A 72,089-nucleotide genomic window follows, 5' to 3' on the forward strand; every position below is an offset into this window, starting at 1 on the left:
CTATAAAATCAAATGCCTCCATTTGGAAATGTAGTATATAGCTCTCCTGATCAACTATGTTCCTTACCTCATGAGCAGGGCATTGCAGTAATAATAATAATGTATTCATTTATTTAGCGCTATTAATTCCATAGCGCTTTGCATACATTGGGAACACTGTCCCCATTGGGGCTCACAATCTAAATTCCCTTTCTGTATGTCTTTGGGGTGTGGGAGGAAACCAGAGTACCCGGAGGAAACCCACGCAAACACGGGGAGAACATACAAACTCCTTGCAGATGGTGTCCTTGGTGGGAATTGAACCCAGGACTTCAGCGCTGCAAGACTGCAGTGCTAACCACTGAGCCACCGTGCCGCCCATTTAGCTTACAGATGCATAACCACCACTCACTGTGTCTGAACACAGGAACTTGAGCTGACAGCCGCTCTGTGCATGCGGCAGCGTCTATTGTGAAGGAGAGGGCCGCGGGGGATCAACGCTGCACAGGTACCGTGGGACACCGGTGGGGTTATAGGGGGTGACCTGGCAGGGCCTGGGGAGGAGTTTTCTGTCGCATGTATCATGGCACATGCGACAGAAATCAGAGGAGTAGGGTGAATGTGGCCGGCGCGCTGCTGTGCGCGCGGCCATCTTGGATTTCTGGGAGGGCATCAGGGGGGGCACTTTGGTGACACCGGGGGACTGGGTAGGAGATTTATCATGTTTGTTTATGCCAGATGGGAGATAAATAATTTTTTACCGACACTGTGTACGGTGTATACCTGTGATCACGTGAGCGGGGACCGGAAAAACCGTCCTGAATCATGATCTCCAGGGTCTCAGCTAGCCCTGAAACCCCGGAGATTTTCTGACGCTGGGGGGCGCTATTCACTTATTTCTGCCTGCTGTTTATAAATGGCAGATCAGAATAAGGCTACATTCACACGACCGATCCGTTTTTGCGGTCTGCAAAAAACAGTCCGTTTTTTTTCACGGGTGCATCCGTGTGGCATCAGTTTCCGTTCCATAGACGGTCCGTATGTCATCTGTTTGTCATCCGTGTGCCTTCTGTTTTTTTTGCGTAATGCAAAAAACTGAAGGAGGGAAAATACATAAATTTACCCAGGATCCATAGCTTCAACCTACATGAGGCGGTCACATGTTCACTCCAGTGCCATTTTCTACTGCTTTTCACAGCGTAGAGCACTCTGGTGATTTTACAGTGCTTGTACACTTCATATCAGTCTTTTCTGTCATTATAATGGCAGAAAGACACATAATGTCCCACTCTCCTGCATTTTGTAATTTTGCACCATTTTTTTTTGCAACTTGGTGCCTTTCATGTGGCACTAAGGGGTGCTTAGCTTTGTATTTAGCCAAAAAAATGAAAAAAAAAAATGACGTAGGGTTCCCCCTATTTTTGTAGCCAGCTAGGGTAAAGCAGACGGCTGCAGCCTGCAGACCACAGCTGGCAGCTTCACCTTGGCTGGTAATCCAAAACTGAGGCACCCCACGCTGTTATTTTAAATTAAATAATTTAAAAAAAAAAAAAAAAAAAACACGTAGGGGTCCCCCCAAAATTGGATCACCAGCCAAGGTAAAGCAGACAGCTGGGGTCTGATATTCTCAGACTAGGGAGGTCCATGGTTATTGGACTCCTCCCAGCCTAAAAATAGCAGGCCGCAGCCACCCCAGAAGTGGCACATCCATTAGATGCGCCAATCCTGGTGCTTCGCCCCAGCTCATCCCGTGCCCTGGTGCGGTGGCAAACGGGGTAATATATGGGGTTAATACCAGATGTGTAATGTCACCTGGCACCAAGCCCTGGGGTTGGTGAGGTCAATCAGATACCCGACATCACCAACCCAGTCAGTAATAAAACAAAAATAGACGACAAACATTTTTATTTGAAAAAACACTCCCCAATACATTCCCTCTTTAACCAATTTATTAGAAAGAAAAACAAATCCAGGTCTGGTGTAATCCAAGGGGTTCCCATGACGATCCACACTGTCCCAGTCAATGAAGAGCAGGATGTTCCCCATTGGCTGGGAGAGCAGTGCAGTGACCTGAGCTAACATCAATGGGTCAGCCCAGGTCACTGCAGGGGATGACAAGTGCTGCTGTCAGCAAGGTACATTACCTGCGCTGATCTCCTGCACACTGACTTCAATCATCTTCACAGCCAAGTATCGCGAGCGGCCCGTGACGTCACCGCTAGTCAGTCTCGGGTCGGAAGCGAGAGAAGGTGATGTGACAAGCGGCGGCCATGGAGGACAGTGACAGTGCTGAGGTCGGGACTTCATCACCGCAGGTAAGCCGAGCGGGACCATGTGTGCAGAGTGCCAGGTGGGCGGAGCCTAGCGGAGTAATGTGTGCAGTGTCAGGTGGGCGGAGCCTAGCGGGACCATGTGTGCAGAGTGCCAGGTGTGCAGAGTGCCAGGTGGGCGGAGCCTAGCGGGACCATGTGTGCAGTGTCAGGTGGGCGGAGCCTAGCGGGACCATGTGTGCAGAGTGCCAGGTGGGCGGAGCCTAGCGGGACCATGTGTGCAGAGTGCCAGGTGGGCGGAGCCTAGCGGGACCATGTGTGCAGAGTGCCAGGTGGGCGGAGCCTAGCGGGACCATGTGTGCAGAGTGCCAGGTGGGCGGAGCCTAGCGGGACCATGTGTGCAGAGTGCCAGGTGGGCGGAGCCTAGCGGGGTAGTGTGTGCCGAGTGCCAGGTGGGTGGAGCCTAGCGGGACCATGTGTGCAAAGTGTCAGGTGGGCGGAGCCTAGCGGGACCATGTGTGCAGAATGCCAGGTGGGCGGAGCCTAGCGGGACCATGTGTGCAGAGTGCCAGGTGGGCGGAGCCTAGCGGGGTAATGTGTGCAGAGTGCCAGGTGGGCGGAGCCTAGCGGGGTAATGTGTGCAGAGTGCCAGGTGGGCGGAGCCTAGCGGGACCATGTGTACAGAGTGTCAGGTGGGCGGAGCCTAGCGGGACCATGTGTGCAGAGTGCCAGGTGGGCGGAGCCTAGCGGGGCCATGTGTGCAGTGCCAGGTGGGCGGAGCCTAGCGGGACCATGTGTGCAGAGTGCCAGGTGGGCGGAGCCATGTGTGCTGGCGGCGCAGTGCAAAGTGGGTGGAGCCTAGCGGGGTCATGTGGCGCTGAGGACGTCAGTGTTGTGGACTGCATGGCTGGGGACAGGTGAGTGTGAGTGTGTATGTATGTGTACATGCCGCGTGCAGGAGAGGGCGGAGCGAGCTGAGCGGGGAAGTGTCGGCTTCCTGCACACGTAACTAGGATAAATGTCGGGTTACTAACCAAAGCGCTTTGCTTGGATACCCGATGTTTATCTTGGTTACCAGCTTCTGGCAGGCTGCCAGCGAAGGCTCCTGCACACCGTAGCTGTAAAAAGCCCTGCTTTTTGCTGCTAGAACCGTTCTCGAACGTAACCAGAACTATCGAACTTTAGCAAAAAGCTCGAGTTCTAGTTCGATCTAGAACACCCCCCAAAATCACTCGAACCGCGAACTGGAGAACCGCGAACCGCGCTCAACTCTAGTAAACACACCCCTGATTGAAACGGCATTTCACAATTATTTTGATTGCCAAATCGGAGACAAAGATAAAACAAGGGCACCGCATATGGTTTGCAACGCTTGTACCAGCAACTTGCAAAATTGGATTAACGGTAAGGGCTAGGTCACATGACGAATAAATTGGACCAAGTAGAATGCGATAAAAATCGCATTCCACTCGGAGCCATGTTACTCTATGGGGCCGTTCCCATCTGCGAATATTTTCTCAGCCCTAATTGGATTGCGAAAACAGTCACAGCATGCTGCAGATGGAATCCGATCCACATTCAATTGCACCCATACATCGGACTGCACTTGGATGACACCAGAGTGCAGTGCAATAATCGCATCAGCTGGCAATGGAGGAGATAGGGAGATTAATCCCTCAGTCTCCTCCACAGAGCCCGTCCTCTCATCTGCAGCTGTAATCCGACTGCAGGATCAGATCACAGTGGCCTGACACTCGGCTTACACTCGCAGCACAGCGGGAACCGAAGGTCATTAGTATATCACATCCGATGCACTCACATTGGATGCTATACCCTCAACAGCCTTAGGCCCCTTGTGCAAGCCACATGTACCGGTATGGCCATCCGTGAAACATCCATGTGTCATACATGTGTCATCCGTGTTTGCATGGGTGCGACATACGTGTTACTGGTGCCAGTAAAAACTGCATGATACTGAAATGAATGTTTTCTTAATGTGTAAAAGATGGCTAAAGCCTGAAAAAAATATAGATAGATATCGAAAGATAGAAAGAACAGATTAGATAGAACATATAAGATAGATAGAGAGATATAAAGAAAGAATATAAGAACATAAACTAAACAGAAAGAACAGATAGAAAAGTTCGCTATCTTGGACAGCTGTTTTACAGCATTTTTATTTTTTAAAAAGACGTTGGCTCCCCCCAATTTTCATATCCAGCACAAGACAAGCAGCAGCTGTGGGCTGCAACCCTCAGCACTCTGCTGTACCTTGGCTTGTTATGGAAAATAGAGGGAATCCCATGCTTATTTTTAAAATGTTTAGATTTAAAAAAAAAAAAAAAAGAAAAAAAAGATGTGGGGTCCCTTCTATTTTACTAAAAATAGCCAAGGTACAGCAGACAACTGGGGGATGATATTATTATGGTGGGAAGGCCATGGTTATTTGGCCCTTTCCAGCCTAACAATAGCAGTACACAGCTGCCCCAGAAATGCGCCACTTCTGGTGCTGGACCCGGCTCTTCCCGTTGCCTTTGTGTGGTAGCAAACGGGGTAATATTTGTGGGGTGGATGCCAGCTCCAGCTTGCTCCAAACCCTGGTATTAGTAATGGGTGGCGTCTAGCAGACACTGCCATAACTAATCCAGTAGTTTAAAGGAGAATAAAATTTATTTGAACAAAAAATATCCCAACTCCAGCCCTCAGTCACCAATTTATTTGATTTTTTAAAAATAAAAAAGGTCTGCTGTAATCCATGGTGAGGTCCCACAATGTTCCCCAAAAGCAACCTGAAAAGATATATAAAAAAAAAAAAAAAGGAAAGAAACTTATTCAATAAAGACAAGAGTCACCCTCTTTTTCAATTTGTTTCCCTGTCAAAGCCCTAATCCTGGTCCGCCGTAATCCAATTAGGGGGGCCCACGTCGATCCCATACTGCTGTCAAATTCAATGGAGAACCGAACGTTCCCCATTGATTGTAAGAGCAGCCCCTGCAGACAGGAACACACACACACACACACTGCTGTGTATGCTTCCCTGCGGTGACCTGGACCTTATAGGATCATCCCGGGTCACCACAGGGGCGCCCTGAGCAGTGTGTGTGGGGGCCCGGCAGTGACATCACGGGTTAGAGTTCACAATGAACTGAAATGACATCCTAACGGCACATCGGTGACACCCACGCTACTGCGGGTGTCGCGGCAGTAACGTCACGGATTAATCGGAGTTCACAATGAATTCTGATAAACCCGTGAAATGACATCCACGGTAGCACGGGTGTCCTCTGAGTTCTTTGGGTACTCCGATGACTTCCTGACCTCACTGCAGGCACTGCTGGATACTCACCTGCCCCCAGCAATGCTGTCCCCCGGCACTGATGTCTCCGGCGCTGCTGCTGCTTCCAGCTCCTCAGTGCAGTGCATATTCAATGAGTCTAATGAGCAGGGTCGGAAGCAAGTGAAAGCAGAGCCGAAGACAGCAATGCTGGAGACAGGGGAGTATAGAAATTTATTTTATTTCAGAGACATTTTCTCTGGTACTTGTCACACTGATGTCACATGGATCACATCAGTGTGTAGTACAAGGGACATAAGTGCTGCCGGAGGAAAAACGGACATGTCTGCGTGTGTGCATGCGGGGAAACATGGGGCCACATGGTCCGTGTGAAAACACAGAAGTGTGAGAACACCATAGAATGACATGGGTACACGTAGCATCAGTGTTAAAAACAAATGTCACACGTACCCGAAACATGGACATCTGAAACTGGCCTTAAGGTCATTCAATGCTCTTTGCAGTGCTCAAGATTTCGAGAAAAAATAGTCAACAAACTTCTACATCTGTATGATACCACCTATTTGCAAATGAATATCTAAAAAGAAGAAGGAATATAATCTATCCAAATGTCCCCTCAGCCATTGGACGTGTTCCACATGGAGGTCTACATATTCTGGAAGTACCAGAAGAGTATCAATTGGACTTTGATGAAGGAACAAGTGATGCTGGTGTCTTTCACATGATCTTGATTTTTCTTTTGAAAGTGATGACAACACTCATAAAATCACGCAACATAAGCTGCGTGACTTAATAAGAAATTTAGACCTTCGTAAAAACAAAAACTGAACTATTAGCAACAATATTACAACAGTGGAAGTTGCTCAGCTTACCAGACTAGACAGAGGAACATCACATCTTTTTTTTTTTCTTACTTCAAGATACACTTGTTGCATGCACAAACATAAATGGTCTGATGTTGGCTCTCCTGTATTCACTGTCCTTATGAGGAGACTTTTCATAAATTCTTCAAAGAGGAGTTGGTTGCCCTTGTGAATGAGAACTACCTTCAATCTTCCCATTGGACATGCTACTCGCATAAAAGAATCATGACATGAAGGTTTTACTTAAAGGGAACCTGTCAGGTGCAATATGCACCCAGAACCACGAGCAGTACCTAGTACCCTGTACCTAGTAACATAGATAAAGGGATCTTGAAAAAAAAGCATTTGTAAAGATTTTTTATCATATGCTAAAGAAGCCAGAGACTAGTCGTAAGGGCGTTACTTACCTTGGCTAGTCGGCCCCCTTAGCATATAAGCACGTCCCCCGAGTGAGCGTGCTAACATGCTAATGAACGCGCAGCATCAGAAGCACGGTTGATCTCACCTCTGCTGCCACCGCTGTTTTTCAGCTCATTGCGCATGATCAGAAATCATGGACTTCCAGTCATGTGTACTATGAAGCCGGGTGTACGCGTCCTGGCTTCAAACTGGTGTAGTGTGCATGACCGGAAGTCCGGGGACATTCTGATTGTGCACACTGAGCCGAAAACCAGCGGTGGCAGCAGAGGTGAGATCGACCATGCCTCGGATGCTGCGCATTCATTAGCATGTTAGGACGCCCACAGGGGCGTGCTTACATGCTAAGGGACTAACTAGCCAAGCAAAGTAATGCCCTTGCGACTAGTCCCTAACATATGATAAAAAATCTTTAGAAATACTTTTTCTAAAGATCCCTTTATCTATGCTATTAGATGCAGGGCCGGTTGGGCTGGGATTAGCAATATTCACCCAGAACTGCTCGTGGATCTGGGTGCACATTGCACCTGACAGGTTCACATTAATGCTATAAATTACAGGAACTGTCAGTGGCAAATTTGAGGTGATCTGAAATGTATTGCTTTTCTATTAGGATTGCAGTTGCGATACATCAAATATTGCTGCTTCCTGTGTGAATGGGTCAATAGTGACAGTCAGCAAGGAAGAAATTTGCCTGTTACACAAAATAAATTATAAAATGAACCACAGGTTGATTCTAACAAAATTTTACTCCCTCTGCTGCACATCAAACTAGGACCAATGGAAAACATTGTAAAGAGCGTTCAAAAAGAATGTGAAAGCTTCAGGAATTTGACATCAATATTTCCTCAATGAAGTCATGTAAAGTGGAAGGTAGATAGCTTTCAGTTCATTCAGTTTGATGACACACTTCAGTCTGTCGTGAAGGCAGTGTGAAATAGTTTTAAGAATGTTTAATCAAGATTTTTGGGAAACAAGCGTGCATCTAATTACAAAGAGCTGGCTGATGAGATGCTCATGTACTACCACAAGCTTGGGGTACACAATTCTCTGAAGATTTACTTTCTCTATTCCCACTTCACTTCTTCCAAGAGGACTGTGGAGCAGTCAATGATGAACACTGTGAGACTCAATCAGAACACTTTTCTCCTTGTGGAGACTGACAAAAGGGGAAATGTTTTCCCCTTTGACCCCACTATAGCTTCCCATACAGCCAGATCAGATCTCATACTTTGCACTGACAAGGGACAATCACACCAAAACACTGTGTGCAAATTGAGGTTCTGATCTGGCATAAATCCTAGGTCATATGAAAAGGCTCGTTAAGGGGTAACTTTTGAATTTTAGGATTGCTACCTCCAATAGGTGGCACGAGAGTTCATCTCCTTCCTCCCTGAGGAGACAAATGGAAGACTCCATCAGGACATGGCTGCCATAATGTCCGACTGGCAACAGACCTTTTGCCTTTGTCAGAAAAAAATGTAAAATCACTACATTCACAAAATGTTTGCTCTTGAAACAGCGTTTGATCACTTACACCATATACTGCAGTATTGCTAGGATTATATATTTAATTGAAAAAAGTTAGCTCCTAAGACGCTCACCATGTGATTCAGCCTCACAAGAGTACCAAAATGGCAGCAATGCTTTCAGAAGACCCCCGGCGGCCATGACACCCCAGATTAGTGGCCAGCGATTAGGTCACGATAAGCCATTGAAAGGGCACAAAAAATAAGCCAGCCATCTCCATGGGATGAAAAATGAAAACATTACGGTTTTCGGAAGATGGTGACAAAATACTATTTATGATACATTGCTACATTTTTTGGCTACAAAATAAAAATATAAAAGTTTGGAATTGCTGCAATCGTACTAACCTTTACAATCATATTACCTGGTTATTTTTACCACAAAATAAACACTGTAAAATCCAAACCCCCAAAAATGCAATTTCATTACACTTGAATTTTTTTTTTTTTATTTCCTTATTTTTTTTAAAAGTTTTCTGGCACATTGAATGGTAAAATGAATGGTGTCTTTCAAAACTACAACTCATCCGGCAACAAAGCTCTCATATTTCTAGGAGAACGTGAAAATAAAAAAAAATATATAGCTCATGCGAAAAAGAGGAATAAATGAAAACAAAAACTTGCCAGGTCAAGAAGGGGTTAACCAATGTCTAGAACTAGACATAGACACTCTTCCGTTATAAGTTGTACAATAGGAAACCTCAGACAGTGTATGGTTCTTTTAATTTGCATTCTAGAAATTCAATGGCATAACTCACAGTAACACATAATATAAGCTGATTGAAAGCTATTAGGGTACGTGCCCACGATCAGTGTTCATGGCATTTTGGATGTAGCTGCGTCCAAAACGCTGCGATGTACAGCACAAGCAGTGGATCGGATTTCTATAAATCCCCTGCCCACTGTGCATGTACAGCCCGCAGCGTAAACTGACCTGCGCTGCAGCTTTCCGAGCCGCAAGCATGTTAATTGGTTGCTGTGAAGTTGTAAGCGTTCTCCGCAGGGAGAACAGAAAAGGCCACAACTGCCAGAACCTGGATCGTGGGCTCGAGCTGCTGCGGTCTCCTGTGGGGGAGAGACGCGGCCTCACAGGGCAAGACCCGCCGAGTCCAGGACACAGCGGGTCCTGCCTGATTGTGGGCACGTACCCTTTGGGATGCATCTCTCAATGGCAATCAAATGAATTAGTGAAGGTCTGGATACGAATGGAATTTAATAGAGGTTATAAATCAGCATTAGAACATTTAACATTACTTGCTTTGTAAGCTGAAAATACAATGAGGCAAATAAGTATCGTAGGAACACTTCAACTGTGACAAACAGGATAATAAAAATAAAACAAATGCAGAAAAATCACAGCAACTTCATAGGTCAAACACTGATGGCCTGTCCTAAGTCTACTAGGCCATAAATGTTTAAAAAATCATGGACAAATCCTTGAAAACTCTAGCAACCGTGCTGCTGTGGCCTTTTCCATAATAAGGAAAATGGGCACCAAACTGTAGAAAAACAATAAGTACATAACCTCACTGGGTCCAGCGCACGCTCCCGCCTGTGCCCTGATATTTTGGATGTTGCAGTACCGTCACATCAATATCGTGCACTATTGAAGCCTGTCCCTGAGCTCAGTAGTAGAGCAGACGTTAACAGGACACACCATTGAGCTCTGTGACTGTCTAAAGCGGTGATGCTCACTGTTGATAAGTACTAACCCCTTGCAGCAAAAACTGGGACTGGAGCAGTTGTGGAGCTGGTCTCATGGAGGTAGTGTTCCTCCTGAGTTTTGTTCTTTTACAGTTTGTGGCCCACAAGGTTTCCAGCCATGACAGTGGTTTGTCACTGCAGCCTAGGGGCACATGTGGATGAGCACAAAAGTTGCCCAATATTGTTAATCATCAGCCCATGTAAACATGCTGATGACCTTATGATCAAACACTGGCGATCAGCCGATAGTAGTGTATACCAGCATAAACTATCAGCAGCAGCTCTCCACAGTGTATATATATATTTTTATATTTATATTTATATATATATAAAAAAAAAGAGGAACGTGCAAAGTGAGGCTGTATGGGGACAGAATTCTAGTATTAACGATTGTTCTTTTCCAATGAGTTTTCATCAGCATGTCAGCTCAGTAAAGTGTTAAGGACAAGCCGTCTACATGAGCCATACAGTGAGCTGGTAACAATGGGGTTATGCAAACCTCAAATTCTAATTGTAGATCACATTATGGTTGGGATTTACCCTAACAAAAATAATAGTCAATGATTCTAAGTTCCATTACCAGCCCCATTTTTCCTTCCACACACATGCAAGTATATGCACACACATTGTATTTTCAGACTATACTGTACAGCAACACATCCACAACACTACTACATAGATAGTACACTCAGCTTTGCAAGGTCAAAATACACACTGTGTGTATATATAGAGTTGAGAGAGTACCTACCGTATTTTTCTGACTATAAGACTCACCGGACCATAAGACGCACCCTGGTTTTAGAGCAGGAAAATAAAATTTTAAGCAAAAAATGGAGTCATGACACACTGTTATGGGGCGAGGATCTGCTGCTGACACTGTTATGGGGGTAATGTCCCCAAATTCTCTACAAAGATACCCCCATCCTGGTAATGATCCTCATGCCTTGTATATACAGTATATATCCCCATCCTGCTCATATACCCCCATGCTGCTCATATACCCCTATCCTTGCTCATAATATACCCCCATTCTGCTCATAATATACCCCCATCCTGCTCATAATCTACCCCCATGCTGGTATACGGCCCGCATCCTGTGGCACATAAAAAAAAAAATAAACGTTCATACTTACCTTACCTCACTCCCTGCAGCATCGCTCCTCCTCCCGTCTGTGTCAGCGCCGCTGAGTGGAGCCGTCCCAGTTCCCCTGCAGTACCGCGATCTCCTCCTGGCTGCCGGCGGCCGCTGAGTGGAGCCGTCCCCGTTCCCCTGCAGCACTGCGATGTCCTCCTGTCTGTGCCGTATTACTGTAATAAGTTTGTATAACTACAGTAAATATTTTTGGGTTGTGGAACGAATTGTCTGCGTTTCAATTATTTCCTATGGGAAAGAAGGGAATTTTGTTTACTTACCGTAAATTCCTTTTCTTCTAGCTCCAATTGGGAGACCCAGACAATTAGGGTGTATAGCTACTGCCTCCGGAGGCCACACAAAGTATTACACTTAAAAGTGTAAAGCCCCTCCCCTTCTGCCTATACACCCCCCGTGGGATCACGGGCTCCTCAGTTTTAGTGCAAAAGCAAGGAGGAAAGCCAATAAACTGGTTTAAAGCAAATTCAATCCGAAGGAATATCGGAGAACTGAAACCATTCAACATGAACAACATGTGTACCCGAAAAAACAAAAAGCCCGAAGGGAACAGGGCGGGTGCTGGGTCTCCCAATTGGAGCTAGAAGAAAAGGAATTTACGGTAAGTAAACAAAATTCCCTTCTTCTTTGTCGCTCCCATTGGGAGACCCAGACAATTGGGACGTCCAAAAGCAGTCCCTGGGCGGGTAAAATAATACCTCGTGATAGAGCCGTAAAACGGCCCTTTCCTACAGGGGGGCAACCGCCGCCTGAAGGACTCGTCTACCTAGGCTGGCGTCCGCCGAAGCATAGGTATGCACCTGATAATGCTTGGTGAAAGTGTACAGACTCGACCAGGTAGCCGCCTGGCACACCTGCTGAGCCGTAGCCTGGTGCCGTAATGCCCAGGACGCACCCACGGCTCTGGTAGAATGGGCCTTCAGCCCTGAGGGAACCGGAAGCCCAGCAGAACGGTAGGCTTCAAGAATTGGTTCCTTGATCCACCGAGCCAGGGTGGATTTGGAAGCTTGTGACCCTTTACGCTGACCAGCGACAAGGACAAAGAGTGCATCCGAGCGGCGCAGGGGCGCCGTACGGGAAATGTAGAGTCTGAGTGCTCTCACCAGATCCAACAAATGCAAATCCTTTTCACATTGATGAACTGGATGAGGACAAAAAGAAGGTAAGGAGATATCCTGATTGAGATGAAAGGGGGATACCACCTTAGGAAGAAACTCCGGAACCGGGCGCAGAACCACCTTGTCCTGGTGAAACACCAGGAAGGGAGCTTTGCATGACAGCGCTGCTAGCTCGGACACTCTCCGAAGAGATGTGACCGCTACTAGAAAGGCCACTTTCTGCGAAAGGCGAGAAAGGGAAACATCCCTCAAAGGCTCGAAAGGCGGCTTCTGGAGAGCAATCAGAACCCTGTTCAGATCCCAGGGTTCTCACGGCCGCTTGTAAGGAGGGACTAAGCGGCAAACCCCCTGCAGGAACGTGCGTACCTGAGGAAGTCTTGCTAGGCGCTTCTGAAAAAATATAGAGAGCGCTGAGACTTGTCCCTTAAGGGAGCCGAGCGACAAACCTTTTTCCAAACCGGATTGCAGGAAGGAAAGAAAAGTAGGCAAGGCAAATGGCCAGGGAGAAACTCCCTGAGCAGAGCACCAAGATAAGAATATCTTCCACGTCCTGTGGTAGATCTTGGCAGATGTGGGTTTTCTGGCCTGTCTCATAGTGGTAATGACCTCTTGAGATAACCCTGCAGATGCTAGGATCCAGGACTCAATGGCCACACCGTCAGGTTGAGGGCCGCAGAATTCAGATGGAAAAACGGCCCTTGAGACAGCAAGTCTGGTCGGTCTGGTAGTGCCCACGGTTGGCCTACCGTGAGATGCCACAGATCCGGGTACCACGACCTCCTCGGCCAGTCTGGAGCGACGAGGATGGCGCGGCGGCAGTCGGACCTGATCTTGCGTAACGCTCTGGGCAACAGTGCCAGAGGTGGAAACACATAAGGTAGTCGGAACTGCGACCAATCCTGAACTAAGGCGTCCGCCGCCAGAGCTCTGTGATCGTGAGACCGTGCCATGAATGTCGGGACCTTGTTGTTGTGCCGGGACGCCATTAGGTCGACGTCCGGCATCCCCCAGCGGCGACAGATCTCCTGAAACATGTCCGGGTGAAGGGACCATTCCCCTGCGTCCATACCCTGGCGACTGAGAAAGTCTGCTTCCCAGTTTTCTACGCCCGGGATGTGAACTGCGGATATGGTGGAGGCCGTGTCTTCCACCCACATCAGAATCCGCCGGACTTCCTGGAAGGCTTGTCGACTGCGTGTTCCGACTTGGTGGTTGATGTATGCCACTGCTGTGGAGTTGTCCGACTGAATTCGGATCTGTTTGCCTTCCAGCCACTGCTGGAAGGCTTTTAGGGCAAGATACACTGCCCTGATCTCCAGAACATTGATCTGAAGAGTGGACTCTTGCTGAGTCCACGTACCCTGAGCCCTGTGGTGGAGAAAGACTGCTCCCCACCCTGACAGACTCGCGTCCGTCGTGACCACCGCCCAGGATGGGGGTAGGAAGGATTTTCCCTTTGACAATGAGGTGGGAAGAAGCCACCACCGAAGAGAATCCTTGGCCGCCTGAGAAAGGGAGACGTTCCTGTCGAGGGACGTCGACTTCCCGTCCCATTGGCGGAGAATGTCCCATTGAAGTGGACGCAGATGAAACTGCGCGAAAGGGACTGCCTCCATTGCTGCTACCATCTTCCCTCGGAAGTGCATGAGGCGCCTCAAGGGGTGTGAGGGGCCTTGAAGGAGAGATTGCACCCCTATCTGTAGTGAACGCTGCTTGTTCAGCGGAAGCTTCACTATCGCTGAGAGAGTATGAAACTCCATGCCAAGATATGTCAGCGATTGGGCCGGAGTCAGATTTGACTTTGAAAAGTTGATGATCCACCCGAAACTCTGGAGAGTCTCCAGAGCAACGTTCAGGCTGTGTTGGCATGCCTCTTGAGAGGGTGCCTTGACAAGCAGATCGTCTAAGTAAGGGATCACCGAGTGTCCCTGAGAGTGCAGGACTGCTACTACTGCTGCCATGACCTTGGTGAAGACCCGTGGGGCTGTCGCCAGACCGAAAGGCAGAGCTACGAACTGAAGGTGTTCGTCTCCTATAACGAAGCGCAGAAAACGCTGGTGCTCTGTAGCAATCGGCACGTGGAGATAAGCATCCTTGATGTCTATTGATGCTAGGAAATCTCCTTGAGACATTGAGGCGATGACGGAGCGGAGGGATTCCATCCGGAACCGCCTGGTTTTCACGTGCTTGTTGAGCAGTTTTAGGTCCAGAACAGGACGGAAAGACCCGTCCTTTTTTGGCACCACAAACAAGTTGGAGTAAAATCCGTGACCCTGTTGCTGAAAAGGAACCGGGACCACCACTCCTTCTGCCTTCAGAGTGCACACCGCCTGCAGAAGAGCATCGGCTCGGTCGGGGGGCGGAGAAGTTCTGAAGAATCGAGTCGGAGGACGAGAACTGAACTCTATCCTGTACCCGTGAGACAGAATGTCTCTCACCCAACGGTCTTTGACCTGTGGCAGCCAGATGTCGCCAAAGCGGGAGAGCCTGCCACCGACCGAGGATGCGGAGAGAGGAGGCCGAAAGTCATGAGGAAGCCGCCTTGGTAGCGGTTCCTCCGGCGGTCTTTTTTGGGCGTGACTGAGACCGCCAGGAATCTGAGCTCCTCTGATCCTTTTGAGTCCTTTTGGACGAGGAGAATTGGGACCTGCCCGCGCCTCGAAAGGACCGAAACCTCGACTGTCCCCTCCTCTGTTGGGGTTTGTTTGGTTTGGGCTGGGGTAAGGATGAATCCTTACCCTTGGATTGTTTAATGATTTCATCCAATCGCTCACCAAACAGTCGGTCGCCAGAAAATGGCAAACTGGTTAAGCACTTTTTGGAAGCAGAATCTGCCTTCCATTCCCTTAGCCACAAGGCTCTGCGTATTACCACGGAATTGGCGGACGCCACCGCCGTACGGCTCGCAGAGTCCAGGACAGCATTAATAGCGTAAGACGCAAATGCAGACATTTGAGAGGTTAAGGACGCCACTTGTGGAACAGATGTACGTGTGACAGTGTCAATCTGCGCAAGACCAGCTGAGATAGCTTGGAGTGCCCATACGGCTGCGAATGCTGGAGCAAACGACGCGCCGATAGCTTCATAGATGGATTTCAACCAGAGCTCCATCTGTCTGTCCGTGGCATCTTTAAGTGAAGCCCCATCTTCCACTGCAACTATGGATCTAGCCGCAAGCCTGGAGATTGGAGGATCCACCTTGGGACACTGGGTCCAGCCCTTGACCACGTCAGGGGGGAAGGGATAACGTGTATCCTTAAGGCGTTTGGAGAAACGCTTATCTGGATACGCTTGGTGTTTCTGGACTGCCTCCCTGAAGTCAGAGTGGTCCAGAAAAGTACTCAATTTACGCTTGGGATACCTGAAACGGAATTTCTCCTGCTGTGAAGCTGACTCCTCCACTGGAGGAGCTGAGGGAGAAATATCCAACATTTGATTGATGGACGCTATAAGATCATTCACTATGGCGTCACCATCAGGTGTATCCAGATTGAGAGCGGTCTCAGGATCAGAATCCTGATCAGCTACCTCCGCTTCATCATACAGAGAGTCCTCGTGCTGGGACTCTGAACAGTGTGATGATGTCGAGGGCCGCTCCCAGCGACCTCGCTTAGGCTGACTGGGACTGTGGTCCGTGTCAGAGCCCTCACCCTGGGATGTATGGGACACCCCAGGAGCACGGTGTTGTTCCAACTGAGGGGGACCAGGGAACAATGACTCAACAGTGCCCATGGTCTGAGTTACCGGTCTGGACTGCAAAGTTTCTAGAATCCTAGTCATAGTCACAGACAATCTATCAGCAAAAGCTGCAAACTCCGTCCCTGTCACCTGGACAGTGTTCACAGGTGGTTCTCCCTGGGTCACCTCTAGCAGAGACTCCGGCTGAGTAAGTGCCACAGGAGCCGAGCATTGCACACAATGAGGGTCAGTGGAACCTGCCGGTAGAATAGCCTCACATGCGGTACAAGCAGCATAGAAAGCCTGTGCTTTGGCACCCTTGCTTTTTGCGGACGACATGCTGTTGTCTCCTCTGAGCAATCTAGGAGGGTATATAGCCAAGAATCAATAGCGACCGTACAGTGCAATGTATAGCATACAAGCATAAAAATACAAATGTACACTTCGGCATTAGTGGGGTCAGCACCTCAGGTGCTGCTTACCGCCCGCTCAAAAGCGGTTGTGTGGTCGCCAGAATCCCGTGTCTGGGTCTCCCAGAGCTTGTCTCCCCTCTCCAGTCTCAGACTGCAAACAGGAATGGCTGCTCGGCGTCCTGTGGAGAGGAGGGGGTCGTGGGCGTGCCCCAGAAAAAGTGCGGGAAACTGGCGTCCCACTGTGCACAGTGAGGGGGGTGGAGTATGCAAAGCAAGCTCCAGCCCTCGGCGCTGACGTCCTGTACAGCGTCCCGCCCTTCCCCTGACTGGCAGGCCTGGTGGCGGGAAAAAACGAGACTAGGCCGCAAAAGCCGGGGACTCAAGTTATAAGCGCGGCCGTCGTATAAGCACGGTCAGCGCGGAAGTCCCCGGCGCACTACGAGTCCCAGCCGCGCCGCAGAGTAAAACTGACAGCGGCGGTCGGTGCGGCAGTCCCCAATACAGTAACGCACCCAGCCACTCTGTAGTGAGTAATGGCACAAACGCGCTCAGCGCTGCTGTCCCCGGTGCACTAACACACCCAGCAATGCTGCAGTGTGTCTGTGCGCGGTCCCCACGGGGACACAGAGTACCTTGAAGTAGCAGGGCCCTGTCCCTGACGATACTCAGCTCCATATCCAGCAGAATCCCCAGGGGCTGTGGATGGAGCACAGTCTCAGTGCCTGGAGACCGATAGGATCCCACTTCACCCAGAGCCCTAAGGGGGATGGGGAAGGAAAACAGCATGTGGGCTCCAGCCTCCGTACCCGCAATGGATACCTCAACCTTAACAAACACCGCCGACAAGAGTGGGGTGAGAAGGGAGCATGCTGGGGGCCCTGTTATGGGCCCTCTTTTCTTCCATCCGACATAGTCAGCAGCTGCTGCTGACTAAGCTGTGGAGCTATGCGTGGATGTCTGACCTCCTTCGCACAAAGCATGAAAACTGAGGAGCCCGTGATCCCACGGGGGGTGTATAGGCAGAAGGGGAGGGGCTTTACACTTTTAAGTGTAATACTTTGTGTGGCCTCCGGAGGCAGTAGCTATACACCCTAATTGTCTGGGTCTCCCAATGGAGCGACAAAGAAATTCGCTTTGATACAACCGATTATGCTCGTAATCCAAGGTTCCACTGTACTTCAGTTAGCCAGGACCTGCAGCACCAGTGAACCTTTAGAAATGGTTTTGGTCGCTTTCTCTCCTACAATAATTGTATATATAGAACAACTTAGAAACTAGTCCCCTCAGTCAGGAAACACACCAGTGGTTCATGTTAAAAAATTATATTTTATTTTATTAAAGTTAAAAAACAGTAAAAAACAGTAAAAAACAGAGATATCCTGCAAGGGCCGGTAATTGGGCTCTAAATAACACACTATCACTGTTACTTATTTAGCCTACATATATAAAGAAATCACATAGGAGACTGTAATGCACTGATGTTATAAACAATTTAGATATATGCTGCGGGTAAATACCTCTACAGACACCTTATATACCAATGCTGATTATACTGTGATTTTATTAATATACTTTCAGTGGCTAGATATTTAACATGTCAAACACCATCAGTACTGCGATGTCCTCCTGTCTGTGCACCATCAGTAACCTATTAATATATTCAAGGAAATCACCAGGAAAAAATATCTCACTAAGGCTCCAAAACACAGCTTGGATATGTGCTGCTGGTAAACACCTATACAGACACCTTATATACCACTGCTGAGTTTATACTACAATTGTGCCATTACACTCCCAGTGACTGGACGTTTGACATGCTAATACTATCAGCAACCTAATGTAAACAATGAATGCCTGATGCGATTATCTCATTACACCTCCAGTGACTAATTATTTAACATATTAAATAGCTACCAGTAACCGGATTATACTGTGATTTTATTGATATACTTTCAGTGGCTAGATATTTAACATGTCAAACACCATCAGTACTGCGATATCCTCCTGTCTGTGCACCATCAGTAGCCTATTATATATTCAAGGAAATTACCAGGAAAAATATCTCACTAAGGCTCCAAAACGCAGCTTGGATACGTGCTGCTGGTAAACACCTATACAGACACCTTATATACCATTGCTGAGTTTATACTACGATTGTGCCATACACTCACAGTGACTGGATGTTTGACATGTTAATGCCATCAGCAACCTAATGTAAACAGACAATGAATGCCTGATACAATTATCTCATTACACCTCCAGTGACTAATTATTTAACATATTAAATAGCTATCAGTAACCTGATTGTTAATGGACAGTAAATACCTGATAGTATAAGAACTGATCCAAGAGCCAAATAGCGATCCCTCCACCCCGATGCCGTTTCGCCCTAGCTTCTTCCGGGGGCGTCTTGTAATTGTATATATGGCTATAAGGACAAACCAGAAATGTGTGCAATGCAAGCAGATCCCGCACAAGGGATCTTGTAGACAATCTTGTATCTTCAAGGGATATTGTAGACATTTTGTCTTACTGGATAGGGCTGTTTCTCCACTAGTCATTAACTTAATTTCTTGACATGCAGCTTTTGGTGGTTGTTTTAAAATACTTTTATTACATTCTTTTAATCTCCACATGATCCAGCTAATGTCTACAGTCATATGAAAAAGTTTGGGCACCCCTATTAATGTTAACCTTTTTTCTTTATAGTAATTTGGGTTTTTGCAACAGCTATTTCAGTTTCATATATCTAATAACTGATGGACTGAGTAATATTTCTGGATTGAAATGAGGTTTATTGTAGTAACAGAAAATGTGCAATCCGCATTTAAACAAGATTTGACCGATGCAAAAGTATGGGCACCCTTATCAATTTCTTGATTTGAACACTCCTAACTACTTTTTACTGACTTACTAAAGCACTAAATTGGTTTTGTAACCTCATTGAGCTTTGAACTTCATAGGCAGGTGAATCCAATCATGAGAAAAGGTATTTAAGGTGGCCACTTGCAAGTAGTTCTCCTATTTGAATCTCCTATGAAGAGCGGCATCATGGGCTCCTCAAAACAACTCTCAAATGATCTGAAAACAAAGATTATTCAACATAGTTGTTCAGGGGAAGGATACAAAAAGTTGTCTCAGAGATTTAAACTGTCAGTTTCCACTGTGAGGAACATAGTAAGGAAATGGAAGAACACAGGTACAGTACTTGTTAAGCCCAGAAGTGGCAGGCCAAGAAAAATATCAGAAAGGCAGAGAATGGTGAGAACAGTCAAGGACAATCCACAGACCACCTGCAAAGACCTGCAGCATCATCTTGCTGCAGATGGTGTCAATGTGCATCGGTCAACAATACAGCGCATGTTGCACAAGGAGAAGCTGTATGGGATAGTGATGCGAAACAAGCCGTTTCTGCAAGCACGCCACAAACAGAGTCGCCTGAGGTATGCAAAAGCACATTTGGACAAGCCAGTTACATTTTGGAAGAAGGTCCTGTGGACTGATGAAACAAAGATTGAGTTGTTTGGTCATTCAAAAAGGCGTTATGCATAGAGGCAAAAAACACGGCATTCCAAGAAAAGCACTTACTACCCACAGTAAAATTTGGTGGAGGTTCCATCATGCTTTGGGGTTGTGTGGCCAATGCCAATGAATCTTGTTAACCCCTTCAGCCCCCAGCCTGTTTTCACCTTAAAGACCCGGCCATTTTTTGCAATTTTGACCAGTGTCACTTTGACAGGTTATAACTCTGGAACACTTCAACGGATCCTGGCGATTCTGACATTGTTTTTTCGTGACATATTGTACTTCATGTCAGTGGTAAATTTAGGCCGATATGTTTTGCGTTTGTGAAAATTTCGGAAATTTGGCGAAAATTTTGAAAATTTCAAAATTTGAAATTTTATGCCCATAAATCTGAGAGATATGTCACACAAAATAGTTACTAAATAACATTTCTCACTTGTCTGCTTTACACCAGCGCAATTTTTGAAAGAAAGAAAAAATTCCGTTAGGAAGTTAGAAGGGTTCAAAGTTCATCAGCAATTTCTCATTTTTCCAACAAAATTTACAAAAAAAGTTTTTTAGGTACCACATCATATTTGGAGTGATTTGAAAAACCTAGGCGACAGAAAATACCCAAAAGTGACCCCATTCTAAAATCTGCACCCCTCAGTCTGCTCAAAACCACATCCAAGAAGTTTATTAACCCTTTAGGAGCTTCACAGCAACCAAAGCAATGTAGAAGAAAAAATAATAATTTTACTTTTTTAACACAAAAATGTTACTTTAGCCATAAAAATTAGTATTTTCACAAGGGTATCAGGAAAAATGCATCATAAAATGTATCATGCATTTTCTCCTGAGTACGCAGATACCTCATATGTGGTGGAAATCAAATGTTTGGGCACACGGCAGGACTCGGAAGGCAAGGAGCGCCATTTGAATTTTTGAGTGCAAAATTAGCTGCACTCATTAGCGGACGCCATGTCGGGTTTGAAGACTCCCTGAGGTGCCTAAACAATGGAGCTCCCCCAAAAGTGACCCCATTTTGGAAACTAGGGCCCTCAAATAATTTTTCTAGATGTTTGATGTGCACTTTGAACCCCTGGGGGCTCCACAGAAGTTTATAACGTTGAGCCGTGAAAAGAAAACATTTTTTTTTTTTACCACAAAACTGTTGCTTCAACCAGGTAGCTTTTTTTTATCACAAGGGTATCAGGAATAATGCACCATATAATGTCTTGTGCATTTTCTCCTGAGTACGCAGATACCTCATATGTGGTGGAAATCAAATGTTTGGGCACACGGCAGAACTCGGAAGGCAAGGAGCGCCATTTCACAGCAAAATTGGTTGGAATTACTAGCGGACGCCATGTTGCGTTTGGAGACCCCCCTGAAGTGCCTAAACAATGGAGCTCCCCCACAATTGACCCCATTTTGGAAACTAGACCCCTCATGGAATTTATCTAGCTGTTTAGTGAGCACTTTGAACCCCTGGAGGCTTCACAAACGTTTGTAATGTTCAGCCGTGAAAAAAATTTATTTTTTTTTAGCACAAAATTGTTTTTTCAAACAGGTAGCTTTTTTTTCCACAAGGGTATCAGGAAAAAATGCACCATAAAATGTATTGTGCAATTTCTCCTGAGTACAGAGATACCTCATATGTGGTGGAAATCAATTGTTTGGGCGTACGGCGGGGCTCAGAAGAGAAGGAGCGCCATTTCACAGTAAAATTGATTGGAATTTTTAGCAGACGCCATGTTGCATTTGGAGACCCCCTGAGGTGCCTAAACAATGGAGCTCCCCCACATGTGATCCCATTTTGGAAACTAGACCCCCCCATATACAAAAAAAAATTAGTTTGGCGAAATAAAAAATACAGACATCAGTAAAAAAAAAAAAAAAAAAAAAAAAAAATGAATAAAAAAAATAAATAAAAATATGAGCGCCTGCCACTGAGACCAGTGCCAAACGTGAGAGCAATGCACGAGTCTCGCATCGCATCATCCACTCCAGTCTGGAAGCGAGCAACTGCGCTGGATAATGCGATACGAGAGGGCGGGGCGGCAGATGAGAAAGGGCGCAGCAGATGGAAGATGGGAAAGGGCGCAGCAGATGGAGGAGCGGCAGAGGATGGGAAAGGGCGCAGCGGATGGATGATGGGAAATGGCGCAGCGGATAGAGGAGCAGCGGAGGATGGGGGGGGGGAGGGAGGTGAGATGGGGATACCTACCTTACAGGATGGATCTAGGCAGCAGGATCACAGCAGACAGAAGAGGCAGCAGATGACAGATTGAGGAGTGTGAGAGGGGGAGTAGATGAGGAGGATGGGAGAGAGCAGGCAGCAGATCGGGGAGGGGGGCAGAGCCTGATGGGAGAGAGAGATGGCACATGGAGGAAGGGGGGGCCCCGGGGGAAGGGGGGCCCCCAGAACATGGAGGGGGGAGGGTGGCTTGCAGCACATGGAGGGGGAGGTGTAGTGGCGATGGAGAAGGGGCAGCCGATGAAGGAGGCGGCGGCGGCCGATCGGGAACAGTGGGGGCCGATTTGGGGGCAGCAGCGGCTGAAAAAGGTGGGTGCGACGGCGGCGGGGACAGTGGCGGACGGGGCGATCGGGGACAGCGGTGGATCGGGAGCAGCGGCGGGGTGATCGGAGACAGCGGCGGGGCGATCGGAGACAGCGGCGGGGCTGGCGGGGCGATCGGAGACAGCTGCGGGGCTGGCGGTGGCGGACGGGGCTGCAACTTACCGATGGGCACCCGCAGAGACCACTCTCCTCGGCTTTCAGGGTCGGACACAGGTCACCGGCACCAGATCCACGGTGATTGGAGAGATCGGTCACAAGACCGGTCTCTCCAATCAGAGCTGGGGGCGGGTGAAGCACCGATCACCCAGCTCCAGCCAATGGCCTGTGCTACAGCAGCACTGATCAGGGCTGGATTTCAATGTTCCAGACATTTTCAATGGCTGGAACATTATAGTGACTGTAATTGGCTGAGCGGCGTTAGTCAGCCAATCACAGCCTCTGTAGGTTCGGGGAGGAGGCACCACCCCTCCTGAGGTCAGGCAGAGGTCCCCTCCTTCCCGAATCTACTGTTTAATTAAACAAATTGCACTCAAGGGGGGTCCGGGACCGCGATTTCGCCATGACGTACTGGGTACGTCATGGGTCGTTTAGCACTATGTCACCATGACGTACCCAGTACGTCAAGGGTCGTTAAGGGGTTAAATTTGAGGGTCGCTTGGATTCAACTCAGTATCAGCAGATTCTTGACAATAATGTGCAAGAATCAGTGACGAAGTTGAAGTAACGCATATTTCAGCAAGACAATGATCCAAAACACCTCTCCAAATCTACTCAGGCATTCATGCAGAGGAACAATTACAATGTTCTGGAATGGCCATCCCAGTCCCCAGACCTGAATATCATTGAAAATCTGTGGGATGATTTGAAGCGGGCTGTCCATGCTCGGCGACCATCAAACTTAACTGAACTGGAATTGTTTTGTAAACAGGAATGGTCAAATATACCTTCATCCAGGAACTCATTAAAAGCTACAGGAAGCGACTAGAGGCTGTGATTTTTGCAAAAGGAGGATCTACAAAATATTAATGTCACTTTTATGGTGAGGTGCCCATACTTTTGCACCGGTCAAATTTTGTTTAAATGCGGATTGCACATTTTCTGTACAATAAACCTCATTCCAATCCAGAAATATTACTGAGTCCATCAGTTATTAGATATATGAAACTGAAATAGCTGTTGCAAAAACCCAAATTGTTATAAAGAAAAAAAAGGTTAACAATAGGGGTGCCCAAACTTTTTCATGACTGTATATATTTTTTTTCTTGAAGTAGACTTTTCTCTTCAATTAAGGGCTCGGCTCCACTTGCAATTTTAAAGGATGAATGCAACCCGATAATCATCGGATTGCACTCACACCAGTGTTAAATTAGGCAGTGTCCATCTGTTATTTTTTCTTCAGCTCTAATCGTGCTGAGGATCAAATCGCAGTATACTGCATATAGTTGCGTAGATCGCACTAGACTTGCTAATGCAAGTCTATGGGTGCGAGAAAAATATCGCACAGCATTAGATATGCATGTCATATGCATGTGACACATGCTAAGTGAGGAAAAACCTACACACTCACATAGCACTTGCACAGCTGTTGCATGTCAAATGGATTGCTAGGCGAGAAAAAAAAAAAAAAAAAAAAAAAACACGCACTTGCATGACACTCATCCCATTTTTTGAGACCAGTATCGGAATGATTATTTGTACACAAGTGGAACAGAGGCCAAACCTATTAATACCTTCCAACATTCCAATAGTTAGATCCTGGAAATATCTGTCAGGCAGATATTTAGTTTGCACCTATTCCTTTTTGACCATCTTCCAGATCTGCAAGCAGCCCCCCTTGGCCGCTCAACTCCGCCCCCCACCCCACCTTGCCTGCTCGGCCCCGCCCACATTGGGCACCTATACACCTTCCAAGACTCCACCCCACACAAGACTCCTCCCTCCCCAAGATTACTCCACCCACAAGACTACTCCTCCCTCCCCAAGATAAGTCCACCCACTAGACTCCTCCTCCCTCCCCAAGATTACTCCACCCACTAGACTACTCCTGCCTCCCCAAGTTTACTCCACCCACTAGACTCCTCCTCCCTCCCCAAGACTCCTCCACCCACTAGACTCCTCCTCCCTCCCCAAGTCTCCTCCTCCCTCCCCAAGACTACTCCAGCCACTAGACTCCTCCTCCCTCCCCAAGACTACTACTCCAGCCACTAGACTCCTCCTCCCCCACTAGACTCCTCCTCCCTCCCCAGGACTACTCCTCATATTAGACTCCTCCCTTCCCAGGACTACTCTTCCCATTAGACTCCTCCCTCCCCAGGACTACTCCCATTATACTCCTCTCTCCCAAGGACTACTGCTATTATACTCCTCTCTCCCCAGCACGACTACTCCTATTATAGTCCTCTCTGAGGGGTGCGCAGCATGGGGGATTGAGCACGATGGGGGTGCACACCTCCCCTCAAAACACATACACGCACCGCACAACACACACTGGGAACCACAAACACCGCCCTACACAGACACCCACAGACAACGCCGCACACACACAACACACAAACACCGCGGCACATGCAAATATACGCACACACCACGCAACACACACACACACACACACACAAAAAAAACTTACCTTCCCCCAAAACACACACACACACCCCACACAAACCGCGCAACACACACAGCACCACACACAATGCTGCAGACACACAGCGCTCCAAACAACGCAAATACACACAACGCAACACAAAACACCGCTCTCACACACACCCACATTTGCAGTGCCCTACACAAACACTTGGCAACTACACACAACAACATCATATATATTAATATATCAAAAAGCACACATTAACTACACAAATTCTAGAGTACCCGATGCATTAGAATCAGGCCACGTTCTAGTATATATTCTATATATATGCACTTGAGGGAGCAGTTTCATATTCTCATTTTCGTACATATGAAAGCTTATGTAAGCTTATCTGTGCGTCAAGCCATAGAGTATTGTGCTGTCCAATTTTTCACATGTGCTATAGTTTAGAAAAGTTTATGTATAAATTATGTTCAGGAATAAAGAGGTGCAGAAAAAAACAAATCCTGGTTTAATAGTTTATTAATCAAATAAAACAAAATATATTCAGAAAGCTGTAATTTCAATCAAGCATTAAAAAATACTCATTACAAAATCGCTCAGAAAGAAAGCTCATGGCACATGTAAAGGCAAGGTGCCATCTGTGCCACCCTTCCAGAGAACAGAAATCCTTTCTATGCTCATGTGGTAAAATCCTTTGAGTATGAATCAATGTATAGTTTTATTTTTTCCTTCCATTGTTGTACATATACACCACACAAGGAAGAGAGTAAAAATCCTGCTCTTCTCCTCAATTGTATTTAAAGCCCTGTCTATATGATATATTATTGTTTATAAAAATACATGTGGACACTATATACCCATACATATCAGCGGAGGAATTCACACAGTCAATGGCCATATACTATAGACAAGCAGATAACTACTGCACAAAGACTGAACTCAGGAGCCACCAGCAGTGACGTGTCCCTCCAGAATATACTTCTCTCTGAGACACAAGTAGCCATGGTCCGTACACTATGTGAGTACTCTACTCACTGTGCAATATAAACTATGTAAGTTTTCATTCCACTAAAAGGGAAATTACTCCACCAACTAATGCCAGCTTATTGGCTTTTCTGTGCCCTCCAAATGGCGATGCTTTGGACGTGGTGGTTACGTGTGCGCTTTATCTCAATGAAAATTAAAGCTGGAGTAATGGTTTAAACATGTCTATCTGTAGTGATTAGTTGAAAGCGCTTTTAGTTGTCTATAGAAAGACATTTATGAAACCAATGAAGACCTGTGTACAGTGCTCACCTGACAGATCTACAATCTTTGCCCAATTTGCACATGAAAAGATTGATCATAGTTTGGGCTAGGTATTATTGGCCATGCATGCCCCTGTACACACCAAGGTTTGTGATAATAATGGAGGCGCACACACACGTCCTGTAACATAAATCTAGGATGAGTTCTTAACTGATCCATACACACTACAGAAAAGAGTTACAAAATATGACCAAATCAAGCACTTTACCTTTTCTGTCATCCCTATCATCTGAGCTTGTACGCTCTTGTGAACAGGACCATGGCTCCCCTCGTTACAATTGTTCAGTATTTTGTATGTTTAATCTGAACTGTAAAGCGCTGAGGACTATGTTCGCTATATAAAAAGCAGGCTGTGTGTTATACATTTAACATTACGCTCTAATGACCTGGATCTAGTAAACACCTACAGTTACACCACTTTTAGTGGACTTTTATCCTCTATGGGAAATGGATCAGTTCTCTTCCCACTAAAAGAGAAAAGCAAACTTAAACAGCTATAAACCCCGCACCGTCAGCAGGTGAACTGTAGGAAACATTCCTGGAAGCTGGAAAAATAAAAAGTAAAGTGACAAACTACTCTGAATGCAATTTTGTGTCCCACAGCAAGATTGTCACCCCATCATGAGAGGAAGCTAGAAATGATGCCTGCGACTAAAGCTGCATTTACACGAAGATAATCGTGAACGAGTGGGTATAAAAATGTTCATTTTGCAACTCTTGGCTTTCTTTAAAATGCTTTACTGTGTATTAGCAAAACCCAATTTCAGCCGACCATCTAATGTGTAAGAGTGGCTCCTGACTGTCCTTTCAGAGATGGTGTTGAGGGACATTACGGTTCAGGGAGTCGAAATTGAATCTCATAGTCCCTTTGATTGGTGGGAAAACAAACTACTGACATCCTGGCATGCAGAACACAGGAGAGCATAAAAGAGCCAAGTGACTGTATATGGGGGAGTCTGGAGCTGTGCACCAACTGCTATTTAATGTGTACGGCCAGCTTTAGTATTAATACTGTATTAAAGGCATAAACCGTTTTTAACTGTGCAAATTGAGTGCTCTTGAAATCACTGGCATCTCCCTGTGTTACACACATGCTGGCTGCACCTTTACAGAAGGCTAAAGGCTGTTTTACCTTTACATTTTCTTCTAGATCCCGTTTGCAGCAGGGATCAAAGCAGTAGTCTTAGGTTAAGTTCACACACGGCATTTTTCTTTTTTTTAACCACAAAGATGCGTTTTTCCCAATGTGTTTTTTTTTTTTTTTTTAAGTCAAATCTATTGACTGGAAGGGCTGGAAAAACGCAAAAACAATTGACATGCTGCATGTTCAAAAATGCGGCCAACAAAAGATGTCCAGTGTGGACAGCAAAATCAAAATCTCAGACTTTGCTGGGAGAAGGAAATGCATGCATTTTGGTGCATCTTTGTGATCTGAAAAACACACCAAAAAGATGCCGTGTGTGAACTTAGCCTAACATCTGGGACCTGTATTTCCCAGCAAGTGTGCGTGCTAAGGCCCAGTGCCCACACTGCGTATTTTGAAGCAGATTTTCAGAAATCTGCAGCAAAATCTGCATGTCTATTGTGAAATCAGAAGTGTTGTGCCTATGTTGAGTATTTTTTCCCTTGCGTATTTGGTGCAGATTTCTTTTTTTTTTCCTCAGACTTTGCTGACTTCACAATAGACATGCAGATTTCTGAAAATACACGTCAAAACTACACAGCGTGGGCACTGGGCCTAATAGTGGTGTCTATTTATTTCAGGTTCTACAGTAAAGTGACATTTAGTTCATGAATGTAAGGCTATGTGCCCACGTGTGTGTATTGCATGCAGTTACGCTGTGTTCTGCACTGCCGCATAACTGCATGCGTCCTGCATCCCCAGCACAATCTATGAAGATTGTGCATAATCCATGCCCATGTGGCGTATTAAAACGCAGCGATTTGCATGCTGCCAAATCGCTGCGTTCTAAAAAGCAACATGTCACTTCTTTTGTGCGATTTGCATGCTGTCTCCATTCGGTCTATAGAGGGAGGCAGCATCCAGAGCGCATGAATTCTGCAGTCACCAAAGTTTCAGAACGGAGCTTTTCAGCTGCACTCTGAAGCGGACATGCAGGGACGTTACGCTGCGGTGCAGAGCGCACACACGTGGGCACACAGCCTAAATGTGCATTTGGTAATCACCGCTGTAATGGCGCTTTCACATTTAGCTCATTGAACAGGATATTACTGTAGAACACAGGTTCTTATTTATCTCTTGCTACTGTGCTTATGAGGACAGAAAGCTCAGGAAATCGTCAAACTCATTTGCACTTTTGTTGACAAATTCTTTTGTTCTTTGTCTGATTTTCAAGATTTCTTCATCTTGTTGCAAAGGTTCATCTTCCTGCAAGAGAAAAAAAGAGGAACAATTTAACAAAACACTCAAAAAGAGTTGTCCACTACTCAGACACCCCCTTCTCAATCAGTATGTTCTCTTACAGTAAAATAGCAGCTATACAGACCACCAGAGCCATTCCAGTGACATCTGCATCTGCTCTCCCAGGGCGCACGTAATATTATACCATGTGAGCCCTGGGAGAGGCATTGCCGACACTTTTGGAATGGTGACACCACCGGAGGAGTGGATAGCTATTATTTTACTTAGGGGAAAACCGTGATTGAGAATGGGTTGTCTGAGTAGTGGGCAACCCCTTTTGAGTAATATAGAAGATCTGATTTACATTACTCACAAAAAATAACGTTAAATGAGGTGTTGGCAACAGAGAGTAGCATGGTCACATTGCACCACTGGGTCTCAAATCTGGCAGTTAGGCTCAGTAAAGGCCCTGTCACACACAGAGATAAATCTTTGGCAGATCTGTGGTTGCAGTGAAATCATGGACATATTGTTCCATTTGTACACAGCCACAAACCTGGCACTGATTGTCCACAATTTCACTGCATGATCTGCCGCAGATTTATCTCTGTGTGTGACAGGGCCTTAAGTCTCCAGTAATTGACGCTCCTGATTGGAGTCACAATAGCTCCACTGTAATAAAACAGACTATATCAATATTTATTTTTCATATGCTCACACTAAAGGGCTTGTAGCACAAACACCTATACACAGTGGAGTTAGTCAATGCATGATTGCTGGTGATGTGACCAATTCATCCCCCCATCGATTACAAAGTCTCCTTTAAAAAGTGTCAGTGAGCATGTGCAAACATTGCACCATGAACTGTATATAGTAATGGAGACAATACACGTTCACTAAAGATTCCGTCATTCTTTTGGTGTGTGTAGGTCCTAACAATCATACATTTAAAGAAGTGGTTCACCCATATTTATTATTTGCTAGATCGATATTGTGTTGAGAAACTATGTTTCTCTCAAATACTTTGGTGTTGGCAATAGTGCCTGTGAGAGGAGCTATTGCAGTCCACTCTTCCCCATCGCTTGACCCCCAGGCTCTGTGACCTCATGGATCCAGCGATGTCACGTCAAGTTTCTGATTATGTGACATCACTGTGGCCGGCTCCATTCTTAGAGCATGTCTCCTGCTTGCAGCGCTTTGCTGTGAGGGAGCAGGGAGCTCATTGGCTGTCACGCTGGGCTGTGGGATGAAACACCGCCCACAGCCCATCATTCACGGAGACCGTGGTCAGCCGCGGTGATGACAAGTGATCAGGATCTTGACGTGACAGCACGGAGCCTGGGGGTCAGGCGATGGAGAACAGTGGTCTGCAATAGCGCCTCTCACAGGCTATTAACAACATAAGGTATTTGAGAGAAACATTGTTTCTCAACAGAATATCAATCTAGCAAATAATAAATATGGGTGAACCACCCCTTGAAGATTCATCCTGTAGATAGGCAATACGTGTTAACGGGACACCAACTTATAAAAGGTTTTTCTATCACATCAGAACATCATCCAAGATCAGAAGAAATGAAACCCCTAGGATCTCAACCAACACCCAATAACAGTAGTTCTGGAAATTAATCTAATCAATTACCAGTCTCAGGGCTGGTCTCGGCCTTGAAGAGACAGAATGCAATTTTTGAGAAGATGAATAGGATTAGAAAGTAGAGAATAAGAAATATAAGAACAACATCCTACCTCATCGCTGGAATCAGATTCCATGTATATTGTTGGATATTTATCACTTATGCCTGTTTTTACAAATTCTCTTAAGCTTTTTGCCATTAATTGCAGCTCTTCTTCCCTGTAAGCATAGATACATCCATCCTCTCCCACTAGTATGATGCACTGCACACTAGGAAGCATGACATCAATGTTCTCCAATGTACCAAACACTTGCATTCTGGTCGGTTTGGGGAGATACAACTGTTCCCAGCCTTCTTGCATAAACGTTTGCCCCATGTAAATGGTGCCATTAAGATCACACAACCGCAGGAAATAGTTGCTGTTCTCCCATTGAATTATGGTGTCCTTATTGCTCTGCACAAATCTTGAGACGGCTTCAAGGTTCTTTGCTGTTAAATTTAACAATCAGATTTATAAAATTAAACTTTCTTACTGCGGATAACTACACACTGCTGAAAAATGGAAATTGGATAATTAAGCTACGTCCACACTTGTCCATGTGGTAATAGAATGAACAGAGAGCCAAGAAAGAGGCAGGTAGCAATGTGCATGTGTCACCTGTGTGCCATTCTTTCCATATGGCGCTGCCCAGCATTGTGCTTGGCTGTTCCTGGCAGCCCCTTATACAATGAATTGGGCAGGCAGTATTCAGGCATCCAACATGCCACTCCATTTTGAAACACGAATAAACGTTCCCATTTTGCCAATCGGTGCCTGCCCCTAAGACATGACAGTCCCAGCTGTCAGATTTATCGTGGCTGGATAGCAAAATTAAGGGGAGGGGGAATGCATGCCTTTTATTTTAATTAAAAAAAAAAATAATGTATCTTATTTAAACAATTTATTAACCCCTTCAGCCCCGGGGCACTTTCCGTTTTTTGCGTTTTTATTTTTTGCTCCCCTTCTTCCGAGAGCCGTAACTTTTTTATTTTTCCGTCAATCTTGCCATATGAGGGCTTGTTTTTTGCGGGACAAGTTGTACTTTTAAATGAAACCATATGTTTTACCCTATAGTGTACTGGAAAACAGCAAAAAAATTCCAAGTGTGGAAAAACTGCAAAAAAGTGTGATGGCACAATAGTTTTTGGGATGTTTTATTCACCGTGTTCACTATATGATAAAACTGATGTGTGGGTATGATTCCTGAGGTCGGTGCAAGTTTGTAGACACCAAACATGTATAGGTTTACTTGTATCCAAGAGGTTAAAAATAATTCATAAGCTTGTCCAATAAAAGTGGCGTACGTTTTGCGCCATTTTCCGAAACCCGTAGAGTTCTCATTTTTTGGGATCTATGGCTCAGTGACGGCTTATTTTTTGTGTCTCGAGCTGATGTTTCTAATGGTACCATTTTTGCGCAGATGCTACGTTTTGATCACCTGTTATTGCATTTTGCGCAAAAATTGCGGCGACCAAAAAACGTAATTTTGGAGTTTGGTAAACGGCGTAGTGGCAAAAAAATTCCAATCAGGTTAATTGATTTTATATTTTGATAGATCGGGCATTTCTGAACGCGGCGATACCAAATATGTGTATATTTATTTTTTTTTAACCCTTTAAATTTTCAATGGGGGGGAAAGAGGGGTGATTTGAACTTTGTTTTTTTTTTTAAACTTTTTATTTTTTTTTTTTACATTTTACTATTCCCCCTAGGGGGCTATAGCGATCAGCAATCCGATCGCTCTGATCTATCTGCTGATCACAGCTATACAGCTGTAAACAGCAGATACAGTCACTTTCTGCTTCACTGACCTCCGGGCCGAGTGAAAACGAAAGTGACTCGTCATAGCTGCAGGCATTATCACATGACCCTGTGCTACCATGGCAACCACCGAAAGTCACGTGATCACTCACGTGACTTCCGGTGGGGGCGGCGGTAAGTGAAAATCTTCACCGAGCGTATATACATCTCGATGCCAGACTTTGGCAGCGAGATGTAAGGGGTTAATGTTACAGGTGGAATGCGATTCCACTCGTATCATGCAGGCACACATGTCAGCTGTTAAAAACAGCCGATATGTGCGCCGATCGCCGCCGCCTGCCCGCGGCAGGGCTTAACGGGACACGCTCCATGACGGATAGATCCGTCCATGGTCGTGAAGGGGTTAACGAATCTGCATTGGTTCCTCGTATTTTGATACACAGCCAAAATAACGCACACCACTGGGAAATGCAGCCTGTAGCCATCTGCTTCATCTACGCTGGGTATCAATATCTGGAGGAGCCTGTGATGTTTTTCCCTTATTTTTACACTCTACAACCTATCAAAGATGCGGTCACAGAAGGTGGACAGGGGACGAAGTGAATAAGTATGAGAGTTATTTATTGGACCCAGAAGCAGTGTGGCAGTAAATAGAATTCTCCTGTTTTAATCTCAATTTTGCTTGCTTTTAACTTTTTTTTTTTTTGTCCCCCCCCCCCCCCCCGGGTGGCTGAACCCGAACAGTAAACACGGACTTCCTTCAGAAAGTCAGTGTTTGGGTCCGGTACAGACCCCAAACTTTACAATTCAGGTTAGCGTATCACTATTCAGAACACTTTTGTAGTCTCAATCTCCAGGAATCTGATAAAATGTTACATTTGTAATTGATGACTTTTGCTGATTATCAGGGTTAAGTGGAAAGATAATTTCCATATTACAGCAGATTTTGAGCAATGATATAAGTAAGAAATACATTACAGCCCATTTAAATGAGCCGATAACCAGCTAACGAGCACTCGCAGGAGAGGGCTTTCCCGATTACTTTGTTTGTGTAAACATGCCTGCAATCATCTAATGTACAATCACCGTTCGTTACTAGGAAACATAAATTAATCATTAGGCTTCATTAAAGGGAACCAATCACCAGGATTTTCGTATATAACCTAAAGCCAGTGTTATACTTGTGTGAGGTCATACCCATGTAACCAGAAGGGGCGGGGCCTCAGCAAATAGGAAAATGTTGCTTCCTGGTATCAGCTTAGTTGGCTGAGGCCCCACCCCTTCTGGTCACATGGGTATGACCTCACCACAGGTCCTGCTGGTGAAAAGTTAAATCGATTGTATAATACTTATGCTGATTCTAAAAGGGAGAGGGGATAACTCTGAATACCCCCCCCTCCCCCGATATTATCTGATCCTCAGCTGCTGTCACTCAAAAAGCTGCCGATTTTATAAACTTTACATTCTTGGATTTCAAAATCTATATATCCGACATCACCACTAAGAGGTATGTATAGACTCAGTCTGATAGTGCCAGTATAGCACTGGCTACAGGTTATACACAAAAATCCTGATGATTGGTTTCCTTAAAGATATGAGAACATGAGAACAGACTGTTCAGTGTTTTGGATCAGATTTTTTATTAATATTTTTATAAACATGAACAACCCCCCCACCCCCCAAAAAAAAACAAAACAAAAAAACCCCAAAACAAATCTTCCCCCATTTATACAACGGTAATCACAGACAGCCAATAAATTCTACACCAGTGCTATCCATGATTTTCACGGATTCATGATCTTGGATGTGGGAATAGGGCATTATTCATATGTGTCACAGTCAGCGATCCACAGAGAAGCCGCACGTCTTGCAACCCGAATTTGACAGCCTTATAAGCATATAGGTGAAGTTCAAGTTAGGAGACCCACAGCTGCAATGTGGATTACAACCTATGCCCAGACTATGGCATAAATGTGTAAAAACTGAATTTGTTTGAGCCATGTCTTGGATTTAATATGGACGTTTTCATGATTTTTCTGCAGTCACATGATGTGCAAAAACACAGACACGTGAGTAGTCCCACAGAGTTTAATGGATACATGTTACCTCTGCGAAACCCACAGATGGAACACGTACATTGATAAGGTTTGACTGAGGCCTTAGATATATTAGACCAGCTCTTGCATTGTTCACAATACTTACAATCCTTTTCCAAAGTCTGCATAAGTTCTTTTCCTTTATAGAGAAACTGGTTGAATGGTTCTTTTATGCTGTCTGGAGACAATAACTCCTGGATAGACGAAGGATCTTCAGATAGAGAGTGCTTTCCTTGGCTGAGTTCCATTTGTGATTTTGTAAGAAGACTTGCGAAATCCATTTTCCCTATGTAAGGTAATTTACATATAATCAATCTACACCTACGTAGATGTACAAATATATTTTATACTTAAAGGGCCACTTAATATGGTGGTTATGGTGGTCTCCTAAAAAGAGCCACCCCTTGGCTGGGTCCTTCCCGGAGGGATATCTGGCTGGTTTCTGTCGAGACTCCTAACAGAGGCTCCACTGACTTTTTTGATTTGCATTTGTGATTTTGTAAGAAGACTTGTGAAATCCATTTTTCCTATGTAAAGTAATTTACATATAATCAATCTACACCTACGTAGATGTACAAATATATTTTCACCCAAATCACAATCAGAATTCTGTTTGCTTTGGTAGCGTAAATTTAGGTTTTTGTTTGTTTATACTAGAGATGAGCAGAAGACATACTAGGGATTCAAGCAGATAGGATGCAGTTTGCAGGCGGCCAGTAATACTGACATGGCAGATGGGCATTACACAGTAATCTGGTGGGGACAACTATAAAAGGGATCATTTATATGACTACAGATTGGCTTCAAATTTGATCTGCAGTCATTTATAGCCTGTGTACAGGCTGTTTCATGATGTGCACTGAGCTATCAATAATTGATCGTTCTGTGCATAGGTTGCCATTGTTCCCAGCAGTGCAGGTCCTATATACACTGGATGATGCGCTACCAAAATCAATTTTTAAATAAGCTTTAAAATCATTTGACCCAACAACGGAGCTATCTGCTTTTTCATCTTGTGATTAAAAGCCTCTTTACACAGGCCAATTAGTAAATGTGTACATATCTTGCGGACCATTTGGGTCGCTAAACACAAGCATGTGGGCAGCCCCATAGACTATAATGGGTAAGAGTTCTTCCATGGAAAATTACAGACAGCACACAGACATGAAAAACTGACGTCTTAATGAGCCCCTAAGTAAGGTTAATTAGCGGGGTAAACATCTTGCTGCAATGCCTACATGTTATTTCAGAATTTGCATTGGATTGTGCTGTGGATTTCAGATCATGCTTTGTAAGGCTCTGTGCGCACTAGAAAGAAGGGAATTTTGTTACTTACCGTAAATTCCTTTTCTTCTAGCTCCAATTGGGAGACCCAGACGATTGGGTGTATAGCTACTGCCTCCGGAGGCCACACAAAGCATTACACTAAAAAGTGTAAGGCCCCTCCCCTTCTGGCTATACACCCCCCGTGGGATCACGGGCTGCTCAGTTTTAGTGCCAAAGCAAGAAGGAGGAAAGCCAATAACTGGTTTAAACAAATTCAATCCGAAGAACATCGGAGAACTGAAAACCGTTCAACATGAACAACATGTGTACCCGAAAAAAACAAAAATCCCGAAGGAAACAGGGCGGGTGCTGGGTCTCCCAATTGGAGCTAGAAGAAAAGGAATTTACGGTAAGTAACAAAATTCCCTTCTTCTTCGGCGCTCCATTGGGAGACCCAGACGATTGGGACGTCCAAAAGCAGTCCCTGGGTGGGTAAATTAATACCTCATGTTAGAGCTGCAAAAACAGCCCTTCCCTACGAGGAGGCAACCGCCGCCTGTAGGACTCTTCTACCTAGGCTGGCGTCCGCCGAAGCATAGGTATGCACCTGATAATGTTTGGTGAAAGTGTGCAGACTCGACCAGGTAGCTGCCTGGCACACCTGTTGAGCCGTAGCCTGGTGTCGTAATGCCCAGGACGCACCCACGGCTCTGATAGAATGGGCCTTCAGCCCTGAAGGAACCGGAAGCCCGGCAGAACGGTAGGCTTCAAGGATTGGTTCCTTGATCCATCGAGCCAGGGTGGATTTGGAAGCCTGCGACCCTTTGCGCTGACCAGCGACAAGCGCCGTGCGGGAAATGTAGATTCTGAGTGCTCTCACCAGATCTAACAAATGTAAATCCTTTTCATACCGATGAACTGGATGAGTACAAAGAGAAGGTAAGGAGATATCCTGATTGAGATGAAAGGAGGATACCACCTTAGGGAGAAACTCCGGGATCGGGCGCAGCACTACCTTGTCCTGGTGAAACACTAGGAAGGGAGCTTTAGATGACAGCGCTGCCAGTTCGGACACCCTCCGAAGAGACGTGACCGCTACCAGAAAGGCCACTTTCTGTGAGAGTCGAGAAAGTGAAACATCCCTCAGAGGCTCGAAGGGCGGCTTCTGGAGAGCAACTAGTACCCTGTTCAGATCCCATGGGTCTAACGGCCGTTTGTACGGAGGGACGATGTGACGAACTCCCTGCAGGAACGTGCGTACCTGAGGAAGTCGTGCTAGACGCTTTTGAAAAAATACAGATAGCGCTGAGACTTGCCCTTTAAGGGAGCCGAGCGACAAACCTTTTTCCAACCCAGACTGCAGGAAGGAAAGAAACGTAGGCAATGCAAATGGCCAGGGGGACACTCCCTGAGCAGAGCACCAGGCTAAGAATATCTTCCACGTTCTGTGGTAGATCTTAGCAGACGTGGGCTTCCTAGCTTGTCTCATGGTGGCAACAACACCTTGAGATAATCCTGAAGACGCTAGGATCCAGGACTCAATGGCCACACAGTCAGGTTCAGGGCCGAAGAATTCAGATGGAAAAACGGCCCTTGTGACAGCAAGTCTGGTCGATCTGGCAGCGCCCACGGTTGTCCGACCGTGAGATGCCACAGATCCGGGTACCACGACCTTCTCGGCCAGTCTGGGGCGACGAGTATGACGCGGCGGCAATCGGACCTGATCTTGCGTAGCACTCTGGGCAAGAGTGCCAGAGGTGGAAACACATAGGGCAGCTGGAACTGCGACCAATCCTGCACTAAGGCGTCTGCCGCCAGAGCTCTTTGATCGCGAGACCGCGCCATGAAGGCCGGAACCTTGTTGTTGTGCCGAGACGCCATTAGGTCGACGTCCGGCATTCCCCAGCGGCGACAGATTTCCTGAAACACGTCCGGGTGAAGGGACCATTCCCCTGCATCCATACCCTGGCGACTGAGAAAGTCTGCTTCCCAGTTTTCTACGCCCGGGATGTGAACTGCGGATATGGTGGAGGCCGTGGCTTCCACCCACAGCAGAATCCGCCGGACTTCCTGGAAGGCTTGCCGACTGCGTGTCCCGCCTTGGTGGTTGATGTATGCCACCGCTGTTGAGTTGTCCGACTGAATTCGGATCTGCTTTCCTTCCAGCCACTGTTGGAAGGCCAGTAGGGCCAGATACACTGCCCTGATTTCCAGAACATTGATCTGAAGAGTGGACTCCTGCTGAGTCCACGTACCCTGAGCCCTGTGGTGGAGAAAAACTGCTCCCCACCCTGACAGACTCGCGTCTGTCGTGACCACCTCCCAGGAAGGGGGTAGGAAGGACCTTCCCTGTGATAATGAGGTGGGAAGAAGCCACCACTGAAGCGAGTCCTTGGCCGTCTGGGAGAGGAGGACTTTCTTGTCTAAGGACGTCGACCTCCCGTCCCATTGGCGGAGAATGTCCCATTGAAGTGGGCGCAGATGAAACTGGGCAAACGGGACTGCTTCCATTGCTGCCACCATCTTCCCCAGGAAGTGCATGAGGCGTCTTAAGGGGTGCGATTGACCTTGAAGGAGAAACTGCACCCCTGTCTGTAGTGACCGCTGCTTGTCCAGCGGAAGCTTCACTACCGCTGAGAGAGTATGAAACTCCATGCCAAGGTATGTCAGTGATTGGGTCGGTGACAGGTTTGACTTTGAAAAGTTGATGATCCACCCAAAAGTCTGGAGAGTCTCCAGCGCAACGTTTAGGCTGTGTTGGCATGCCTCTTGAGAGGGTGCCTTGACAAGCAGATCGTCTAAGTAAGGGATCACCGAGTGTCCCTGAGAGTGCAAGACTGCTACCACTGCTGCCATGATCTTGGTGAAAACCCGTGGGGCTGTCGCCAGACCGAAGGGCAGGGCTACGAACTGAAGATGGTCGTCTTCTATCACGAAGCGTAGAAAACGCTGGTGCTCTGGAGCAATCGGCACGTGGAGATAAGCATCTTTGATGTCTATTGATGCTAGAAAATCTCCTTGAGACATTGAGGCAATGACGGAGCGGAGGGATTCCATCCGGAACCGCCTGGTTTTTACGTGCTTGTTGAGCAGTTTTAGGTCCAGAACAGGACGGAACGAGCCGTCCTTTTTTGGCACCACAAACAGATTGGAGTAAAAACCTTGACCTCGTTCCTGAAGAGGAACAGGGATCACCACTCCTTCTGCCCTTAGAGAGCATACCGCCTGCAGAAGGGCATCGGTTCGGTCGGGATGTGGGGAAGTTCTGAAGAACCGAGGTGGAGGACGAGAACTGAACTCTATCCTGTACCCGTGAGACAAAACGTCTGTTACCCACCGGTCTTTGACCTGTGGCAGCCAAATGTCGCAAAAGCGGGAGAGTCTGCCACCGACCGATGATGCGGAGGGAGGAGGCCGAAAGTCATGAGGCAGCCGCCTTGGAAGCGGTTCCTCCTGTTGCTTTCTTTGGGCGTGAGTGAGCCCGCCAGGAATCTGAGCTCCTCTGCTCCTTCTGAGTCCCCTTGGACGAGGAGAATTAGGCCCTGCCCGAGCCTCGAAAGGACCGAAACCTCGACTGTCCTCTCCTCTGTTGAGGTTTGCTTGATCTGGGCTGGGGTAAGGAAGAATCCTTACCCTTGGACTGTTTAATGATTTCAGCCAATTGCTCACCAAACAGTCTGTCACCAGATAATGGCAAACTGGTTAAGCATTTTTTGGAAGCAGAATCTGCTTTCCATTCCTTTAACCACAAGGCTCTGCGCAAAACCACAGAGTTGGCGGACGCCATTGAGGTACGGCTCGTGGAGTCTAGGACCGCATTGATAGCGTAAGTCGCAAACGCAAACATTTGCGAGGTTAAGGACGCCACTTGCGGCACTGATGGACGTATGAGAGAGTCCACCTGCTCCAGACCAGCTGAAATAGCTTGGAGTGCCCACACGGCCGCGAATGCTGGAGCAAACGACGCGCCGATAGCTTCATAGACAGATTTCAACCAAAGGTCCATCTGTCTGTCATTGGCATCTTTGAGTGAAGCCCCATCTTCCACTGCAACTATGGACCTAGCCGCAAGCCTGGAGATTGGGGGGTCCACTTTTGGACACTGGGTCCAGCGTTTGAGCACGTCAGGGGGAAAGGGATAACGTGTATCCTTAAGACGTTTGGAGAAACGCTTGTCTGGATAAGTATGGTGTTTCTGGACTGCTTCTCTGAAGTCAGAGTGGTCCAGAAAAGTACTCAATTTACGCTTGGGATACCTGAAACGGAATTTCTCCTGCTGTGCAGCTGCCTCCTCTGCTGAAGGGGCTGGGGGAGAAATATCCAACAGTCTATTGATGGCCGCTATAAGATCATTTACCATAGCGTCACCATCAGGAGTATCCAGATTGAGAGCGGTCTCAGGATTAGACTCCTGATCAGCTACCTCTGCCTCATCATACAGAGAAGCCTCTCGCTGAGACCCTGACCAGTGTGATGACGTCGAGGGTCTTTCCCAGCGAGCTCGCTTAGGCTGCCTGGGACTGTCGTCCGAGTCAGAGCCTTCAGCCTGTGATGCCTGAGACCCCCTTGTAGCCTGGACTAGTTCCAACCGAGGGGGACCGGGGAACATTGCATCAACAGTGTCCATGGTCTGAGTGACCGGCCTGGACTGCAAAGTTTCAAGAATTTTTGTCATAGTCACAGACATCTTATCAGCAAAAACTGCAAACTCTGTCCCCGTCACTGGGGCAGGGTTCACAGGCGTCTCTGCCTGGGCCACTACCACCATAGACTCCGGCTGACGAAGTGGCACAGGGACCGAACATTGCACACAATGGGGGTCAGTGGAACCTGCCGGTAGATCAGCCCCACATGCGGTACAGGCAGCATATAAAGCCTGTGCCTTGGCACCCTTGCTTTTTGCGGATGACATGCTGTTGTCTCCTCAGAGCAATGGGGTATAAGCCAAGAAGCGACCGTACAGTGCAAGATATAGGTACAGACAAAAAAACACTAAATAACACTGTGGCACTAGTGGGGTCAGCACTTTTGTGCTGCTTACCGCCCGCTTAACAGCGGGTGTGTGGTCGCCAGAATCCCTTGTCTGGGTCTCCCAGGGCTATGTCCGTTCTCCAGCTCAGACTGCATGCAGGAATGGCTGCCAGCGTCCTGTGAAGAGGGGCGGGCCGTGGGCGTGCTGCAGACAAGAGCGGGAAACTGGCGTCCCACTGTGCCGAGTGAGAGGGCTGGAGTATGTAAATAAGACTCCAGCCCTCGGCGCTGACCATTGGACAGCGTCTCTCCCCTTCCCTGACTGACAGGGCTGGGGGCGGGAACGAAACGGAGCTAGGCCGCAAAAGCCGGGGACTAGATTTATGAGCGCTGCCGTCGTAAAAGCACGGTCAGCGCGAGTCCCCGGCGCACTACAAGTCTCAGCCGCGCCGCCGCTCCAGGGGCGGTCGGCGCGGTAGTTCCCAACACAGAAGTCACTCAGCTAAGCTGTAGTGAATAAGACCCAGGCGCGCAGCGCTACTGTCCCCGGCGCACTAGCACACCCAGCAACTCTGGCGTGTGTCTGTGCCTGTCTGTACGGGGACACAGAGTACCTGAATGTTGCAGGGCCTTGTCCCTGACGGCACTCAGCTCCTATCCAGCAGGATCTCCGGGTCTGTGGATGGAGCCCGGCCTCAGAGTCTGGAGGCCGGTAAGATCCCACTTCCCCAGAGCCCTTCAGGGGGATGGGGAAGGAAAGCAGCATGTGGGCTCCAGCCTCCGTACCCGCAATGGGTACCTCAACCTTAACAAACACCGCCGACACAGAGTGGGGTGAGAAGGGAGCATGCTGGGGGCCCTAGTATGGGCCCTCTTTTCTTCCATCCGACATAGTCAGCAGCTGCTGCTGACTAAACAGTGGAGCTATGCGTGGATGTCTGACCTCCTTCGCACAAAGCTTGAAAACTGAGCAGCCCGTGATCCCACGGGGGGTGTATAGCCAGAAGGGGAGGGGCCTTACACTTTTTAGTGTAATGCTTTGTGTGGCCTCCGGAGGCAGTAGCTATACACCCAATCGTCTGGGTCTCCCAATGGAGCGCCGAAGAAAAGGATTTTTCTCAAGAAATTCTTAAAAGTCTGAAAGATTAGCGCACCTGCGTTCAAAAAACGCACCAATAACCGCATGCGGTTTTACCGTGTTTTTTTCCGCAGGTTGGTCCCTGCGTTTTTTTTACCATTACCTATGGCAAAAAACGCAGGTACCTGCAGTAAAGTAGTGACATGCACATTCTTTTCTCAAGAAATTCTGCAGAAAATGTTCTGGAGAAAAAAAACGCAATGTGCTATCTTTTTTTCCATAGGTTTTCCTGGGGAATGTCTGCAGAAAGGTTACAACCATTTTCTCAAGAAATTTCTGCAGCAAAAAAAAAAAACAAAAAACACACACGTAAAACACAGTGTGCGCACAGGGTCTAAAAGGTGAAAATCTGCAACATGCTCCGATTTGCATGCTGCGTTTTTCAACTACATGGGACTTAAAAGCCTCATCTATTTGTATTATCCTGGATGCTGCAGTGGATTTGGAAAGTCTTAGGCCTTGTTCACATGTAACTGCTGAATATTCTGCAGCGATTTGACAGCACATGTGCGCTTCAAATAGCTGCAGAAACACTGCATAATGGATGCAGTTTTTCTGTAGAAAAAAAGCCGATTTCATGCGCTATGGCTGCTGCCCCCACCATAGACAGAGCGGGAGCTGCATCCATAGCGCATGGAATAATTGACATGCTGCTTTTCTGAACGCACGGATTTGGGTCAAAATTTTAGCATCTAAAGCGCTGCGTTCACAAAAGCAACGTGTGCACCTATCATGCACAATCTACATAGATTGTGCTGGGACGCAGGACGCATGCATTTACGCTGCAGTGCTATACGCAGCGTAAATGCATGTAATTGCGCAACGTGCGCACTGCCCAAAGCGCGCGTTCTAAGAAGTGACATGTCACTTCTTTCCTGCGCTCTGCATGCAGCCCCTGCTTTGTCTATGGGAGGGGCTGCAGTCAGAGCGCATGGAATTGGCTTTTTTTTCATTACGGACTGTTTCTGCAGCGATTTGAAGCGCACGTGTGCTGTTCAAATCGCTACAGAAATTTCTGCAGGGCAGAACGCTACGTGCGCACATAGCCTTACAGCAAAAATCTGACATGTCTGAACATGGCCATATAAACTTTAGGAAACAGCATGTATTACTGCTGCTCCATGTGTGAAGCAGTTATAATGCACTTACTTGTCTAGATCTTTGGAATGCTGATCAGATGATGAATAGCTCTCTATGTGGTCACCGCAGGGCAACAGCTGGTACTCTGGAGTAAAGCAATGCATTCAGTCCAATTCTGTTATGATAAAACACAAGTAAATCATTTATATTTTTACTGTTATTCCGCTGAAGGAGGCAGATCAGAAACTGCCTACATTGTAGAGAAAGAAAACAAGACAAACACATTCCAACCTGCCCTGGTTTATGGCCAGGAGACTACCTTTGATAAAAAGAAGGGTCAGGACAAGCTGTTATCAGTGTCACAGGGCAATGACCGCATTCTGCAGATTTAGGGGTACTTCTCACATAGCGAGATTGCTGCTGAGTCACGGTTTTTGTGACGTACCAGTGACCTCTTTAGCGCTCTCGCTGTGTGTGACACTGAGCAGCGATCTGGCCCCTGCTGTGAGATCGCTGCTCGTTACACACAGTGCTGGTTCATTTTTTGGGCATTGCTCTCCCGCTGTGAAGCACACATCGCTGTGTGTGACAGCGAGAGCAACGATCTGAATGTGCAGGGAGCCGGCGTCTGGCAGCGTGCGGTAAGCTGTAACCAAGGTAAATATCGGTTAACCAAGCGAAGGGCTTTGCTTGGTTACCCGATATTTACCTTGGTTACTAGCATCCGCCGCTCTCAGGCTGCCAGTGCCGGCTCCCTGCACACATAGCCAGAGTACCCATCGGGTAAATAAGCAAAGCGGTTTGCTTATTAACCCGATGTGTATTCTGGCTACGAGTGCAGGGAGCCAGCGCTAAGCGGTGTGCGCTGGTAACCAAGGTAAATATCGGGTAACCAAGCGCTTGGTTACCCGATATTTACCTTAGTTACCAAGCGCAGTATCGCTTCCACGCGTCGCTGGGGGCTGGTCACTAGTCGCTGGTGAGATCTGCCTGATTGACAGCTCACCAGCGACCATGTAGCGACGCACCAGCGATCCTGACCAGGTCAGATCGCTGGAGCGTTGCTAAAGTGTGACGGTACCCTAACAGATATGATCAAAGTAATGAACAGACATTGTGCTCAATAAGCTTACACCTTTGACCATTGGACAGCCACCTCTGCCTAGCCCCACAACATGTGTGCTTAGATGAGCCATATATAGGTAGACAAACCCCGACAGCGGCTTATCCCTCGGGGAGCAACAGATCAAACAAACAAGCAGAAATTAAATTTTCGCAGCTCTGAATGCATACATATACATTATATCTCTCCACACATATACACACACACACACACATATATCAGTCATGAAGTATACGAGTATAATGAAAGTAAATGGGGAACTCCATTAATGAATCTCACTAGCAAAATTTGAGTGCCGGATTTTTTTCCATACATGATCAAAACTTTTGACGTGTCAAAGGAGGGGAAAACCCCCCCAAAAAAACATTAAGGCCCAAATAGGATTGTCCTGATTTTGGGGGAACTGCCTTTTGTTACTGGTTGTTTACCCTCCCAGCCCCCTAGTAGTGTTATAATAAAGACCTATGAGTGCATTTACCCGTTCACAACCTTGGACAGACCTGTAAGGCCAAGACTCTTTAATGACTAAGGCTTCTTTCAGATTGCGTTTTGCCTTACGTTCACAGGTCCCGTGGGGGCATCCGTCCGAACCGCCCTTTCCCCACCCCGCAAAGCGTGTTTCGGACGCATGCATCGGCAGGGCCATTGACTGCAATGGAGCCCACTACGTAGTAGACTACGTTCGGGTGTCCATCTGCAGAAAACGTATATGTACAAAAATGGTACAAAACAGAGCACATGCTAGCGTAGTGTGCTCCTTAACAGTGAATGGCCCTGCCGGCGCATGCGTCCGAAACACGCTTTGCAGAGTGGGGGAGGGGCGGTTCGGACAGATGCCCCGACGGGACCTGTGAACGTAAGGCAAAACGCAATCTGAAAGGAGCCTTAAGTTTTCCCTGCACCTGCGGATCTGATCAGCGAATATCTGCAGCTAACTAAACAAGTTAACTAGTTAAATCCCGCTGTCAATCTCTCACTACAGAATTTAAAGAGGACCAACAACACGATTTTACCATCTGAAGTAAAGGCAGTGCCATACAAGCAGTAAGACCACGTCAATCCGCACCGCCATCTGCGGCGCAGTGATGCAATATCTGGATGCTGATGGGTTGTCATGACAACTCATGACCCGTCACTGTCTGGAAGAAGTTCCTGTGAACGCTGGCATTCACAGATCATCAGCATTTCTGCTGATCAGAGAGATCCCAAAGGATTCCTCTCAGGCCTGAAACACACTTCCGTTAAAAACACGCACGTGCTGCGAGACACGTATTTACCCTGCGTGTTGCGTGTGGTAAGTACGTGTCTCGGGTACGTGCACACGTAGAACCGGTAATTTGCATACTCACGTGGTCCTTCCTGCTGTCCGTGGTGCTGATCTTCGGTCTCCGGTCCTGCCATCTCCCCGCTGCTGCCAGCCACAGTGAAGTGAATATTAAATGAGAATAATGAGCGGCGGTCAGCAGCAAGTGACAGCAGCGGCAGAGACAGAAGGGCTGGAGAAGGTGAGTAAATGTTTTGTGTTTTTTTTTCACTGATACGTGTGTTTTCTCCGGCGCGTGTCACACGGGACCGCATCCACACTACATCCGTGTGGTACGGGTGCGGGCCGTGTGACACCCGTGCTGCCGGAGAAAACGTGGACATGTCAGCGTGTAGAAAAAACGGACACACGTTCTGTGTGGTTTTACATGTGTGTGCCTGCTACAATAGGGTAGCATTGCTGAATGTGTCTCCGTGCCGCCGGTACGTGCAAAAAATGACAAACACGTACCGGCGGCACGGATGTGTGTCGTAGGCCTAAACTGGAGAAGCAATGGGAAAGGACCAGTTTAAAGCTCCCTAAGAAGGCTACTAAACAAGTGTGTAAACAAAAAACATTTGGCATCGCCGAGTTAAAAATTGCCACATCAAAATATAAATTAATCTGATTAGTAACGGGCGTAGGAGGAGGAGAATCAAGAATCAATTTTTTTCTTCTTTGGGTTGCCATAACATTGCAAAAAACAGGCGATCAAAAACATCAGATCTACCAAAAATTATATAATTAAAAACACCAGCTGAAGACGCAAAAAATAACCGTCACTGAGGCCTAGATCCTGAAAAATGGCGACGAAAGTATTATATATATATATATATATATATATATATATATATATATATATATATATATATATATATATAAAAAACAAAAAAAAAAAAAAAAAAAAAACTTTTGGGGGGCAATTTCACCACAGTTGGAATTTTTCCCATTTTCCAGTACAATATAGGGCAAAATTAATGGAGTCATTCAAAAGTACAACTCGTCCCGCAATAAACAAGCCTCATATGGCTATATTGATGGAAAAATAAAAAGTTATGGTTCTGGCAACAATCCAAGGAAAACACAGAAAAGCGCCGCCAGGGCGGTGAAGGGGTTAAGGCCACAGATTAGTCACGTACACACAGGTGACTCATTGCCCGGGTACAGGAGACGGCGATTCCTGCACTGCCCACTAGGGGGAGACACGCGTTCCCCCCCATAAACCGTACTTTTTAGTCCTATTATCTAGTCATGTCCCCCAAACACCACACATATAAATGGCGCCAGTATCAGGACGATGACCCCAGAGCTGCCGCTATTCGCCTCAGTGTCAGGCGCCGCCTCGGTATATGTAATAGAAGCGTTCCTTACCTCATAAGCAGGGCTGTTGGCGGGGGCTTCACTTGTAGTCTGGGCAAGGTAGTGTATACATAGAGGATATATCTGGAAGAACCAGCCAGATATATCGCACTGTGTATACACGACCTCCGCCGCTACCTGCCTCTTAAATAGTTCAGAAAAATATGACTTGTCTTAAGATGGCGCCGAAAGGGCAGCGTTCCTGGTCACATGACGTGTTCTGGCCTATCAACGAACATCGCCCATTCGCAGTTTCACTACGGTAGTTCCTGAATAGCAGGACCAGCTAGTACGTGCGTCATGTAGTGAGTGGTGGGAGGAGGCGCCATTACTCTCTGCCCTCCGTGTCCTGTGGTGACGGTCATATGTATCCTGCCTGACACGGCAGCTATTCGGCTGAACGCTGTACAGCTCACATTACATGATTATTAGCCATATATTATCTTCTATTTATATTTCTGTCAGAGTTATTAACTCATTTCTTTATTGTACAGTTATAATCTAATCACCTCAGGTATTATCCTGAGCAGTCTGCCCTATTCAACATCCTGATCTATCAGTTTAAGGGAAAACTTGGTGGCAGGTTCCCTTTAACGTCAGAATAAGGCTAGTTTCACACTTTAGTTGTTTTCCTTCAGTCGCAATCCGCCATTTTGGAAAACAGCCGAATCCATTAACGGATTTCGCTGCTTCCCATAGACTTGTATGGACGACGAATTGCAAGTGATGGTCCTGCGTTGCTTCCGCCGGGCGGAAGGAACACAGCATGTAATGTTTTTTTGAGCAGGGAAATCCGTAGGATTTCGCTGCGCATGCTCTCTCTGGCTCCCTGCACACGTAACCAGAGTACACATCGGGTTACTAAGCAAAGCGCTTTGCTTAGTTACCCGATATTTACCCTAGCTGCGTGTGCAAGGAGCTAGCGCTAAGCGATGAACGCTGGTAACCAAGGTAAATATCGGGTAACCAAGCAAAGTGCTTTGCTTAGTTACCCGATATTTATCCTTTCTACGTGTGCAGGGAGCCCGACACTTCCCCGCTCAGCTCCGCCCACACACACACACACACACACCTGTCCCCAGCCATGCAGTCCCCGGCACTGACGTCCTCGGCGCCCGCACTCCGCCCCCCCCGCACACATTCTCGGCGGCCGAACGATAGAGCTGATCACCCGGCGGCTGGCTGCTGTGAACGATCAGCTGATCACCCGGCGGCCGGCTGCTGTGAACAATCAGCTGATCACCCGGTGGCCGGCTGCTGTGAACGATCAGCTGGCGGCCGGCTGCTATGAGCGATCAGCTGATCACCCGGCAGCCGGGTGCTGTGAGCGATCAGCTGATCACTCGGCAGCCGGGTGATCAGCTGATCGTTCACAATAGTCTGCCGCCGGTAAAAAAAAAAAAAAAAGAAGCAGATTCCGTTGTTTTGTACGATCCGTTGCATCCGTTGTGCCACTATATGCAACACATACGTTGCATGCGTCACACAACGCAATGCAACGGATGCCGTTCAACGCAAGTGTGAAACTAGCCTAAGGGGCACTGCTATACTCACTGCAGTCCCTAAGCTCTGTGTAGCGTCTTTGCCTTAAGGTGCTGCTGCAGCCAGGAGATCTGGAGTCTCCCTGGCCTCCGGTCTTTATTGCTGGGTAGATTAGAACCCTCACAATCTCGGACGCTGGTGTACGGTAATCAGCGCTGTTCCTCGGGGATGAACCGATCTGGCTCCACCTCCCCGGTCACTCCTCTTTTGCCTCACTTCTGGATCCCTCAGTCTGTCACACAGCTCTTTCCATTTTGATGTCTTCCCTCTCCTCGCTCTGGATTTAAAGAGGACTTCACCTGAACTCTGCTTGTAGAGCTCCCCCTACAGGCTTGGAGTGGAAGTATTGTTTGTGGGATACCTGATGTGGATGGAGATCCTTCCCTGCCCCAGGTGCAGGTATATTTGTAGCAACTGAACCCTGGGGTGCCACAATTGCGTCATTGTAGACTTTCATCTCAAACCTGGACAAGCCATTTAATTATAAAATTAAACAGTGTAGTATCCTCAGTTCTAACTGTGTAATATATTCCATCAGAATTCAGCTCTTACTCATTCCAGCAGTCATCACATGGCTGCTCACCTCCTATGTGATTTTCATACTTGCATGTGACAACTTTCCTTCCGACATTTCTCATTCAACATGAGAATTATTAAGTTCAGCTCATCATCACGTGACTGTAAGTGTGCAAATCACATATGAATGATTGGTCACACGATGACCACCCAAACCGCTTGCCCCGGTTGCCAGAAAGCCTAGATACACCTCTGGGTAGGAGAGAAGTTGGTGCAATAGACATACAAGGGGATGGGCAGAGAAGGAGCAGATCCGTTATTCTAATGCAGGATAATATACGAGGGGCGATCCAAAAGTAATGATAATCAATAATAAACACAATAAATATACTGAAAAAAAAAATAAATTTTCTACATAGTCTCCTAACAAATCTATACATTTAGTCCATCTCTTTTCTAAACTTAGAATTCCCTTTGAAAAAAATTCTTGATCTTGACCCTCAAAAAACCCCCCAACAGCGGTTATCACGGTGCTATTGTCGTAAAATTTCTTGCCCCGGAGGTGTTCCTTGAGGTGAGGAAAGGCAAAGAAGTCACTGAGGGCTAGATCTGGTGAATAGGGGGGGGTGTTCCACCAGTTCATAGCCCGCTTCTTGAATGGTTGCCATGGCAACTGCAGCTTTGTAAGCCGGCGCGTTATCTTGGTGAAACAGCACTCCAGCCCGCAGTTTGCCACGCCTTTTCTCCTTGATAGCCTCCTGCAATCTTCTTATTTGTTCTGCATAGTAGGAGCCCGTAATAGTGGCTCCCTTCTCCAAATAGTCCACCATAATAATTCCTTCAGCGTCCCAAAAAACGGACGCCATAACCTTCCCTGCTGAGATTGACACTTTGAATTTCTTCGGCGTCGGTTCGTCGGCTCGTTTCCATGTCATCGATTGCTGTTTAGTTTCGGGATCAAAGTGATGGATCCAGGTCTCATCCATGGTCAAAAAACGTGACAAAAAATTCTCCTTGTCTGCTTGGAACTTTCGAGATTTGCTATTGAAATGTCAACTAGTTTCTTCTTTTGCGCGTCGGTTAACATTTTTGGCACCCAACGCGCGGAGACCTTTCTCATATGCAATTATTTTGCAAGGATTCTTGGAATACTGCCATATGAGATCCCTGTGACCTCGGCTACATGCCTGATAGTCACTCTTCGATCTGCCAATACAACTTCAACTTTTTTCACGTTTTCTTCATTGAGGGACGTGGATGGGCGTCCTTCACGATGTTCATCTTCCGTCGATCTTCTTCCCAGCTTAAATTCCTTGGCCCAGCGTGCAACTGTGGAATATGGAGGAGAATAGTCCCCCAATGTTTCCACCAAGTCGCTGTGTATGTCTTTGGTAGTCATTTTTTTCAAGCAGAGGTATTTGATGACAGCTCTGAGCTCGTTTTTTTCCATTTTGATGTTCACTCCTCAGCAGTTCACATTCAAATGAATGTAGCTCCCGGGAATTGTGGCCTATTTAAGTGATTTTTTTTTTCCTGGACTAGTGGGTACCTAAGAGAGAAAAAAACATTTTATTTTAATTTCTGTGTGCAATAGAAATAACCGATTATCATTACTTTTGGATCACCCCTCGTAGAGGAATATGTAACAGCTTTATAGAATTAAGAATGTAATGGGCACAATGCAGGTGACTGCAGTTCTGCTAAGGCTAGTTTCACACTTGCGTTGGACGGCTTCCGTAGCATTGCGTTGTGTGACGGATGCAACGAATGCAACGAGAGCTGATCGCTCTCAATTGCCGGCGGCCGGGCGCTCAGTTGAGTGCTCTCACTTGCCGCGGCCGGGCGCCCAGCTGAACGTTCGGCCACCGCAAGACAAAATAAAGTTTGTGATTTAAAAAAAAAAAAAAGAGCATGCGCAGTGAAATCCTGAGGATTCCGCTGCTCAAAAAAAGTTACATGTTGCGTTCCTCCCGCTGGGCGGAAGCAACGGAGCGTCGCCCAGTGGAAGCAACGCAGGTCCTTTTGGCACAATCCGTCATCCATACAAGTCTATGGGAAACAGCGGAATCCGTTAACGGATTCTGCTGTTTTCCAAAAGGGCGGATTGTAACGGAAGGAAAACAACGCAAGTGTGAAAGTACCCTAAGGCTAGGTTCACACTTCCGTTGTTTAAAATCCGTCAGGTCCGTCAGCAACGGATCAGTCGTTTTTAAGGCTAAGTTCACACTTCCGTTGTTTAAAATCCGTCAGGTCCGTCAGCAACGGATCAGTCGTTTTTAAGGCTAAGTTCACACTTCCGTTGTTTTGCATCAGTCACATGCGTTGCTTGACGCATGTGACTGATGCGTTGTACAATGGATGACAACGTGACAAAGAAAAGAATTTCTTTGACGGACTACGTTGTGTGCGGGGGGCGGAGTTCGGGGGGCGGAGCTGAGGACGTCAGTGCCGCGGTCTGCATGGCTGGGGACAGGTGAGTGAGTGAGTGTGTATGTGTATGTGTGTGTGTGTGTGTGTGCGTCCACATGCGGAGTGCGGGAGGGGGCGGAGCGCGAGGGGGCGGAGCCGAGCGGGGCCGTGGAGCTGAGGACGTCAGTGCCGCGGGGACTGCAGGGCTGGGGACAAGTGAGTGAGTGTGTGTGAGTGTGTGTGTGAGTGTGAGTGTGTGTGTACACATGCGGAGTGCGGGAAGGGGCGGAGCCGAGTGGTGAAGTGTCGGCCTCCTTGCACACTGTATCCAGGGTAAATATCGGGTAACTAAAAGCAAAGCACTTTTTGCTTGGTTACCCGATATTTATCTTGGATACCAGCTTAGCGCGGGCTCCCTGCACCCGTAACCACTGTAAATATTGGGTAACTAACCAAAGCGCATTACTTGGTTACCCGATGTTTATCCTGGTTACGGGGGCGGGGAGCCAGAGAGCGCATGCGCAGCAAAATCCTACGGATCGCGCTGCTCAAAAAACGTTACAGGCTGCGTTGCTCCCGCCCGGCGGTAAGTTAAAAAACGACTGACCGCGACGCAGCGGATGCAACGCAGCATCATCAGTCACAATCCGTCACTAATAGAAGCCTATGGGGAAAAACAGGATTCCTGCAAAATATTTTGCAGGATACCGTAATTGCTCAAGTCGACGGATTGTGACTGATGCAAAACAACGGAAGTGTGAACTTAGCCTAAGTTGTCAACTGATGCAGCGGATGTGTTTTTCACAGGATTCCTTTCACAGGAATCCTGTGAAAAAACTGATCCGTTGCATCCGCTGTGCGTTCGTTTTTTGACGGATCAGTCATGATTTGTTTGTGTTTGGGACAGCCCAGTGGGTGTGCCAAACCTGCTGGGCATGCTCAGTAGAGCATGATGGAATCCAGCGCTGGATTCCGTCGTAAGACTGATTACGACGGAATCCAGCACCATAGACATACATTACAAGCGTGACAGACTGCGGCGGATTCCTGCGCGGTGCGTCAATTTTGACGGCCAGAAAAACGTTACATTCTGCGTTGCTCCCCGCCCAGCAGTCAGTCAAAAAACGACTGACCGCGACGCAGCAGATGCAACGCAAGGTCATCAGTCACGATTCACCACTAATACAAGTCTATGCGACACAACGAAATCCGCTAAACGGATAGCGTTGTTTACCAGAGCGGCGTATTGTGACTGATACATTTTAACGGAAATGTGAACCTAGCCTAAGGCTGCTTTCACACATCAGTTTTTTTGCATCAGGCACAATCCGGCTCATAAACCTATGCAACGGATGTGGCGAAAAAAACCTGATCCGTTGCATATGTTTTTCCATGCGACCCGTCCATTTTTTGAACGGATGCGGCTTGATACTGAGCCGGATGCGTTTTTTGCCGCAGGACGCCACATCCGACGTCCATAGGCTTGCATTGTAAATCACGCCGCAGCGTTTTTTCGCCGCAGACAAAAACCGCTGCATGCAACGTTTCATCCGGCCGCCGCATCGGCTAAATATGCTGCATCCGGCAAAAAACGGACGCAACGCAAGGCCATGCGGCACAATCTGGCGCTAATGCAAGTCTGAGGAAAAAACGCATCCGGCGGCAAAAAAAAAACGGATGCGTTTTTTCTGCAAAGCGCCGGATTGTGCCTGATTGCAAAAAACTGTTGTGTGAATGCAGCCTAAGGTTGAAGTGACAAGAAGTTCCTGGATGGCTTCCGTGACACTGAGCCATCACTGAGACTCAGGCTACGCAGAGCAGTGCAGAATCAGAGTTCGGGCTATGAGGGTGGAGCGGGCTGACAGAGGCGTATTCAGTGGGCAGGGTTTAGCTCTGGCCATGAAGTAATGAAACAAAAAGGGTACAGGAAGTTGCCTAATCATGAAAAGCAACATGTAAATAGCCAGCACAGAAGCAAGGAAGCAAAGGTAGAACAAAACACAAAACCACAGAGGCTTTTCCATTACAATCCAGCACTGATTAGCATATAAAAAAAAATTGAGTTTTGGGGTCGGACAAAGCCTTTAAAAAGGAACCGGTCACCAGATTTGTCCCCTATAAGCTACGGCTACCACCAGTAAGCTCTTATATACAGCATTCTAGAATGCTGTATATAAGGCTAGTTTCACACTTGCGCTATTTTGACGCAAACGGAATCAGTCACTTATGTAGTACAGTTCATTTATTTACAGTGGAAGCACGACATCGTGTGGACACAAGCGCCATAGTAATGTGCTTCCACTGTAAATAAATGAACTGTACTACATTAGTGACGGATTCAGTTTGCGTCAAAATAGCGCAAGTGTGAGTGGGCCCTAAGTGCCCAAGCCAATCTGTGTAACAGAAAACACACCTTATATTATACTCACCTGCGGGGAAGTCCAATCCGATGGGCGTCGCTGGTCTCAGTCTGGTGCCTCCTATCTTCTTGCGACCACCGTCCTCCTTGCTTTGTGTGAATGAAATGTCCTACATCATCCACACAGTGTCCTCCATTGCGCTCCTGCTCACACGCACTTCCATCTGCCCTGCTGCGGGCAGAACAAAGTACTGTAATGTGCAGGGGCAAGGAAAGGTCAAACCACCCGCGCATGCATAGTACAATACTTTGATCTGCTGTCACACGGAGTTTTGCACAGACTTCTCATGGTGGCATTGGACTTTGTTCAGATTGCAGATTCTGACATTCTGCCTAATGGTTTCTCAGGTGTCTGGGATTAACACAAGAAGACTCCGGTATTGACATGCTGTGTTCCGATTCATAGGCAGGCTAGCAAGAGTTAATCTCTGTTCGTCTGCTTGCTCCGTTAATTACATGTTGTGGGGAGACCTATCACATCTGCTCCCCTCCTATTTATACTGTTGGACACCATTCTACCTATTCCAGCTATAGTTTATTCTGTGTTGGTCTGTGAGGTGTGGTGTCCCAGACTTTCTCTGGTGAAAGTTGTGTTTAATGATGCTTTTTGCTTGAAGCAGTTGTGGAGTGTATCCCTTTTTTGTACTTACTTCCTGCACCTGGTTACCTCCTGAAATATCCTGTGTTTGAGTTTTGGTTTTTCCCTTGTCTGTCTTTTTCTGTGGTTTCAACACACTCGTGTCCCGTCCCTCCCTAGGGTGGTGGAATTAAATCAGGACTGGTCAGGAGCAGGGCCAGGAAGGAGACTCAGGCCTCTCTACCATTAGGAGTATCCCTGATAATAGGGATAGTAGAGAGACATCTTAGGAGCCCTAGTTCCAGCTATCCCAAAGTCATTGTGACATCTGCCCTCAGCAAGGCAGAGAGAAGTGCGCATGCGCAGCATTGCAATGGAGGACTCTGTGTGGATGATGTAGGATGTGTCATCCACATGAAGCAAAGAAAGAGGACGGCGATCGAAAGAAGATAGGACGTGCCAAACCAAGAACATTGACGCCCATCGGACCGGACCGCTCCACAGGTGAGTATAATGAGGGGTGTGTTATTTACGTTATACAGATCGGCCTGGGCACTTACTGTATATATAGCATTCTAGTGGTGACCGCAACTTCTAGGGGAAAAATCTGATGACAGGTTCCCTTTAAGGCAGAAAGACCCACAAACAAGCAACAAGTGAAGTCTGCTGCAGCAAAGGCCTGGCAAAGCCTCACAAAAGAGGAAACCCAGAGTTTGGTAACATCCATGGCTTCCAGATTTCAGGCAGTCTTTGCCTGCAATCAGGGCGGATTAAGGCTGGAAACACATCTATGCGAGTAAAATCGGTCCGAGTTGGCTGAAAAAAACTCGGCTGATTTTAGTTCACGTTAGGTCCGAGTGCAACGCAAGTGCGATGCTTTTTCTGAATAAATTAATGATTTTACTAGCGTGTGTAATGCGTATTTTTTACTATGTCATCTGCCATTCAGCTCTGCTACATGGCCGCTGACAGCAGACACAGACAGCCATGTAGCAGAGCTGAATGGCAGATGACAGCAGACACAGACAGAGCCGCACGATCAGAATGAACTCGGGTTAACTTCACCCGACTTCATTGTCATGCTGCGGCTCTGTCTGTGCCGCGTCCTGATTAGCGGTCACCAGTGAAGGACTCACCGGTGACCGCTAATCCCCTGAGTGACTGAAGTTAGCAACCCTCTCTCATACTCACCGATCCCCGGCGCGGCGCTGCACGGCATTCACACTGCTGCGGCGGCTTTTACTATTTTGAAAAAGCCGGCCGCTCATTAAACAATCTCGTATTCCCTGCCTTACCCGCCCACATGTGCCTATGATTGGTTGCAGTGAGACACGCCCCCACGCTGAGTGACAGGTGTCTCACTGCACCCAATCACAGCAGCCGGTGGGCGTGTCTATACTGTGCAGTGAAATAATTAAATAATTAAAAAAAACGGCGTGCGGTCCCCCCAATTTCAATACCAGCCAGATAAAGCCATACGGCTGAAGGCTGGTATTCTCAGGATGGGGAGCTCCACGTTATGGGGAACCCCCCAGCCTAACAATATCAGCCAGCAGCCGCCCAGAATTGCCGCATACATTAGATGCGACAGTTCTGGGACTGTACCCGGCTCTTCCCGATTTGCCCTGGTGCGTTGGCAAATCGGTGTAATAAGGAGTTAATGGCAGCCCATAGCTGCCACTAAATCCTAGATTAATCATATCAGGCGTCTCCACGAGATACCTTCCATGATTAATCTGTAAGTTACAGTAAACACACACACACACACACACCTGAAAAATCCTTTATTAGAAATAAAAAACACTAACAAATTCCCTGGTTCAACAATTTAATAAGCCCCAAAAAGCCCTCCATATCCGGCGTAATCCAGGATGGTCCAGCGTCGCTTCCAGCTCTGCTGCATGAAGGTGAAAGGAGCTGCAGAAGACACCGCCGCTCCTGTCAGCTCCATGCAGCAACTGAGGTGAGTATCGCGATCAGCTGAGCTGTCACTGAGCTTACCCACTGTCACTGTTGGAGGCTGCCGGTGGGAGGGTCTATATTGTGCAGGAAATTAAATAAATAATTAAAAAAAAACGGCGTGCGGTCCCACCCCCAATTTTCATACCAGCCAGGGTAAAGCCATACAGCTGGAGGCTGGTATTGTCAGGATGGGGAGCCCCACGTTATAGGGAGCCCCCCACCCTAACAATATCAGCCAGCAGCCGCCTGGAATTGCCGCATCCATTAGATGCGACAGTCCCGGGACTGTACCCGGCTCATCCCGAATTGCCCTGGTACAGTGGCAATCGAGGTAATAAGGAGTTAATGGCAGCAGCCCAGAGCTGCCACTAAGTCCTAGGTTAACCATGGCAGGCGTCTCCCTGAGATACCTTCCATGATTAACCTGTAAGTTAAAGAAAAAAAAGACATACACCCAAAAATCCTTTATTTGAAATAAATGACAAAACCCCCCCACTCTTTCACTACTTTAAGTCCCAAAATACCCCTTCATGTCCGACGTAATCCACAGAGGTCCCAAGACGCTTTCAGCTCTGCTATATCAGAAGCTGACAGAGCGGTCACAGACCACGACCGCTCTCTGTGAGCTCCCCGCAGTGACTGAAGTTAGTCGCGCTATCAGTGATGACGTCACTCAGCTTACCGGCGGCCACAGATCTCAGGTGGAGGACTTTAGCTGTGGCCGCGGGTTACCTCAGTAACAGCAGCTCTGATAAGTGATCTGCGCTAAGTCACTCACTGGATTTGCGGTCACCGGTGAGACCTTCACCGGTGACCGAAAATCAGGGGCCATGCCACACAGACAGAGCCGCGGGATGACAATGAAGTGAAATTCATCAAACTTCATTCTGATCGCGCGGCTCTGTCTGTGTCTGCTGTCAGCGGCCATTCACCTCTTCTACATGGCTCTGCCTGTATCTGCTGTCAGCGGCCATGTAGCAGAGCTGAATGGCAGATGACGTAGCTGCTGAGAATAAAAACGGATCCCATACGCTTCAAACAAGCATTGCACATGGACTGTAATTATGTGAAACATTCCAGGATTGCAGTGCAGTGGCATTGCAAACTGATCATAACGTGAACAAAGCTCATGCAACTTTATAGCATGTGACTCGCACCAAATTTACACGCATAAGTGTGTTTCCAGCCTAACACAAACAAAACTCTCTCTCTGATTAAGGCTGCTTTCACTCTAGGTTTTTAACACAAAAAACTCTCTCTGATTAAGGCTGCCTTCACACTAGACTTTTTTTTTAAACACAAAAAAACTCCCTCTCTCTCTGATTAAGGCCGCTTTCATACTAGGCTTTTTTTAACACAATAAACTCTCCCCATGCTGCAGATCCTCACTCATTTCACTTCCTCCACCAGCAACAGTAAACACTGATCAGTGATCGCACTGGACGAGGAAGCACTGCCCCTTCCGGTCACATTATCACCTCACAGCAGCAAGTACATTCTAGCCTGGCCACAGGGCGATTTCTACCGCTCTGCTACTGATACTGCACAGCAGTAATCACATTGCTCACGAACCACCGCTGATAGATGAGGACAATCTGAGCATGGGCCCCCTAGAGCCTCGGGCGGTAGCCCAGATTGCCCTCATTATAATCCGCCTATGCCTGCAATGGATTCTTTACAAAGTATTTAAAATTAACATTTTATTTATGGTGAAGTTACTTTGTGCAATTACTTTTGAGCCTCTGAAATGAAAAGGCTTTGTAGACTTGTCTACGGTGACTGATGAGCTGCTTGAAGATACAGGTCACAAACCAACTGGGCAGGAGAAGGATTGCAGGAACATTGCTTGTATAACAAGGCTTCTTACCTCCCAACTGGACTGTACCGATTTGAGGGCTCTTTCCCACAGTCTCGTTGTTCACAGCTCTTGTTCCGGCTCCTCCCCTCCATGCAGTGACTAAATTAACTCAAGAAGAGCAGTGCATAAATTAAATTCTCATCTGCTCTGCTTTCCCTATGACCAGACTTGAACTCAACAGCTTATGAGCAGTGTCCATAGGCACCAGCTGTACCATTGAGCCACTGCCTGTATTGAGGGGCGTAGGAGGATTTGGTAATCTTGACCTGTGTTGCAGTCAGAGAAGCCATAAGCAAATTATTCAGCTACATAAAGATATAGATAGATATACACTACATCTCCATGTAGTGAAGGAAAAAGTCAGATTCTTTTGTTCCCATAAAACTACTATAAAAGAAATGAGAAAAAAACAATGACAAAAAATGTATTTTTCACCACCTCCTTGGAATCAGACAAGCAACTTTCAAACACTTTGTAGTCCTAGCTGTTGAGTCACCAGCTTTGATGATGTCAAAGGAAGGATTTTACATAGATGAACCTGCAATGCAGTCTCTGATTACACAGGACACAGAGCTCCATTGTACAGAGCAGCATCTCTGTCCTATATTCTAGAAGGAAAGAAAAAAAAAAAATTCTAATAAAATTACTAAAAATAATAAACAATGCAATAATGCAATTTTTATTGTGCTTTTTTTAAAAAAAAATTATTAACCATCACAAATTTGCAAATAACAGACATATTTGGTGTCCCTGCAATCATAACGACCTGAACAACACAGCAATCAGATTATTTAGGGGGATTGGTAAATGGTGAAAAAAAAGGCACAATTTATTATTTTTCTCCATTAAAACCCATAAAAAAAGTACTAAAAATGTATCACAAAGGTCGTGTTCACATGCAGCGTAAATGTTGCATTTTGTTTTCTGCAGGTGTCCGTACCATGCAACACAATAGCAATCATCTCTGATTATTGGGTGTTTGCTGTGTTTTTCATGCATTTTGCCCCAATATTTTATACATGTTTGGTGCAGATATGAATCCGGGTTTTTAGTGCATTTTAATACTACAGAAAAGCTTTGATTCTGCATTTAAAAATGAAACCGCACTTTTTTTTTCCTTTGCATTTTTTTCAGGCTCCACAAAAGCCTATAGAGAAAACCCCCCACCAAAAGCGCTCAGTTCAGTAGCGTCTTTAGACAAATCAAGTGTAAAGATTTCACGACATACGGTAACTGTACAAGCAAAGTGGATGTGATTTCATGAAAAGACACCGCTGAACTCTGCGGGTTTGGTGCTTTTTTATTTTCTAGAGGTTTCTATGTGGAGGTTAGAAAAAACTGCTACTACTTTTCTAAGTACATACAGAAGTTGAACAGAGAAAAATATGACCATGCACAACACTAAAAGATATAGTGTAAGATGATTTGTATATATGTTCAAAATAGTGTGTGGGTCTTATGGATGTAGCTGACCTACGGGAAAAATGACTGGGCACCGAAATTTAGAACAAAAATTCTAAGAGAAACCGATTTGGTCAAAAGGTATAACAAATTTTATTATTTAAAAGTAATGCCAACTAGCAGAGAACATAGAACAGGGGCATCAGATGTATAAATATTAAAAAGGGTCAAGAACAGGTATCACGGGGCGTGGCTTACCTATGGTGGTGTGAGGACGCATCTCCTTTGAGCTCCTCAGACCCAGATTAAATTAACCTACTGGATCCTTATCAGAGGTTAAATGAACCGGAGGAGGACAGCGGCTATGAAGAGGGATCCCCCAGCATCCCAGAGTGGCAGTGCAGCGGTGGATCGCCTATTCAGAGGCGGGAGGCCTTCCCCAACTTCCAGACCTGCTACAGCAATGGCGCCGGCGGCCGCGCGGTCCTCACCTGAAGCCACACGTGCAGGACCTGACAAGGCAGCAGGGAAGGCAGCGACACCAGCGGCAGATATGGAGCAACATGGAGCGGGCGCTGCTGCAGCGGTACCCGTGACTCAGAACATGCACTCCAGCCCTGACAAGTCAGGAGCAGATACAGCAGAGCGGGCGATGCAGGAAGATGGCGGCAGGGAACCCCGGTCTCCACAGGTGCAGGAAAACATGATGTGTCTCTCTGGTGCGGTGAGTGGGCGCCCGGATGCAGGGGAAATCCTTTCTGGAGGTCCCAGTAATATGCTCCCCCTAGAAGACCACTTATCTTTGGAGGGAGCACAGAGGAAACAGACCCCAGATGCATGTGGGAGACAGGCAGGGGAGCAGGCCCTGCGGGGCATTAACCCCATCATGGCCTCAGCAGAGACAGACCGCATTTTACAGCTATTATCAGCTCTCCCTACCAGGAATGATCTGGACTCTCTAGTAGCAAGGATGGAGGCTGCACATGAAAGGGCATTATCTATAGTTAGAGGAGACATTGATATGATTAACACTCGCACTGCTGTAGTGGAAAAAGATGTGTCTACCCTGTTTGAAAGGGTTACTGCATTAGAGCAAGATCTCTCTAAATCCAAAATGCAAGTGCAAAATATTACCATTCTCTTAGATGATCAGGAGAACAGAGGAAGGCGAAATAATGTCCGCCTGAAAGGCATACCAGAAAATATTCCAACAGCAGCCCTCTCCAAGACAGTGAGTGCAATTTTCAACAAGGTCTCAGGAGGCACAACAGACACTCTATAAGTAGTTGACAGAGTTCACCGGGTGTTTCGCCAGGGACCCATAGATGCTGCCTTTCCACGTGATGTCTTATGCAGATTACACTACTACACTGACAAGGAGGACATTCTGAGAAATGCATGGGCCTATGGGACTGTCTCTTACAAGGGGTCAGAAATAAAGCTCTTTCCGGATGTCTCCTCCCGGACCCTCTACATGAGACGTCAGCTTATGCCAGTGCTGCACAAGATCAAAGAGAAGGGAGCTACGTATAGATGGGGCCATCCTTTTCATCTCATTGTCAGATATGGTGGAGATCAATTCTTCCTGAAACGTCCGGAGGAGTTGGAGGGACTTTTCAGTTTTCTGGGCACGGATGCAGTAGAGGTCCCCAATTGGCTACAATTAGACAGACTGCCCGGCCTGCCTCAGAGAAAGAAAGGAGGCAATCGCATGACCCAGAGATCACGGGGGAGCCCACGGGGGCCCACATCTGCGGAGGAGCTTGCGCAAGGGTCTTCGGACTGATGGTCACACTCGGAGGAGTGACATTTTTATGTTTATTATGATCTTACTCTCCCTAAAGGAGTGGAGGGAGAGGTGGAAGGGACTTGTATGTCTCCTTGGAACTCGCGGTCGGTAGGGGATATCCTGCGGGTGTTCTAATACGAATCAGATACACCTGCCCTACGGCTGACGGATTTATTGCGTTATTGCAGTATGCGATACATGTTCTATAAGTTTTCATTCCTGATGTTCTATTCCTCTGGTTAACGTACTCTAAGATAAGTGCCCCTCACCCCGATGCCTCACAGTTGAGGGGTGAGGTGTTGGATCTAGTTAACTGTATATTTTTTGCATGTATATCTGGGGGTTTGGGGAGCTCTGACCCCTGGTTTTCTACGTACCCCAAGGGACGCTCTCCCGTTTAGAGAGCGCCAAGTCTCAAACGGGTGTTGAGACTGTAAAAATCTATACAATCTGGTCAATAAACCAGCTACTTGAACTGGTTTATTCTTCTCATACTTTTCTTCTCATCTCTGCTTCTTCTTCGATCTAATCTTATACCTTTTACTTCACCCTTCTTATTCATCTCGCGCTCTACTTACATTCCTCTCTCTTCTGAGCTCTTCTATTCCCTACCCACCAACCCCCCCCCCCCCCCCTCTCTGATCCCACCCAGTGTTTCACTAGTAGGGGGACATTCTATTACTCGCTGTTCGCCATGCATAGGGCGGGAGACACAGAGGTGAAATGCGGGACAATAAATGTGAAAGGACTACATAGTCCTGGTAAGAGATCCATTTTGACAAATATGCTGAAAAGGTCTCATGTTCAAATTGCTTTTTTGCAGGAAACACATCTTTGCAAACACAAGATGTTCAAGTTGTCATCTCGGTTGTTGCCTGAAGTTTACCACAGCTTCTCCCCCGACCCGAAGTCCTGAGGAACAAGTATCCTTATATCTCGCTCCGTTCCCTGGGAGTTCTTGGATTCTCGCAGCGATGACTCAGGACGGTTGCTGCTGGTAAAGGGTAGGATCGCCTCGCACATATACACTCTAGCCTCACTATATCTTCCAAATACTGGACAAATTACAGCACTGACTGACTTCCTGGAAACGATAGAGGATTTTATGGAGGGCACTCTCATTTTAGGGGGAGATTTTAACATCGCACTGAACCCAGTCCAGGACACCTCTTCGGGCACTTCGGCACATCCTCTAGCGGCCCTTCGTAAACTAAGACGCATAATAAATGAACACCAATTGGTGGATACATGGAGGCTATTACATCCAGCCGATAAAGACTATTCATTTTATTCGACGGCACACGGAACATATTCTAGAATCGATTACTTTTTTTTTGGGCTCCACATTTTAAAAAGGACATTCAGAAGTTAGAGTCAGTTCAAAGGCGGGCAACTAGACTATTACAAGGAATGGAAGGCCTCCCATATGATGGCAGATTGAAAAAGTTAGATATGTTTAGCTTAGAAAAAAGACGTCTCAGAGGAGATCTCATTTATATGTATAAATACATGTGTGGTCAATATAAAGGACTGGCACATAACTTATTTCTTCCGAAAACAATACTAAGGACCAGGGGGCACTCACTGCGAGTGGAAGAAAAGCGATTCCGACACCTAAATAGGAAAGGGTTCTTTACAGTTAGAGCGGTCAGACTGTGGAATGCCCTACCACAAGAGGTAGTAATGGCAGATACTATAACAGCTTTTAAAAAAGGGCTGGATGATTTCCTCAGTACACAAAACATTGTTGGTTATAAATGACTTAGTGACTAAATGTACAACTGGTGGAGGAAGGTTGAACTAGATGGACCTAGGTCTTTTTTCAACCTAAGTAACTATGTAACTATGTAAAGCATGGGGATCTCACAAGGATCTCTCAGTCTCAAATAGAAAACATTACCTTTTCCGATCACGCACTTTGTACGGTAAAGGTGTTGTTACAATCCTCATTGCCACATCAGTGGCAGTGGAGGTTGAATACCTCTCTGTTGGAGGACCCGGAGATCCTACAACTAGTACAAAATACCCTGACAGAATACTTCATGAGGAATACTTCGGGCGACATCTCAGCAACTTCAATGTGGGAGGCTCACAAATGTGTCATTAGGGGTGTATTGATTCAGCAGGGGGCAAGACGGAAAAGGGAGCGGGAGCTTGAGATATCTACGCTCTTAGCACAGTTGAAAGACCTGGAGACCAGTCACAAACAGATGCCCTCGGTAGAGTTGGGAAGCGCCCTCTTTAGTGCCTGCGACAACTTGCGGAAACTGCTCAATAATAAGGCTAAGGGGATCCTTGTCAGATCTCGTCGGCATTTTTATGAATTTGGGAATAAATGCAGCAAAACACTGGCGAGAGCGCTTAGACAACAACAAGCGTCAACATTTATTTCTAAAATTTCCCCCACACAATCGCAGGGTACTATGCTACATTCATCCCTGGAAATTGCGGAAACCTTTAAAAAATTTTACGCATCCCTATATAATCTAGAAACAAATGGCCCTTCAAAGTCATCACTTACCCTTAAACGTAAAATAGTAGATTATATTAAAGAAGCTAAAATGCCGCACTTGGAAGATTCGGAGATTGCAGCATTGGAACTACCAATTACGAACCATGAACTATGGGATGCTATTGCATCTTCCAAAACAGGAAAAGCTCCAGGACCTGATGGCCTGCCCCTGGTGTATTACAAAAAACGTAAAGAACTACTAACACCGCACCTTCTGCGTACTTTTAACTCCAGGGCCCAGAGGGACTCAAACCCTAACGTTGATTCTTTGAGAGCACATATCACAGTCATACCTAAAGCAGGGAAAGATCCAACGCAGTGCGCTAGCTATCGCCCAATATCATTATTAAATGTAGACACGAAACTTTTTGCTAAAATACTGGCGACCAGACTGGCACCTCTGCTTCCACGAATTATCCATCCAGACCAGGCGGGGTTTATGGCAGGTCGCGAGGCACGAGACAACACAATTAAGGCCATTAACTTAATACATGCAGCAAAAACAGGAGGAATTCCGTCCTTGCTATTGTCGACAGATGCCGAAAAGGCATTCGATAGAGTAGATTGGACATTTATGGAGGTTACGCTCAGAAATCTGGGGTTGGGTGACGGTATGTTGGGATGGATATTGTCTCTTTACACTGTGCCATCAGCGAGGGTGCGTGTGAATTGGATCCTTTCGGACCCTTTCACCATTTCAAACGGCACCCGTCAGGGATGCCCGCTATCCCCTCTAATATTCATCCTAACGTTGGAGCCCTTCCTTAGACATGTACGAGCTAATAGCGATATTGCGGGTGTGGTGGTGTGCCAGGCCGTGCATAAAGTCGCAGCATATGCGGACGATCTCCTGTTTTTTGTCTCGGCTCCCAAAGTGTCTCTCCCTAACTTGATGAAAGAGTTTCAGATATATTCTCAATTAGCAAACTTCAAAATTAACTTCTCAAAGTCAGAGGTTCTTAACATCAATCTGTCTCCCAGGGAAGTGGAGGAGTTGAAATCATCCTTTAGTTTTCGGTGGGCAGTTCAGTCTCTTAATTATCTGGGAATACGTCTTACCAGTGACTTGAGCCTCCTCTATGTCCATAATTTTCTACCCTTGCTAGCATCCATTAGGAAAGATTGTGACCGGTGGGGAAAATCCCTGTTCTCATGGTTTGGTAGAAATCAAATCTTTAAGATGAATATACTGCCCAGGCTCTTATACATTTTCCAAGCTCTCCCAATTAAAATTCCAGCTGCATTCTTCCGAACACTCGAGTCAATTCAGTCATCTTTTATATGGGCGGACAAACCAGTACGCTTAAAGAGAACCACCCTATTTAGACCCAAACGCAAAGGTGGGATCGGGATGCCGGATATGAAACGTTACCATTTAGCGGGCCATCTCACCAGGATAATTGATTGGTGTAGGAACGGTACACAGAAGGTGTGGGTTCAAATTGAACAGTCTTTTTCTCAAATACCTTTAAATAAACTGCCTTGGGTGCTCCCGGAGGCTCCTGCGGGGCTGAAGGTAAATCCAACTATTGGTCCTACGGTGACGTATTGCAATACGGGTCTGGTGCGTGCAGAATTGATCCCCCTTCACTCCCGCATGACGCCTATCTTGAGCCATCCCTCTTTTGAGCCAGGAAGAACGGACCCCATATTTCAGCTGTAGATACACAATGGGATGGATAGGGTAGAAGACTTGGGAGACCGAGAGGGTTGGCCCTCGATTGCCAATCTGGAGGCTAGACAAACCCCAGCCCCGTTGGGACGCTGGAGATGTTTACAGCTGGCACATTTTCTCAGTAAAATTCCAAATAGGGCCTATTTCCAACAGCCCAAGACACGATTTGAAATTATCTGCGGGGGAACAGGCCCGACTCGACACTCGTTATCGGCGGTATATTCTTTGTTATCCTCGCCTTCAGACCAACCTCCTCCGTCATTTGTAGCGAAGTGGGAGTGGGACCTCGGCGTGAGCCTCTCCTCTGACCAGTGGGAACGTATCTGCTCGCTTGCACACAGCTCATCCATTAGCTCTAGATTCCAGGAAGCCAGTTACAAATTGCTGTCCAGATGGTACAGGGTGCCATCTGGAATTCATGCCATTTTTCCAGGAGTGGACCCGACTTGCTGGAGGTGTGGTGGGAGGGAGGGCACTCTCTTCCACGTGTTTTGGGAGTGCGAGGCGATCCAGCCATTCTGGAAAGGTGTGTCTGACATCATCCGATTGGTTACAGGAACCACTGAAGAAATGGGTCCAGCCATCTTCCTGTTGCATCACTGCGAGACCCCATTAAAAACATACAAAGCATCCCTGAGGAAGTTCCTCATAATGGCAGCGAGACTATATATCCCGGAGAGATGGAGATCTCGGACCCCCCCCCCACGGTGGCACGGTGGATCACTAAGGTCAATGACCTAATGCATATGGAGGATCTGACCTCCTCATTGCATGACTCATATGTGAAATTCTGGGCCACCTGGCGGGGGTGGATGGACTTCCAACAAACAGGGGACTATAGAGAGCTGGTGGGGGACGGCACGGGAACCAACGAATCCGCAATTCTGTAAGTGTGCTGATATGCGGCGAGTATGAATGTCCGCCGACTCTCCCTCTCCCCCCCCCTTTCCCCCCCCCCTCTCCCCCCCCCTCTCCCCATACCCTTCTACCTCACCTTCTCCCGTTCTATCTCTTCCCTGCTCATCCTCTTAGGACTCTTCTATATTTTTTTTCTTTTTCTATCTTATCTTCTTCTTCTTTTCTTCTTTCAAACTTGAGTATCTTAATATCCCTAGGCACAATGTGCGTTGTCACTTAAATAAATAATAAAGAAAAACCTTACGGGAACCTTGCATAGTTAGATGTTTGGGATGGGATGTACGTCTGCTACACTTTACCTAGTTGTGCATAAGAATGGTTTCAATTTACTCTCTATTCGGAGCAGACTGTGATTTTTGCAGACGGGCCGTTAGGTCCACGGACCTGTATTTGTTTGTTATGACGGTTTCTAAATAAATAAAGAATTTAAAAAAAAAAGAACAGGTATCACAGCACAGGTGTTAAGATACTAAAACTGATTATATTACTATGAAAAAAATCAAATATACAGTACCATATCACATTAACACATGTGTTCACAAGTATAATGACTATAGCAGACATGCAATAACAAAAGGCCTAACCCTGTGGTGTCTGTTTGATAATACAAGTAATAATGGACACATATAGTGCTGACCATCGGTGGTATCGAGGGCCAGAACCATATGCACTGTTATCAGCACTCACATGGGTATGTGCAGTAGTGATGGCTGTAATGTACAATGTAAGAAAATGTTATAAAGAGGTGTACATTTGCAGCACAAAGTATTGTTTACATGGCCTGTTATGCAAAGATATCTAGGGCAGGTGTATATAAAAACCGCCTAAATAGAGACATGGTAGGTATAAAGTAGAAGGTTTTTACCTGTGTAAAGGAAGACCTGTGCTCACATGTGACGCCAGACCCGATGCGCACGTTTCGGTGTCACCTTCGTCAGGGGGCCACTGTTGGGGATTTATTCAAAATTGAAGGCATACTGAACCAGCATGGCTACCACAGCATCTTGCAGCAGCATGCTATTCCATCCGGTTTGCGTTTAGTTGGACCATCATTTATTTTTCAACAGGACAATGACCCCAAACACACCTCCAGGCTGTGTAAGGGCTATTTGACTAAGAAGGAGAGTGATGGGGTGCTACGCCAGATGACCTGGTCTCCACAGTCACCAGACCTGAACCCAATCGAGATGGTTTGGGGTGAGCTGGACCGCAGAGTGAAGGCAAAAGGGCCAACAAGTGCTAAGCATCTCTGGGAACTCCTTCAAGACTGTTGGAAAACCATTTCCGGTGACTACCTCTTGAAGCTTATCAAGAGAATGCAGAGAGTGTGCAAAGCAGTAATGAAAGCAAAAGGTGGCTACTTTGAAGAACCTTGAATATAAGACATATTTTCAGTTGTTTCACACTTTTTTGTTAAGTACTTCATTCCACATGTGTTTATTTATAGTTTTGATGCCTTCAATGTGAATCTACAATTTTCAGAGTCATGAAAATAAAGAAAACTCTTTGAATGAGGTGTGTCCAAACTTTTGGTCTGTACTGTATCTCTCGCTCTCTCTCATAGATATTATATATATATATATCTATATCTGTCCCCGCTGCCTAACTGCATTTGCCACTTTAAATTATCTAGACTTCACTGCACTTTTATCATCTATATTTCCTGTGGTCACTTTATTTTAGATGGTGCCGTGGTAATTATATACTAGATATTCTCTTTACCATCTATGGGTTAAATCCCTCTAAATCCAGCATTTTGGTCCACCACTGCCATCTAGTGGACTTCCTTTGCATTGTTTTGTGTATTATTATTGTTCTAATACTGTATATGTGATTTTTGTCCAGGGTTTTCAGTATATTCTGCTCCTATCTCCTTGTTATTTTATTGTACTGTATGTTTTAAACAGTAGATTTCACTTTTGTTTAGTAAGTGTATTTACTTCCATTTATAGGCTTAGAATAGGTTTATAGCTTTATTAATGGACAAGAAATATATATATTTATATATGGTATGGCAAACACTGCAGGTTCTAGCTGGGGCACACAAACACTGCCTTGCCGCAGCTATTACAGGTATAATATAACAAGAAACTTTTACGAAATGATTTATCTTACAGCTACACTACAATAAAAACCTAACTGGCCTCTGCTAATCGGACTGTACAGCTACCACACTCCGACTACTGAGGCCTAAACTAGCCCCTAATGGATTTGTACACCTATAAAAGAAAAGAAAAAAAAAAACAACTCACAAAACCGTTTCGGCACGTCCTCTCCCCGGGAGCTCAATGCTGGGATACTTGGGTGGCTTATTGATGCGTACTCACCTTGCAGGGCACGGGGGAACTTTTCTTCTGCAGACCTAGGGTTTCTTGACGCCTTTTGTCGTCTCTTCTCATCTTTGTTAATGCTGTTCTCAGGAGCTTCCCACTCTGACTTGACGGATGCTAGAGTTCTGCCGTAACCCGGCACTGTGCGTCTTTCCCAACCATCATCCTCTGTTGTCTCCTTCTGATATTGTCTCCTCTCTGTTCACTTAGGCGACCAGACTTCTCCTGTTTCCTCCCTAACCTCTTCTCCCACTCTTTCTCCTGTTCCCGCACTTTTTGGCAGGATCAATCTAACTGCCCAGTTCAGAAGAGTGCACTGACTCTGCTGGCTAGTCCACAGACTAGAGGGGAGCACAGTCTCTTAGGCCCCTTTCAGACGTCAGTGTTTAATTGGGTACAAGCCACACGCATCGGTATGGTCATAAGTGTGTCACACACCAGAGAAAACATGTCTTTGAAATGAAAAGATTTTCTATATTCACACCTGCATCCAGCGCTGCTTTTTTTGGCTCTGCTGTCTCTTACTGCCGACCACCGCTAATTATACTCACTGAATATTGACTGCACCTCGGATCTAGCAGCAGGAACATCTCCGGGGAGCACATTGGGGACAGCATCGCCGGTGACAAGTGAGTATCCAGCAAGCAGTGTGTGCAGTGACGTCCAGAAGGTCATCGACATTTCCAGTGAACTTTGACGACCTCCCTATGACACCTCTGCAACACCCACGCTGCAGCGGGTGTCAAGACGGCAGTGACTTCACGAGTTCATCAGAGTACATTGGGAACTCTAATGACCTCCTGGACGTCACTGCACACACAGTGCTTGCTGGATACTCACCTGGCACCGGCAATGCTGTCCCTGATGCTTTCCCCGACGATGCTCCTGCATCCAGGGCCGAGGCACAGTGAATAGTCAATGAATATAATGAACGGGGGTCAGAAGCAAGAGACTGCAGAACCAAAGACAACAGCGCTGGATACAGGTGAATATAGAAAATCTTTATTTCGAAGACCCGTGTTTTCTCCGGTACGTGTCACACTGATGTCACATGGATCACATCAGTGTGTGATCCATGTAACACCAGTGCTGCCGGAGAAAAAAAACCCCCAAAAACTGACATGTCTCCATGTGGGACTACACAAGGTCACACGGTCCGTGTGAAAACACGGACGTGTGAGTAACACCATAGAATAACATGGATATGTGCGGCATCCTTGTTAAAACGGATGTCACATATACCTGAAACATGGACGTCTGCAAGGGGCCTTAAAGTCATGGCGTACTTATCTGTTCATAGAGGTGGCACCCCTTTATGCCATAAAATAACATAGAACAAGTGCTAGCCAATTTTTTGTCGGATAGCACTCGGACCTATGTATATGTTCATGTGAGTTCAGTCTTATGAAACAAGCAGTTCAAATATGTAAAATAAAAGTCAAGTCGATTGGACAGGTGTGACAAGTGTGCAGGGCACTAGAACACATGGGATAAGAACAGTACTGCAATACATGGAGATAAAACCAAGATACACGAGATAGGAGAGGTGAGCGAAAATATTGTGTAGGTAGAAGTTGCTGTAACAGACATACAAGTGCATCTCAATAAATTAGAATATTCTCAACAAAGTTCATTTATTTCAGTAACAATACAAAAAGAGAAACATTATATAGAGTCATTACAGAGTGATCTATTTCAAGTTTTTATTTCTGTTACTGTTGAGGATTATGGCTTACAACAAATGAAAACCCAAAAGTCATCTCAGAAAATTCGAATAATTAACACAAAACACCTGCAAAGCCTTCCTAAACATTGAAAATTATCCCTTAGTCTGGTTCAGTAGGCTACACAATCACTGGGAAGATTACTGACTTGACAGATGTCCAGAAGGCAGTCATTGTCACACTTCACAAGGAGGGTAAGCCACAAAAGGTCATTGCTAAAGAACCTGGCAGTACACAGAGTGCTGTATCCAAGCATATTATTGGAAAGTTGAGTGGAAGGAAAAAGTATGGTAGAAAAAGATGCACAAGCAACCGGGATAACCACAGAGTTGATAGGATTGTTAAGAAAAGGCCATTCAAAAATTTGGGGGAGATTCAGAAGGAGTAGACCGCTGCTGGAGTCCGTGCTTCAAGAGCCACCAAAATGTCACTATCTTGTTCCGATTTCGAGATAAAAATGCTAACTCTGTTTTCCACCAGGTGGTGCTATACGTGGTTTCACTGCGTAGCGCATGGCTACTTTACTATACCTAGACACCAATTCTATGCCTATAGCTGCCGCCGTTCAAGTTAATGCCGATGGACAGGATATGGGTGGACACACTGTATATGTCTTACATACAGAAGTTTATATAATGTCACTAGCTGTAGTACCTGGGCATTACCCGGGATAGTAACTGTCTCTGTCTCTCTCCCAGTCTCTGTCTGTCTCTCTGTGTATGTCTGTCTCTTTCCCAAAACTGTCTCTTTCCTCGACTGTCTGTCTTCTTCCCTGTCTCTCCGTGCCCATCACTTTCTCTGTCTGCCTCTATCCTTCTCCACCGACATCATATTACCTCACACATGAGCTTCTTATACTAATAATGTTTTTTGTTCCTATAGCAACCAATCACAGCTGCTAATAATAACCTGTGGCTTCCAGCTCCATTGACTCTAATGGAGGCCTGATTTTTGGAAAGTAACTGTAAAGCGCGGGGTTAAATTTTCCAGTCAAAACATAGTCTATGACGTTCCCTGTGCAAAATTTCGTGATTGTAAATGCGCGCACGCGCACGCACACAGCTTTATATATTTGATTTAAGGCAGGGGAACCACAATAAAAAAGGGGTACATACATTCACCATGAAGGTGCCTGCAAAATAATAATAGTGACAAGTCACAGGGGAAAAGAAAGGGGCCAAGTAGTATAGGTTTCTGTGGTCAGAATAAAATTACTGGGACTATGGAATACACAAATGCCTGACATGAGCAAAGCAATAGCTCACCCACCATTCACCCGATGGGCGTTTTACAACAGCTTCATCCAGCTGTGAATGCAAGAAAATAAAAAAAAAAAAAAAAAAAAAAATAATAATAATAATAGGTGCTACAGCATGACATTTAATTTCTACGGATACATTATAATTCCAGATTGTAGTAAATAGTCCTGTAAATTATTAAAAGCTGCTACTGTAAAAAAAACAAAAAAAAAAAAAAAACGGACTACAGATGGATGACAAGTGAGAAAAAAAAAAATTTGTTCCACTTTTCTGGATGAAAATTGGACTGATTTTTTATACAGTCTTGTAATCCTAGCCTTGAAGGACTAGTCCAGCACTTAAAACGTATTTTCTAAATATCTACCCTCACACCTAAACTAATTTTGTAATTATTTATATGACATAGTACTCTACATTTCTCCATACCTCAAATCTCACTAAAACATGTGGGAAAACGGGTTATGCCAAGGTTGAACATTTTGGCCATAATTCTAAAAAGTTATGTTTAGTGCAAAGCCAACACTGAACATTACTAAAAGAACACCATACTCACAGTGAAGTATGGTGGAGGCAGCATTAGGCTTTGGGGCTGCCTTTTAGCAGCTGAAATTGGGACTTTAGTCATGATTGACGGAATTCTGAACAGTTCCAAATATTAGTACA

The 72,089-nt window shown here is 46.5% G+C and overlaps 1 protein-coding gene across 1 annotated transcript; it reads right to left on the bottom strand.

Annotated features, from left to right (window-relative positions):
- Positions 1-25,595: 25,595 nt before the first annotated feature.
- Positions 25,596-46,714, bottom strand: LOC142311273 (uncharacterized). Its single transcript, XM_075349518.1, has 5 exons — positions 46,548-46,714; positions 42,820-42,925; positions 34,402-34,581; positions 30,511-30,887; positions 25,596-28,791 (listed from the first exon to the last, which is right to left on the bottom strand). The coding sequence occupies exons 3-5, from the start codon at positions 34,574-34,576 to the stop codon at positions 28,675-28,677; spliced, it is 669 nt and encodes a 222-aa protein (XP_075205633.1). The 5' UTR covers positions 34,577-34,581; positions 42,820-42,925; positions 46,548-46,714; the 3' UTR covers positions 25,596-28,674.
- Between the last annotated feature and the right edge of the window lie 25,375 nt (positions 46,715-72,089).

Source organism: Anomaloglossus baeobatrachus, chromosome 5 (assembly GCF_048569485.1).
Source record: "Anomaloglossus baeobatrachus isolate aAnoBae1 chromosome 5, aAnoBae1.hap1, whole genome shotgun sequence".
Classification (NCBI taxonomy): domain Eukaryota; kingdom Metazoa; phylum Chordata; class Amphibia; order Anura; family Aromobatidae; genus Anomaloglossus; species Anomaloglossus baeobatrachus.

Bases quoted from the DNA above. Each gene is read 5' to 3' on its own strand.
- LOC142311273 (XM_075349518.1), bottom strand. From the start codon at position 34,576: ATGGATTTCGCAAGTCTTCTTACAAAATCACAAATGGAACTCAGCCAA. The intron at 30,888-34,401 runs GTAAGTATTGTG...TAAATTTAACAG, and splicing joins GCAGACTTTGGAAAAGGATT to CAAAGAACCTTGAAGCCGTC. The intron at 28,792-30,510 runs GTAGGATGTTGT...TTTCTCTTGCAG, and splicing joins AATCTGATTCCAGCGATGAG to GAAGATGAACCTTTGCAACA.